Below are 72,089 nucleotides of genomic sequence, written 5' to 3'. Positions count from 1 at the left end.
AGTAACATATAAAACATTTACCTCTATGAAATCAAAAACTTTTGAACTAGGATAAATGCATTGGTTTGAGTTGTAAATGACTTCAGACATTCAATGATGCACCTTTAGCAACTTACTGATAAATGCGTTACAACCAGATTTTGGGAGAGAAAAGGCCCTAATTTGTAATTTTTTTCCAATTTCTGTGATGTACATATTCCAATCATGGCCAGATTGAAGCTATGCATTTTGTTACTGAACTTGTAGTCAGGAGATGTGCACAATTAGCTATTTTATGTTACTGATCCAGGGCCATGGACACCTTACTTCTAGGTAGATATTATTCACTAAACCCAAAGTGTTTTTTTGATTTTACAAATATTTTACAGGAATATTGATAAGCTGGGCTATTTGGAAGCTTTTATTAACTTTTCCAAATGTCCCTCTAGAATGATTTGTTCTTGGAGTTTCTACAGAATGGGGAGACCGTGTATAAGTTACTAAGCCTGAGGTTGGCAATCCTTGTTTTTAAGGGACAAGACAAGAACTATTTTGGGTTTTATAGGCTACAAAGTATCTCTAGGGCATATTCATTTTTGCTTTTTCTAATCTGCTCTTAGATCAAGGCTGATTAAAGTGACCGGATTTGGCACTGAGAATGCGGTTTGCCTACCCTGCGCCAGGCTTTGGGAGGGCAGGTCAGGGAGAATGGTGATGTCATCAGGTCATAACTTTCTATCTTACAGTGCTATAGAATTCATCCACTGATTCCTACAGAAGCTCCTCCTGCAGTGCAATATTTCAATAATCATGGGACATCATTGCTAGCATTAACCTGAAGTACTCATGAGCCACACAACTGTAATCTCAGTTAAAACTTTAACCAGGACCTAGCACAGTAGCCTAGTGGATAAAGTTCTCACCTTGCACGTATTGGGATCCTATATGGGCACCGGTTTTAATCCCAGTGGCCCCACTTCCCAATCCAGCTCCCTGCTTGCTGCCTGGAAAAGCAGTTGAGGATGACCCAAGGCACTGGGACCCTGCACCCATGTGGGAGACCCAGAAGAAATTCCTGGCTCCTGGCTCCTGGCTTCAGATCAGCTCAGCTCCAGCCATTGCAGCTGCTTGGGGAGTGAATCAGTGGTTGGAAAATCTTCCTCTCTCCTCCTCCTCCTCTCTGTGTATCTGCTTTTCCAATAAAAATAAATAAATCTTTAAAAAAAAAACTTTAACCAAAGCAGAATGAACCATTTCTTTTAATAACTGGCAGTCTGAGAGCCAGAAAAAGCTGTAATAGGCTCAGGCCATTACCTTAAAACCATATCAGTTTTAAGTCATTACTGGGAACACACTGAGCATTCTAGCACTGGATAGCAATTTCAGTTCCACTTAGCCATAGGGCTCACACCTTATTACTGGCATAGGGGAGAAGCTCAATCTAAACTGAATGGATGAATGAATAATCATATCCAATTATCTGAGTCATCACCTTCTGTGAGCCACAGCTCTCCCAAGCCACATCCTGAGCCACATCCAACTCAACAGTAAGGAGAGACTCTCCCACATACGGAACTATTTTCTTGGATTGGTAGATAGGAGAGAAATGAAGGGAATATGCACCCTACACATCTGATAACCACCCATCCGTAATTGTTGGATAATGTCTGACAGCCTTAACGTATTAAAGTCAACATATTATAATCAGAATTGTATCCTATTGATAGTTAATAACTCTTTAAAAAGACAAGACCACTAATGGAGACATATTCATGAGATGAGCTGTTTAGAGAACATGCCAGGATACAGGCAATTGTACATTGCACTTTTAATATTTAATATTAGGCAAGTCTTCATTCTCCACTAATGTTCTGCCATAATTTATTAATCAGGCACACTTTACAATCAAGAATTTTAGAAAGCTTCCAAAACAAGGGTGAATTACATGATGGCTTAGTGGAAAAGTGGAAGCACAATAAATGATTCATTTAACTGCGTAGTGTTGAAGAGGATTTGATTCATTTCCTGGATGAAGCACAGGCAACAGAGAGCCACTCAGAACAGGACACACCAGAACCCAGAGCAGAGCAGCACTGGGTGCAGAGCTAAGGTGCCCATCCCATCGGCATCCCGTTTCAGCTCTTTGGTTCAAATCCTAGCTCTTCTGTCTCTATTTCATCTTCCTACTATCATCCACCCTCGTTGGCAACAGCTGATGACTCAACTTGGTACTTACTACCTAGGTGGAGGCTTAGCTTGAATTCCAACTCCTGGCTTTGGACTGGCCCAGCCCTAGCTATTGCGAATATTTGGGGACAAACCAGGCAATAGAGTTTCTGTCCCTCTCTCTTACAAATAAACATAAATTTAAAAAAATAATAATAATTCAGAAACAGACATAAAATGAGAACAGATTTTGTTTCTTTACAAAAAGCTTTATAACTGAAAGGTTATTTTTTAAATCTAGTAGCTTTTTAAAATAATTTCTATTTGAATCCATTTGACAAAGCCATAAATTCTAACGTTTAAATCAAAATCCATCCCTCAGACATTCCTCCCCTTGACTCTGGGATCTGAGCTGGCGCTCCCTTTATAAATTCAAGGAGAGCAGTCAGTTCCCTCTATCTGGAATGCATCTCTCCTTTAAGTAAAGTTCTCTACTGTCTAGCCAATGAGTTAAAAAAAATTTTAAAATATATTTACTATCTACCATGATACAATTTTATAGGTAGGGAGATTCTTCCCACCCTCTCCCCTTCTTCCCTCCCTGTTACCCTCCCCCCACTATTGTTCCCTGCATTATCACAGTAAACCAGTCTGTTAGCAACAGCTACAAGATAAACTTCCTGCTAATTAAATATATCAGCTTTATATAAATATATATATATATATATATATATATAAAGGTAGAGACTCTAGTATCATGCTGGTATGGATACATTTACATGTTTCAAAATGGGAGTTAAAGGATTTTTAATACTTGCTTTATTTTTTTACAATGATTAAATGGTTGATTAGGGTGGGAAGGATTGAGGGTTAGGGAAAATTGGGTGAACTCATTGTTTCCAAATTTGCTACTGGATGAAGAGAAGAGATAAAGGGGGAAGCCACACATGATTTTCCAAATGTCCCAGTACCCAGGGATGAGGAACCGCCACCTGATATCAACCCAGGGTCCCAATGTGTACATATCCCAAGGGTTCTGCCCAAGTGGTTCAGATAGTTCTGAAATGCTGTTGATTTCACCAATCCAAGGATGATGTAGCCTGCCTAATGTCCATGGACTGACATAGTCAACCTCAAGTCTCCATTCCTTGAGATTTTTGCTCTCATTGTTTGGCTGGGGTATTTGTTCAGTTTGTTCCGTTCTCCTTCTTCTGCTGCAGTACCAAATGAGCTGCCATATTCTCCTTTTGCATCAGGGTCTGAGTCCACTGCTCTGCCTTCTTCACTGAGGAGGTCATGTTCTTGCTGGCAAGCCCAAGGACCTGGGCCAGGCTTCTCAAACCTCACCAGACCCCCACCCCCAGGGTTCATGAACCCAGCATCTACCTCACAAGTGGGATAAGAGACCTGAGCCAGGCAACCTGAGCTCTGTTGGATCCCACACCCCCAGGGGGCTCACAAATCTGGCACCTACCTTGCAAGTGAGCACAGGTACCCAGGCCAGGTGACCTGAAACCCACTGGATCCCCCACTCCCGGGGTCCACAAACTTGCCACCCACCTCACAGGCCCAAAGACTCGAGCCAAGTGACCCAAGCGCCACTAGGTCCTTCACCCCAGGACTCCCAGCACCCACCCACCTAGTAGGTAGGCCCCAGGACCTGGGCCAACCTACCAGAGACCTGCCAGATCTCCTGCCCCTGGGACTCAGGAAGCTGGCTACCACCTAGTAGATGGGTCTCAGTGCATGGGCCATGTTACCCAAGCCCTGCTCTCTCTCTTAGCCCTGGGGTTCATAAATCCGGCACATGTTGACCCCAGGCTGGCATGGTTCACTTCACCACCCACAATCGTGCTGTGCAGCCTGGCCCAGTCTAGCCTGCCCCTGTTCTAGCTGGTGAGTGCTACAGCCTATCCCAGCCCAGCGTGATCATTGTCCTGGTCCTAATGTGAACTGTCTAATGTCTCAGGCTGATATGGATCCTCCTGCTCCCTGTCCTTGTTCCCAGATTTGCCAGTGGGTGTTATGAACTGGCCCAGACTGATCTGTCCCAAGACCTGACCCACATGTATGTCAGCAGGTGCTGTAACCTAGCATGGTGTGGGCTATTCCTTGCCATGATTCTTGTGCTCACCTGCAGGGACTATGTCCCAGTGAAGGAGTTTCCCAAATTCCTCTATTGGGTCTCCTCCCAGTAACAGTTCTCACGCACACTAGCGGTCTTTGGCCCAGGTTGACTTTGTCTACTTCCTGTTCTGGCAAGAACAGTGGTCTTGCTCAACTGACCCACACCCATTCTGGTTCTTACTGTTGAGTATTGCAGCCCAGCAATACCTGGACCACGTCCAGACATAGCTTTCATGTGGCTCAGCAGGAGCTAAGACCTAGCCCAGCCTACTCTATACCCAACCCAGTTCTCAGAAGTACCAGTGGGAACTAGAGTCTAGCCTAATCTGTCTCTTCCAAGATCCAGTCCACACCGACATATCTTCCGCAGATTCTGCTATCAGATCCACTTCTCTCACATGCTAGCTGTTGTTGTGGCCCATCCTGACATCACCCATCCCGTTTTGACTCTCACTGGTATGCTCCCAGCCTTGGCTTTAGTGTGTGCCATTGGGTGGTGCTTGGTGCTGGTCAATGTTAACCACCCCAGCTTGGGTCTCCCACGTGTGTTCACACTTTGGTCTGGCCCTTAAAGGCCCTCCTGTTATCCCTTCCAAACCAATCTGGTCTCAGGCCCCTAGTTATACACAGGTGCCATGGTCTTATCTATGGAAGTTCCTCAGCTGTAATTCCTCACCTGGGCATAAATCCACAGGTCATTGCTCACTACCACCTGTCCTGCTGCAAATTGATCCCTGTCCTGCTGCAAATCCAGACCCTCAAGCCCCCAGACAGAGCACACTGCAGAGCAGCTCAGGCACCATAGGCCCTCCCAGAGGGAGCCATGCAGCCTGGCTACATGAACCTGTGTTGGTCAAAAAACTTTCAGGCTTAGCGGGAAACCGAAATCCCACGAGCATCCCTTCCCCCAGGGAGCCACTGTGCTCAGCTGTCTGTACCTGTGCCAGTTAGCAAGAACTTTTTAAAAGATTCATTTATTTTTATTTGAAAGGCAGATTTACAGAGAAAAGGAGGGACAGAAAGAGAGATCTGTCCGCTGGTTTATTCCCCAAGTGACCACAACAGCTGGAGTTGAGCTGATCTGAAGCCAGGAGTCAGGAGCTTCTTCTGGGTCCCACTGAACACAGGAGTGAGTGAGATTAGGAAAGCCGGCATTGACACAAACAGAACGGGATCTTCACTGGCCAATTCAAACTGATCGATATGCTTTTACGGAGTTATGAAATCATGCAACACTCAGCATTCAATTACATTTCACTTTTATTAATTTCTAGTGAAGCCATATCCTGAGTAGGATGTCTGTACCCAACAAAAGAAATGCAGAAATAGTACACGCTAGTGGCACTCACATCACATGAGGAATAATGAATTTTCAGAATCCTGAGAGATTCAGAGAATGAAATAAAAGCATTTCTAACTTTAATTGATCCTAAAAGGGCTCCAGATGTCTTCTATTGCAAAATCTCACAGGGTATATAGACACAGTAAAATGAAATCAAAGTTGCTTTCATCTCTCAATGACTTCGTCCTTGAGAGCTGGTCACTCTATTGATTACCTACAGCAATGTTTTACTCCCAGGCCCATCTTCTCTGCTGTTCTACAAGTAATGAAACATCCTCCCACTATCCATCAGCTTTCTCAAGAGAATCAGCTTATTTAGAAAGTTATTTAAGTCTATGTGTCATCCCAATCAATACCAGTCCTTAAAGTTATGCTGCAGGAAAACAAAATCCATCATCAAATAAATTCCAGTATAATGCCTAATGATTTTCCTCTTGGTGATTCACAATACACTTTGGATCCTAACATTTCTGAGCAGACGAGCAGAAAGAATACTCATTTGACCATCAAAAGTTTAATGATTGGGGCTTTTTATATAACACTTCTTGAAATGTGGAATTAGGCACAGTCTGGGAAACCCTCCAGAAATAGGAAGGAAATAAACTCACTGAAAAGAAACTTCATAACTTTATGTGCCAACTTTCCAAGACCTACTATAAAGAAACTAACATAAAATATTCATTAGTAATTTTTTAAAGATTTGTTTATTTTTATTGGAAAGGCAGATATACAGAGAGGATGAGAGACAGAGAGGAAGATCTTCTGTTCAATGGTTCACTCCCTACATGACCACAACAGCCAGAGCTGAGCCGATCCAAAGCCAGGAGCCAGGAACCTCTTTCAGGTCTCTCATATGGGTGCAGGGTCCCAAGTCTTTGGGTCATCCTCAGTTGCTCTCCCAGGTCACAAGCAGGGAGCTGGATGGGAAGCAGGGCTACTGGGATTAGAACTGGCGCACATATGGGATCCCAGTGCATTCAAGATGAGGACTTTAGCCACTAGGCCATCACGCTGAGCCCATTAGTAATTTTTTATATGAGGTTACTTCAAAAAGATTAGGGAAAATAAAATTTAAGAAAAAACTTATTGTGTTGCAGAAACTGAAATCCATTTATACTCATAATCATTGGATAATTTTTGAATTCGTAAATTAAATAATTTTGCATTTAAAAAAAAGCATTTATGTGAGGGGTTGGTTCAGTGGCTCAGCAGCCTGAATTTCTGCCTTGCAGTGCCCACATCAAATATGGGCGTCAGTTGAGGTCCCAGCTGTTCCACTTCCCATCCAGCTCTTTGCTGGTGGCCTGGGAGGGCAGCCAAGGATGGCTCAAGACCTTCAGACTCTGCACCCACATGGAAGATGCAGAAGAAACTCCTGGCTTTGGATCAGTTCAACTCCAGCCATTGTAACCATCTGGGGCATGAAACAATGAATGCAATATCTTTTCTCTGTCCCTGCTTCTCTCCACAAATCTGCCTTTCCAATAAAAAAAAAAAGTCTTTACAAAATATTTATTTGAAAAATGAACTAGCAGAGAGGGTAGGGAGAGAGAAATCTTCCATTTGCTGGTTCACTGCTCCAGTGGTCATAACAGCCAGGGCTGAGCCAGGCTGAAGCCAGGAAACAGCAACCAGGAACTCCATCTTGGTCTCCTTTGCATGTGACAGGGACCAAAGTACTTGGACAACTGGATACTTGCACAGCTGGAGTAAAATCAGAGCGGTCAGAACACAAGTCAGCAACCCAATATGGGATGCCAGAGGCTTAACACACTGCACTGCAAGACTTTCCTCTTTAACAAAAAGTGTAAGAGCAATTCTACAGGTACATTTCAGTCCAACCTCAGAGTGCTAAAGTTCTCTAAATAATCCACACAATGCAAGGCCCCAAGATTTATACCAACTCTCTTTCACAGACATTGCCCCAGCACCATAACGCTTCTCCCCTAGCAGGCCTAGTTACCCACTAAGATGAACAATATTTTTAAGAGATTTTTTTTCACTTTTTTTTAAAAGGCAGAGAGACAGAGACATAGAGAGACCATCCATCTGCTGGTTCACATGGCACCGCCAACAACAGGGACTGGAACTCAATTTGAGTCTTCTACTTGATGGTTGATGGTGGCCGGATATTTGCTGGAACAAAGAGCACGGCCAGAGCTTGAACCCAGGCACTCAGAGATAGGACCTGGGCATCCTGGTCAGTACCTTAAGTGATCAAGCAAATAACTGATTTGAGACTATTCAATGTTTTTTAGACTGACTAAAAATATTGCACCTATAACCATTTCCCCGCTAAGTCACATTATTTCACAACAGCAAAAGGACACTTTGAGAACAGCCCAGCAGAGAGAAGAGTGAAAGTGAAGGTGATGTGAGCCGCTCTGTTGAACTTTACGGTGATCCTTTCTAACAGCAAAACAACAGTGAAAGTCATCAATTACAAGATTCTCCCTCGTTTCCCTCCATTGGCCTCAGGGCGCTCAAGTGCTTGCAGACTCACTGTCACTACAACCTTAAGGTTCTTGCATGTGACGTCTTTTCACTCACTAACGCATCATGCTGCTAAGGAAAAAGGCCCTGAGATTAGTACAGGGCCAGCATTAGCAAGTGTTAACAAAACATGTGCTTGATGAGGAGAAAAAAAAATTTTTTTTTTAGCAAGGTGTGTTTGGAGTCAGGATGACGTTACACTCTTATCTGGTGTTCTTGGGCTCCAGAGCATGAACCTGGGACCCTAAGACAGAAGACAATGGACCCAGTGGACACTAAACATGACTTTCATTTGCATTACATTCTAATCAGCCTTTGTAGTAAAGCGTTCCTGTTTTAAGAGAAGAAAGTGTAGCTATCGTACTAAGTGGAATCCAGGCAGTATTCGAGTAGCCAAGGAAGAACATTTGGGGAAAGAAGCGGGATGAAAGCAGTTGAAGTGTGGCATTTTTGTATTGCTGGTGGGGACAAATCAATTCATATTTGATCATCAGAAAAGGAGAAATCTTAGAGAGATCTGATTCTATCACACGCTTTCCCTTTCTCCTTCCAATAGCGCCATGGCTCAACTGACTTTTCCTCCACTTTCAAGCACTGGGACCCCGTATGGGTGCTGGTTCATGGCCCAGCTGCTCCACTTCCCATCCAGTTCCATGCTCATAGCCTGGGAAAGCAGTAGAGGATGACCTGAAGCCTTGGGACTTGCACCCATGTGTGGGAGACCCAGAAGAAGCTCCAGCTCTCAACTTCAGATTGCTCAGCACTGGCTGTTGCACTCATTTGGGAACTGAACCAGCAGATGGAAGATCTTTTTGTCTCTCTCTCGGCAAAGCCGTCTTTCCAATAAAATGCATATTTTTTTTTCAAAATAAACTACAAAACTGAGCTGTTAACCTGACCTAGCTGCTATACATTTTCCCCTGAATTTTACTAAAGCTGAAAACTGAAACTAAGTAGATGCAATGGCAGAACCAAGACAGCAAACAGTTAAAGAGGCCTGCTGCCCGGTGCCTGATCTATTCCGAGATGGCCATAACGAGAGGGGAAGGAGACCTCTTTCAGTACTTTCCTATTCTGTCCAACTTGAAGCATGGAAGTCACAAGCTAACACGTTTTTCATCCTCATACTGGGAAGGCTGTTTTTAAAAAGTGTGCTTTTTCAGCAAAGAAAAAGCTTCAGGCATTTTCATCTTTCTTTGCTAAGACTGTTGTTTTTGCTTGCTTTGGTTTTCGTCTTTTTTTTTTTTTTTTTTTTTTTTTTTTTTGAGCAGGGCCGTTCCATGCGGTTGTAATTCCTGTAGGTAAGCAGATGGTCAGCAGCACAAGGAGAATTATAATAATCTATGTGGGATGTTCTGAAGACATGAGTTAATGCTTTCAAACCCATAAAGCCTGGGGTTTTATGGAGATGAACCCTGTTATAGACCCTCACGGCTTACACGCGTGTGCTCATCAAAATTATCTCCACTGAATCAGCAGTTCAGCCCATTCCCACCCTTGACCTTCTGGAATGGTCTAGGAGATGCATCCCCCACACTCCTTTCATCCAAGGATCGAAATGCATAGAGGCAAATACATGAAATTCATAGAGCTGACATGCATTTGAAGACTCTGATGCCTTGATCTAAAGCAATTGTGCATGGCAGTGCTCCAAGTGAAAGTCTAAATGATAACACTGCATCCCTAAAGGCTCCAGGGACATTGCCAGAAGTGATAATAAAAAGATGCGAGGGACATTTATGGGAAGAGTAAGAAAAAGAAAAACCCCACTGTTAGCCAACTTGAGAGTAGGGTTTTTTGTTTGTTTGTTTGTTTGTTGTTTGTTTTTTGAGAGTAGGTTTTGTGCAGTCAAAATAAGGCAAAGCTTGGGATTCAAGAGCTGGGTGTGAGGTGGGCTCTGCCACTGCCTGGCCAACGGCAGGTAGAGGTCTTCTGGTGCAGTCCACTGCCTCCATCCTTAGAGTGGGGCTAGCAAGTCCTGCCTCAGCGCAGCTCAGAATGTGCAACTCACAGCACGGTTTTCTTCTCCATTTTTTTATTTTTAGCAAGAATATTTTCATTTCCTTCACATTAGGCCATTTCCAAAGCTCTTCCTGAAGGGTTTTTCCAAGTGATGTCACAGCCACTTAGGACAAGAGCATCGGTTCTGACTCATGACTGAGAAAATGGAGGCTCCTTCTAGAACCCCAGGCTGCCTAGCAAGGCTGACATCATGAACAGAACAGCAGTAAACAGATTCTAAGGCAAAACTCTAAAAACCTAAGTTTCCTTTCATCAAATAGACAAAAAAATATTACGCTAATGCAAGTATCCTCTCTTCATGTGCTACCCAGCTGAGGTTAGGGGTTATAGAAAAGTAGAAGATAATTGAGGTTATAGGTTAAGGGAAAACAGAAATGCGTACAAAGGAAATTCTGAAAGTTCAAGGACAACGGAACCAAAAGAAAAGTGTGGGTCATCTGGGGCTCTGGCCTCTGATTCCAGCTAAGACTGCTGCCTAACCCTATTCACCAGGAACTAAAACAATAAGAACCCTTAAGAAATGTCTCCTAGATTTGTATCCATCAGATTTCCACAATAAAATCACAAGCGAGAAGGAATTTTTAATCATCCTCCACAAGCTTACTCAATCATATGTGACATACTCGGTGCTGCTTAATGAGATCCAAAGGCACTCTGAAAAGTTTGGGGTTCATGGAAAAAAAGCATTACGAAAAAAGTTCTATATGGTTGTGAATTTTTTTCCCCACAAAAATAAACTCATCCTTTTAAATGTGTTTCATGACAGACACAGAGCTTCCCAAATGCGCAAAGGGGCCGTGCCCACGCTGGAGCTGGGAGCCCAGTGGAATGATAACGCTGGGCTTCGGCTCAAAGCCGGAGAGGAGAACAATGCTATGAGACTGTAACAGCTAGCCTTCTGCTGTGTTCCTACCGGTGGGAGGGAACAGGAAACAGACACACCCTAGGCAGGAAGCCTCAGTGCACTTGGCCGCAGCTCAAGTTGTAGCTTTGTGGTGTTCCCAAGTTTTTGGAAGAACTAGCAGGTGTCCAGCTGGAAGGGTCAGGCGATTCCCACTCCTCGCTGCCAGGCCTGCTTCTGCAGGTGTGGCCGGCGCAGTTTGACTGACAGATCCCACCCAGGTCTGGCAAACAGTTTCTTCATCTCGACGCCCTTTTCCGGACTGAGACCAAAGCTGAGAGCCCCAGGGAAGATCGTTCTTGCCTTCTAAACCTTTTTGAGCTGTTCAATAATCAATTTTATGTAGGAACAGTAACTGACACCATATTGAGCGGACCGACTGGGACGAGGCACTGCCCTCTGTCGCGATTGTAAGCAAGGACATTCATGTGGACAGACTTGAGAAGACACACCCCGACCCCTAGACGCGGAAGCGCGGGACAAGAGCGACACCTGGCGGCCGTCTCGGCTGTCGCGCACCACCTGGCTGTGCAGAGAGCACCTTCTGACAACCTAGTCGGCCTAGGCTGGACCCACTTGGGCTCTTCTGTACCAGCCTGGGGGAACCTTGAGAAACTGCAAGAGAGGATCCTGATTCCATACCAGTTTCTGCCGGTAATATGTATCCCTCCGATCACCCGCCACCTTTTGCATTTAGGATAAGCTCTCAGCTGTCTCTCTCTTGTGTTAAAATTGCATCAAAGGACCTAGCGTGATGGCCCAATTAGCTAATCCACCCTTTGCAAGCACCAGGGCCCCTTTTGGGATGCTGATGTAACATTTAATCGGTATGCAGAAGCACTAGGTTGTGTAATTCATAGTCAGTACCTCATTCATGCTTATGCATTTCAATTTTGAAAATGCCACCTCAGACTAAGTTTCTTTGGAGATCTCCCCAATCAAAATGTTGGACTCAGAACCCTAACCAGGATAAGAGAGAAGACAGAACAGGTCAATCAACCATCTCAGGTATATGTTGGCAGAGAAATACGGGGCAAACAGAGACTCTATGATGGACTATGTCAATCAGTGCATTCTTCAATGACCTCATAGTGCTTGGAGTGGCAAGATTGGCAACGATTCATAACTGGTCAACTATCAAAACCACTTGAGCAAGAACCTCAGAGCATATCCTTCATCTGGGACCTGGGGAGGGTGGGAAATTGGGTGGGCCTTCTCCCTTAATACCCCCCTTTGAACATGAAGGAAACAATATGGAAATAATATTATCCACTTTCCTATAGCGCTTGAACATTTTTACCCTAATTAACTATGTAAAGATTGTCAAAATATAATTTTAAAAAGAGAGAGAGAAAAGCTAAATGAAATATTTCATTTTCACTTGACATATGTGCATTACACTACCACCTTTGACCTTTAGTTGACAGGTGAAAAGAACTAAAAGGAAACAGATACCTAGACTGTTCTACCGTTCCCATTCTTTCTCCGATACCATCTGTCTCTAGCGTGCATCGCTGACTAACACAGAGAAGAGGCTTAAGAAGTAAGATGCTTCCATTTTGCATCGCATTATAGTTTTAATTTCAATTTTTTTGATGACCAGTAATGTCATGGGGCCTGTTTTTTCTTTTTTTAATTTTATTTTTGATGATGCTTACATAGTTGATCGGGGTGGGAAGGGCCAAGGATCAGGGGAAAGTGGGCAACATCGTTGTTTACACATTTTCTTTTTCTTCTTCTAGTATCTGGGGGAGGGGAGTATACAGTGGGAGAGACTAAGACCAGCCTCCCCGGTACCCAGTGTCATCCCAGGGTCCCTGCTGTGGAACATGTTCTGAGGGTTCTGCTGAAGCAGTTTTGATAGTTCTGAGATGGTCTTGATTTCACTGCTCCAAGGATGAGGAATCCTTCCAAGGTCAATTGGCTGACATAGTCCATCTAAGAGTCTCCATTAGCCCAGAAGTTTGCTGTCGAGTTTCACAGGGGTAGTTGATCAATGTGTTCTGCCGGCCTTCCTCTGCAAACCACTGGGTGCTGCTGCCCAGCTCTGCCCACCGCACGCTTGGCCCTCATGTACACCCGGGGGAGCTGAAGCCCAGTCAGATTGACCCACAGTAACACTCACTGGACCGGCCTCCAGCTCTGCTTCCCGTACTTGCCAGCATATGCAGTGGACGGCTCTGGTCTATCCCACATCCCATTCAGCCCTCATACACATAGTTGAACATTGAAGCCTAACTCCACCCAACCAACTCCACCCTCAGCCCACGCTCATGCCAGTGGGTGCCACTGCCTGTCCAATCAGGCCTACCCTGAGTCCTGGTTCTTGCACTCACCAGTGGGAGTTGCAGCCTATTGGAGAGGTGTCCACAGTCTTCTCAGTGGACCCACTCCCTGCCCCAGATCTTGCACACTCCAGGTGGTGCTACAGTCTGGCTCGACAGAACTTGCCCCCAGTTCCAGCACTTGCCTGCTGATGCTGCTACAAAGCCCAACCTGCCTGCACTTACTCTGGCTCATGCCTGTACCAATGGGTACAATCAGTTAGCCCAGCCTGGCTCTCCCCCTAACCCAGTTCACATGTAGGCCAACGGGTGTTGTAGCCCTGCCTAGCCTGGTCTGCCCCCAGTGCCAGCTCTAACATTCACCAGCAGGAGCAGTGGCACAGCTGGGGAGTCCTCACTACTCCCCTACTAGGTTTGCACCCCTCCTCCTAACTTGTATGTGCTGCTGGGTGCTGTGGCCTAGTCTGGCATGGCCCATCTCCTGGTGGGTGCTGTCACCTAGCCCGGTCTGGTCTGCCCCCATTCCAGCTCACAGTGGTGGGTGCTGCCACCCAAATGAGCACAGTCTATCTAAGTTCCAGCCCTGATGTGAACTGGCTGGTGATACAGTCAGACCCAGCCTGTCCTGTACCCCATCCTGGTTCTCAGATCTGCCAGTGGGTATTATGAACTGGTACAGCCTGGCCCACTCCCAGACCTGACCCACATGTGTGCTGGCAGGTACTGTAACCTGGTCTTGTCTGGGCTGCTCCTTGGCTTGGATCTTATGCTCACCTAAAGGGGTTGTGCCCTGACAAAGGAGTTCCCCAAGCTCCTCTATCAGATCTCCCCCAGGTGGCAGACCTCACACACACTGGTAGGTCCTTAACCTGGGCTGACTTAGTCCATTTCCTTTCCTGGCAGGAACACTAGGCTTGCCCAGCTGGCCTTTTCCCCATCCAGTTCTTACTGTTGCATGTCACAGCCCAGCCATACGTAGTCCATGCCCTGATGCAGCTCTCACTAGCCCAGCCAGTTCTACACCCATGCTGAATCTCATGAGCACCAATGGGTGCTGGAGTTTAGCCCAGCCTGGCACACCCCAGACCCTGTCCACACCCATGCTGAAGGACACTGTAGCCATGTCCAGCCCAGACCACCACCCCTATCCAGCTCTCACACTCACCAGTTGGAACCATAATCCATCTGGGGCATCCCCTTAACTCCCCCAAGCTAAGATATTACATGTGCAAGTTGATCTGAACCAGCTCGGCATAGCCCTGTCTTGACCTTTGCAACCGGATGCTGCAGCCTGGACTGACCCAGCCCATCCTCAGTCCCAACTCTCGCTAGCGAGTGCTACAGCCTAGCCCTGCCCAGTCTGCTCCCATTCCTAACTCATGGAAATCAGTAGGTGTAATAGCCTAGCATGCATGCCCCACGTGCCAGCCTGGCTCCTGTATTTGCCAATGAGCTTAGGTTGGCCTGGCCCTGCCTGGTCCATCCCCTCCCAAAACCAACCCATACACTTGCAACAGGTGGAACTACCGTGCCCAGTCTGCCCAACACCCAGGCCTGAATCACATGCTCATATGTGGAGTAGGAGCTATGGCCCACCAGGGGAGCTATGGCCCACCAGGGGAGTTTTCCAAGTTTCCCCACCAGAACCACCCCCAGACCCAGATCTCACACATGCCAGTGGGTGCTATGTCCTCACCTATAACACCCCTCTTTCCTGGCCTATATATGAGTGGTGGATGTTATAGCCAGGCCAGGCCTGCCCCACACTGTATTCTTGGGGGGGAGGGGGGGTGCCTGCAGGTGCTGCAGCATGGGCCAACTCAGCCTGTACCCAACCCCAGTACCCCTGAGAGTTCCATGGTCATGCACAGCTCAGGCTGTCACTACTCCCAGCTCCTAAAAAAAACAGCTGAAATTACAGGTAACAGGGGTGGGCCCACACACTCCCCCACAGCATCTAACCCCAGACCCAGTTCTCTTGCATGCTAGCTAGTGTCATGGCCTAGTCTAACATTCTCTGTGCCTATTACGACTCTCACTGGCAGATACTGTGATCTAGTCCTGCCAGCTAGGCCCCCAGCCCAGGTTTTAATGTGCACCAATGAGTGGTATTCGGCATTGGTCAATCCTAGCTACCCCAGGACTGATCTCCCACAAGGGCTGGTGCTTCTGTCAAACCTTAAATGTCCTCACATTCTCTCCCCATGATTGAACTGCAAAGTGGCCATTGGTGCCTGGGCCATCCAACCCAAGCTCCATTGCCCAGGAACCCACTACTGAGACAAACCGACCCACCTGGCTCTGAGCACATAGCCACCCAAACCTCCAACCCAAACCCTGCCACCTGTGTGGCAGTTCCTGGGTGAGGCCAACCCCTCTGGCTCTGAACATCTAGCACCTATTTTTTTATTTTGATGTCTTTCTTTGTAAAGTATCTGCCTAAACTTTTGCCCAGTTTTATATTGGGTTATCTATCTTTTTCTGGATGACCAGTAGGTTTTACATTTTCTGGGTTTTACTCTACACATGAGGGCATACACATATATCACAAATATCTTTTTCTAGTCTGTATTGATCTTTCTTTTCACTCTGATCTTTTGAAAAGGAAATCTAATTTACCAAACTCTAGCTGTACAATACACTTTCATGTCTTGATATAAATTGTGCAATCTTTTTCTTATTCTTCCAAGTTATCTTGCCTATTCAAGAAATATTCCAAAATGACCATTTTCAAAACTCTTTAAATCTTGATTCCTTCAGTTGTCAGAAGAGGGAACAAAGTTGTACCTGTTGGGACTACCTCTGGGTTTGGACCACAGCACATTGTTAGCGTCCTATGCTTTTGCAAGACCAGGAAAGCAGGATCTGCTGCTTTTCACATGCTCTGGCTAATTAGCATGCCTGCCAGACAACTGCTACCAGCTGAATGATCATCAACAGTTGTCTTGTTGAGAAGTTTTTGGATGATCATGAATTTCAAGGTCATTCAACATTTGCAAGGGTTTTTAATCTTCTTTATTACCACCGTTCCTTCTAGAACTGACTGAAGTAACTTTCAGGGCCATTCATAAACCCTTCGAGATGCTGTTGTTTCACTGGTTAGGAGTACTATCTCTATTTTCCATAGCAGTTTTCCACTTCAAACAGAAATGATTGAACCACATCATGAGTCCTTGGGCTAAACATTTTTGAAATCAGGTGGAAATTGCCTAGTCTCCGGACTACATTATATATCCAGAATGTATGTATCTGTAACAGAATATACCATAAACGATGTTACATACTATGGAGAACTTCACAGCTATGCGCCACAGCTATAGGCAATAACAGTCATGATTTCATGAGAATGATGTTGAGAGAAGGAAGGATCCACAACGAATGGGGGACAGGGTAGGGGCTGACAGAGGCGCTCCTGTAGACACAGCATCATTCTATTTCTTGGACTTGGATGGTACTTAACAAGGCACTCACTTTATAACAATTCAGTGAGTCTTGACATCTATGTTTGTGTGTATTTCTGCATGTATATTACACGCCAGTGCCCTAGGTCAGGGTGTCCGGGGTCAAGTCCCTGATTCCAGCTTCCTACTAAGGCTGACCCAGGAGACTGCAGGGATGACCCAAGTAATGGGCTTCCTGACACTCCCATGAGAGACCTGGGCTGAGGACCTCACTCCTAGTTTTGTCCTCAGCCGCTACTCAAGGACACTGCACGCGTTTGTGGAATGAGCCAGTGAATGGGAGCTTTGTCTGCATGTCTGTCTCTGTCTCTATCTCTTTTCCTCTCAAATAGATCATTTTTAGAAAAAGGAGAATTCATTTTTGAAATGTGTGATCCACGTCTCAAAAAAATTTTTTTGAAAAAACCATAGAAAGATCTGGTGAAGTATGATTCCATAGGACTATAAATATTAGGGAACATTTGGATTTATTCAAAGGCAAAAATGATCCCCAAATATCCTCTCAGACGAGTAAACTAAAAGCACAGCAGAAATTAGCCTTCATTAGCCTTAAATGCTCACTATCCATCTGTGACTCCGCTTTCCTGGCATTTATATCCCCTAATCTTTTCCAATGAGCTTTCTCTCACCAGTTCTTTCCTAATTATTTCCAAGTCTTCAAGTTTGCTGTACAAGCAGTCACATGAATGTACCCTGAGCCTGTCCGTGACATACTTAGCTCCTCCCACAATGTAATGTGCAGAGTCAACGTCACACCAAATGCTGACTTTTCCATCAATTGATAAATGCCTGTTTTCCTGTGTGTGCTGTCTTCCAGGTCGCACCTCAAGCACACTCATTTCACAAAGTTCTAGAGGCATGAGAGGGAATCTTCAAAGCCACAGGCTTTTGAAGACAGGATTCTGAGCTCAGATTCCAGCTCTGCTGCTCATTAAGTGAGGGACCTGTCTAAGCCTGCCCCCTCCTTTGGAAACTCAGGGTAGCATGACCAGCTAATAGACCTGTGCCACGGACTGAAGGAGGAAGTCAGATCAAATAAACAGCAGAGTGTGGCCCAAAGCAAGAATTCGGGAATTTCATGATGTTGTTCCCTATCACTCCTAGAAAGCATTTATAGAAATAAATCTTAAAAGAAAAAAGAAAAGGGGCAAAAGGCTAAAGACTTCTAGCTGCTTTTAAATCTCTCAAGAACTATGGAAATGAGTAGTTTTGTGAATCGGAACTGTGACCAGTTTATAAAAATATAAAGTGGAAGGTTTGGGTTCTGAATTTTGAAGAACTTCTTCATGAGAATACTCCCCACATGGAATGTAAGTGTCTTGTAAAATCAGACTGTTGTGGTGGTGGGAGCCTTCGACCGGCTGCCGCGCAGGGCTCGGGTATTACTGATGGAGACGTGCAGGCAGCTCCAGGCCCCTGGCTTTGGATCAGCTCTGCTCTGGCTATGTGGTCATTTTGCGAGTGAACTGGCAGATGGAAGGCCTCAGCTTCTCCTTCTCTCTCTGAAATCTGTGTTTCAAATTGATAATAATAAGAAGAAATAATTTTTAAAAGAAAAAATGGTTATATAGAATAAGACAATTCTGTATCTTTGATTTGTGGCATGAGTGCTTAGGGAGTGACAGGTAGGAAGTATTGATTTATGAACTTTTTGATCAGAAAGCCCAGAAATTCATATCCTAGTCCATCAGGTCCCACAAATTTAAATCACAATGCAATAAATCCTAGTCGTAGCATGGATAAATAGGGGGGTAAGCGTATTTTAATAGACTGAGTCATTTCAGAAATGTTAGGAGGATCTGCTTGAATGTTTGAAGTCTGGATAAGGGAGAACTTAGACTGAACTTTCAATGTTAACAGAAGTGGATCAGAGTTTGTATATTAAAGGCACTGAGGGGCAGGTATGGCAATACAACAGGTTAAGCTGCCACCTATAATTCCAGCGCATGCTTTGAGACTCAGCTGCTTCACTTCCAGCTCCCAGCTAATGCACCTGGGAAACCAGCAAAGGACAGCCCAGTGCTTGGGCCCCTGCCACCCACATGGGAGATCATGGATGGAGTCCAGTGGGCCAGTGGATGGACAATTCAATGTTCTCTCACTTTGAAATAAAATAACTTTTTAAAAACAAAATGTAAAGTGCCGAGCAAACTCCCAAGTGAATGCCCAGGGAGTTCTCAGGCCTGTTCAGCCTTCCAAACCAGGGGCATCCAGTACCAAGGGACCCAGGGCACCAAGGAAAGATGCAGGAGGGGCAGCCATGAAACAAGTGGCTCATAAACCAGAGGTGGCCCACTCACTGCAGGAGAAAACTCCAAGGCCCAGGCATATCATCCGCACCTGAAGACCTTTGTTGCAAACATACTCCTGCCTTGTGTTTAACCCCCAACGTTTTAGACGAGAATGGCAGAGCAAAATTAGAGTTTCAATCATCAACAGGTGTCTCCATTGTTGGGAGACACCTCCATGGCAGTATGATGGACTTCTGAGGGTACTCGGAGGACAGCTAGTCAAAGACTGGAGAGGAGAAAAATGGGAGGCAAGGGGAGAGGGGAAACCCCAAGGCCTATTAAACAGTGTCATAAAATAAAGAACTTTTTAAAAAGTAAACACAACAGTAACTTGGGAGAAGACAGATGGTAAAGGCAACATACAGGCCTCCTGAAATGTCCAGAAATGACAGCAGAAGCAGTGGGGCCTCCAACAGGGGGAACCAAACCACCCCAGCTCTTCGAATAGCAAGAATTTGATATAAGGAACTGCTTCCACCAATGCTGGGAAAACACAAAAGTAACAGGGGGCCAGATGTTAACAACAGAATAGCTCCATGGCAAGGGACTGGCACGCTTCGATCTGAACAAATTGGCAGCTCCAGCCAGAAGACCATCATCACAGTGGCAGCAGGAAAGCCCTTCCAGTGTCCTCCTGTCCTCCAACGCCCCCTGTTGGTCAAAACCAAAGGAGCCCACTGGCGAGGGACACGGTGCCTGCAGTCCCAGCCCAAGACCCCAGAGTGGCACATTGGTGGTACTCTCCCCCAATCTCCTCCTTCCCCATCAGCAGGGTTTTTTTTTCCCCCCCAATTATCGAGGACTCTTATTCCTCCTAATTTCTAGTTTTTGGGTCGTTTCTCTTATGTGTGCATTAGAAAAATTGCATTTTTATTGGAAGAAAGGAGATGAACAAGATTTCAATTAAATGGTTTTATTTATTTTTTTTTTTTCAGCTTTGTAGCGCTCTAGAAAGAACCGCAACTGAAATAAGCTCTCAAGACTATTAGATGATCTCAACTCCTTCATCTCACTCTTCCTCGTGCCACTAGGCAGTCTGGGGGCCACAGCTCAGAGTTCGGGGTGCAGGTTGGCAGGGTTTAAACGAAATGCAGCGCAGGGTGCCTGGCACTCTTTCTCTGCGGCCTTGAACTCTGGCCATCAGATAAACCCAAAGACCGAGATTGCTGGGCGAGGTTATCCTGCGAAGGGACCTGTCTGGTTGGGGCGGTGCAACCGAACTACAGGTGGAGAGCCTCGGCCTCTGCAGCTGCGGAAGCTGCGCGCGTACACGGGGCTCCGCAGGTGGCTCGCCGGGGCTGCTGGTGGGGCGCGGGGCCCCGGGGAGCTCCGTGCGCCCACGACAGGCGAGTGGGACACAGCAGCTGTAGCCAATGTGACCCAGCCCCGCGATCATGCGCGCCCCTCGCAGTCTGGGGCGCAGCCTTCAGGACTTGCTCCTGCTGCTGCTGGCGCTGCTCGTGGAGGCGCCGCCGGGACGCGCAGGTACGTGGGTCGCGCACCCAGGCCGGGTGGAGCAGAGCTGGGGCCGCGCGCAGCCAGGCTCCGTCCCACCCTGCTTTCGCTTTGGGACAAGGCACTGGGGGAGCCCCGAGACACACGCCCCGCGGCTCCCCGCGGCCTGGCTGCGGGTCAGGTTCGTCTTGACTGCGGGTTTCCCACTTGGGACTGAGAGAATTGGAGGTGCGGCGGTCGTCCCAAATGGCGCCCTCCCGCAAGCAGCTTGCGGAGCGCCCTCGCCGGAGGGGCTCAGGCCCCTCATTCCCTGAGTCCCCAGAGCAGGGGAAGTTGCGAGGGGAAAACTCCAGGGAAGGAGATAGAAGGAGGCAGCCAGATGACTCTCTCCCTCGCTTTTCCCTTTATAGTTAAGGCCACGCGCAGATGCGTGCCACCTGATGCTAAGGAACTCATAACACCAACTGCAGGGTTTTAGTTTAAACTCTACCAAAGAGAACCCACGAAATTTAGAATGATTCTATGTAGTTTCTCTCTCTCTCTCTCTCTCTCTCTCTCTCTCTCTCTCTCTCTCTCTTCCCCTCTCTCCTGCATCTCTGGTATATGAGGAGAAAAAGATATTTATATTTTTTAAACCCAAGACATTTGGTATTCCCCATCTGTCCTCTTTAACCACTGCTGAAAAGTGGTAGCAAAGCCTCCCAGGTTACTGTACTTTGCGGATGTGCGCCAAGCTCTGACCCGGTTTAACCCACCGCTGCAAATGCAATAGTGAGTTCAGGAGCACAGTTGCCCGTGAAATTGCAGACTCGCAGTTCGGTACAACTACAGACATAAGAAACATGCCTACAAATCTTCAAAGGATTCTTAAAACAATAGATATTACACACACAGGAAAAGTCTCCTATCTAAATCCTAAATCTGTAAGAAAGCATAATTATCTTTTAATGTTCCCAGGTGAGCTGAATGAGAAAGGCCCGCAATGGGCAAATGTTGAGGTTTCAAGAAGCAAATATGAATTGCTTTTTTCTGTACCAGAAAGAGCAGAAGAAAATCCACTCCCTCTCTGAGTCCAGGAATATAAAATGAGGGTAGTTCCAAAGTTAAAATTGCACTTTGGGGAAAAGATGTATGGATTCTTTTTTTTTTTTTTTTTTTTGCACCCAAACACACTTTTCTTTTTTAAGTTCGTTTTCCATGGGCACTTTTTTTTGAAGTGCCATGTATCCTTGATCTCTAAACACCATTTTCAAAAAGCAAATGAAATTCTTGTCACTCCCCTGAGATTGTGAGCTCTAAGGAATGTTTGGAAAAAGCAGGTGAGAAAGTCCTTACATGGAAGCATGTGCCCGGCATCGGTACTGTAAGCTGCCAGGCCACCTGCAGTGCCGGCTGAAGAAAGCAGGTGTTCTTGGAGTTCACCCGCGCCCAGGGAGGTGAATGTTTTAGTTCAGTATAGTTTTTACTTCTTAGCACAAACATTCTGTCACGCCAGTTTGTGTTGGCTTGTGTACACATGCCAAAGTATCCCAAGAGAGAGGAAGAAAAGATTAAATTTGTCATCAATGTTTTAAGAGAAATATTGAGGTTTGGTTTAGGTCAACTTTCGATGGGATTCAGAGTGGCTGTACCACTCCTCTGAGGCAGCTGTGACAGGTGTGACACGGACTCATTCATTCGCAGTGCTTTCCTGGGATGAGATTTTTCACTCTGTAGTTTATCACACTCTGCCCTACAGTTCATCCATGCACCCCATTTGTTATGAAGATCAAGAACCGTGGTCCCTGTTAGGTAAGACAGACATTCAAGGCCAAGGAGAGCGTGGGATGATGACTTACAAGGTCACAGCTGCAGGCTTCCCAGGAGCGTCCACTGCCCTTAGGACCATCCTGAATTCTCCTGCAAGCCCCCAGTAGTCCACCTCTGCCTATGAGAGCAACTGTATACCTCCTACCATTAAATTCTAGCACCACTGGCCCTTTTCCAGTTATTGCCCAGGTAAGAGACTTCATATTTGCAGTTTCTGCTGCTAGAATTCACCTCACCCATTCTATCCCTGTTTGACTCCTACTCACACTTGGCATCCCATGTCTACTGTGCCTCCCTCAAGAATGCCTTCTGCAAGTCCCCAAGGAGGAGAAATAATACAGAACGTATTATGTTTGTCAATAAATGAGCTTGATTTTAATTTGGGAACCCTAAAATGCAATCTAAATACTACTGTAACAGTTGCATTTATTAGAATGCACATCTTGTAATTAACACAGTGAAAGTGCTGATTGGGATGTGTACCTGATGTAAACACAAAAACATTGAGTATTTTATTTCACTGACAAATTCTTCAAGACATTCTTTACACACACACACACACACACACGATACTTTTCACTAAGCTATTGATTTTGCTCAAGTGACACATTTTCCCACTGATGTCCTGGTTCTGTTCCAGTATTCAACTTGAGATCCCACATCACAATTTGTTGTCCTGTCCCTTTAGTTTTCTCTGATGGGTTCCACAGATGTCTTGGCTTTTTTGGGCTTGACACTTTTGAGGACTCTAGTCATGGTGTCCCCAAAATATCTTTCCGTTGGGATTTGTTTTGTATTGCCACATAATTAGAATAAGGTTCTTCAGTGGAGGGACACAAATATCAAGAATGACGTTGTTGTTCTCTATGCATCATCTCAGAGCATTTAGGCAGTCAGCCTGTCTTATCAATGCACATGTTCTCCTAACCCCTTGGTTAAGATGATATCCTCAGGGTTTCTGAATAGAAAATTGGTGTTTTTCACTTTGTGATGAATATATGCTGTGTGGAGAGGAACTTTGAGATCATGCAAATATCCTGTTATTTCTCCAAATTTGTACCTACTAGTTTTAATATCCACCAGTGGAATTTTAAAAATATTTATTTATTTATTTATTTATTTATTTATTTAAAAGCAAGAGTGATAGAGAGAAACAGACAGAGACAGAGACATCATCCATCTGCTGGCTCATTCTCTAAATGGTCTACATGGCCAGGGATGAGCTAAGCTGAAGCCAGGGGCCAGGAACTTCATCCATGTCCTCACATGGGTACCAGGGACCCAGGTACTTGGGCCATTATCTGTTCTTTTCCAGACCCTGATGGTCATTGCAAGAGAGGATGGGGATCCAAAGTTGGAACTAAGTAAGGACCAGAGAAAGCTCCTCTCCCGATTCCCAAAGGAAGTGTACTGTTCTGTTTCTGTGGACCACTCAGGGCTCCTGACTGTTGTCCTTATGACATTGGCTCCCATGGGGTAGGATTTGGGTTTCTTCCATCCCATGTGGGAGACCCAAACGGGAATGGATGGCCTCAGAGTTCTCGGCCTCCAAAGGCATTCCAATTCCCCATGGTCTCCTTGGCAGTTGGGATATAGTCCTTGGTGCCCAGGCTGATAGTTCTTGGTGGCAATTCAGTAGTCTTCAGGGTTGGGATACAGGCCTCCTGCTGTCCCCCTGCTCCACTCTGGGCCCCCCTGCTCTGTACACATGACCTCCTGTTAAGAGGTTGTCAGGATCGCTCTTAGAATCGTTGAGTTTTAATGGTGATGTTCACAGCATTGCACTTTAAGACACAAAGGCGGTGCTTCAGCTGCTTCTCTGCTGCCTGGTCAAATGCCAGCTCTGTCTGGAGTACAGAGAATGGACACACCTTGGCCTGTGCAGACTTGCCAATCAGTTTTCCTTTTACTTCTTGGTTTCAACAAGCCTCTGTTTCTTCCAATTGCCTCTCAGCAGGGTAATGTAGAGTCCCATTCCAAATATTTGTTTGATTTCAGCATGTCCTAAAGACCTCCTTTTAATTTTCTCACCTCTGTAAAGATCCTATGTCCAAGTAAAGTCTCATGCTAACATACCAGAGGTTAAGATTTCAGCAAATTTCTTTGGGGCAACCTTGTAACACCTGCCCTACCCTCAAAGATTTGTAGGGTTATGAATGGCATCCACCGATTTAGCCTCCAATGTGGAGAAAAAAAGCTGATTTTTCTGCCCTAGGCAGTTTTTCTCATCTCCACCACACGAGTAGTCTGAATGGAAAGGCTCTTTGAGAATGCTGAAGGCAGAGAAGCAATCTTCTCATGCATTTTCCATAACATGCAGATAAGGGAGTGCTCAGTAAAGATGACTGAAGTTCGCAATTCTTTAGCAGAATGACTTCTTCTTAGTCCTCTGCCTGCCACCTGCTGCTCTAGGCAGGCACTTTTACTGCAAAACTCTCCCCTCGCTCCAAGAAGGGCCCTTTCCTTATGTCTCAACCCAGCATTCTCCTTGCCACCTCCACTTAAGGTTAAAATGTGTATTTTGTAAAATGTTCACTAAATTGCCTATTAAGTGCTCAATTTGTTATTTTTAAAGTCAATACACAGATTTGAAGAACAAAATCGCATATCACATGCAATGCATAATTTAGGAGAGTGAGACTGAATGATGCAGAATTCCCTTTAAACTCCATGCATACACTTGGGGTTTTCAAAGCTTTTAAATAGGGACAGGTGTTTGGCCTCATGCTTAAGACACCCATATCCCACAAGGGAGTCTCTGGGGTCAATGTCCTGCTCTAGCTCCTGATTTCAACTTTCTGTTGATGCAGATCCGGGGAGGCAATGGTGAAGGCTCGAGTCATTAGATTCCTGACACTCGTGAGGGAGACCTGTGTTGAGCCCTGCTGCTGCCTCAGCCCCAGCCTACTCCAGGTCAATATGGGTATCTGGCTGGAAAATCAGCATATTGGAGTTCTGTGTGTCTGTCTGTCCATCTCTTCAGTAAATGAAGTTGAAGCTTAAATATATCTCAACTTAATATGATTTTAATTAATATTCCTTTGAGTGCTTTTTTTCATAGATTGTTATAGTTATGTAAACTATTTATTACATAATGTAAGTTCGGTTTTACTTTATGTGTTAGCAAAAAAAAAAAAAAAAAAGCTAAATCTTTCTCTGAACATATTTTATCTATCAATTACCAAGCAGTGAATATTCCTTTTCCTCACCTTCCTTTCTTATAAAACTAAAAATAAACAAACAGAAAATTAACAGGTGCAGAATCCCATGAAAAGGATGATTTTCCTGAGGGTGGTACTTTCCAGGTGGATAGGACTCAGGAGTTCTGTGGCTATAAACTGACCTCAACGTCGACTTGTCATGTGGCTCTTTGCAATACTCAATCAAGTTACAGTTTGTTATGGCAGGAGCAAGACAATAATACAGGGGCCTTAAGTAGATAAAAATAAAAATTGAGGAAAGTCAACTTAGGAACATGTGATCTTTGTGAATGAACAGGCACCCCAGAACAGGGTGTTTTTGTTTTGTTTTGTTTGTTTGTTTGTTTGTTTTCATTTCATCGAGCCTAGTTTTTGTTAAGTAACTTTGTCATTGCTTCTCCACTTATGGAGACCCTAACCGATGTAGACTGAAAAGGCATGGACTTATGACATTCTTCACAGTTCTTAGATAAAAATGGAATGGGGAAAAATGACATTGTCCTTCCTCTCTCCCTCTGCCTCTTTTTCCATCATTTGCCATTTTATCTTTTCTGACTGATTTTTTTCACTTCCAGATCTCCAAAATCTACTTGCTTTTAAGATCCCTTACTTTTTAATTTTAATATTTTTTATTAAAATGTTTTTATTTTGAAAGAGGGATGATATGCTTTCATATGCTGATTCATCCCCCTTGCTCCCCCACTAGAAGTTGGAAATTCAACCCAGGTCTCCCATGTAAACGTCATGAGTTCAATTACTTCAGTAATCGCTTCTTGGCCTTTTGGCTAAGGTCAAGGGCAATTATTTCAGCATTGCTGCTGCCTCCCAAAGAAGCTGGGATTGGGAATGAGAGCTGGACCTCAAACCCAGAAGCTCTGAGGTGGGAATCAGGCATATTAACCCTTGTCTTTACCAATAGGCCAAACTCTTACCTCTTACATTTTTGTCTTATTGACTTTCTTTCTGAAAATATAAAACCATGAAGATTTTACTAGCTGGCTGACATTGCCTCTAGAGGAAATGAAAAGAGTGCTAATTGTGAAAATGATTTGAAGATTTAGAGATATGTATTGTTACTTAATAAATAACTATTGATTGAATTTGGAGTTTCGAACAGTTCCTCTTTTTCAAACCTTATTGATCACAAAGGGTTCATCTTTGGCCCTATTCTTTAGTATTTTCCTTTTGGTGGCATATTATCAAGTACCAGATACCCATATTCAAATTTCCTTTCCATAGTTATTGTAATAATCATTATTACAAATTAAAACACTTTGAAGATCACAAAATGTGAAGAAAATTAGGAGCCTATTCTTAGACGTTATTCTCAAAACTCCAGAGGAAGGAAGACATTCAACCGAGAGATACGCAAAGTAGAAGGACTGATTATCTGACAATGGGGCTGATATGTGCAAATTAATAGTGGCATCCTATAAGTAGACATTGGGGAAGATATCTATAAAAATCTAACAATGAATTTCTTAAACTCAGTTTTTAGAAATGCAGTAGAGCTGGCATACATTCCTCAAAATATCCCACTAAGCTTTCATCTTTGGGGGAGAATCTCATGTTCAGACTTCTTCAAAGTCACTTTGAACAAATTTATATAATCAAGCCAGGGAATACTGTATAGACAGCAAAACCAAGCTTTGACTGCTTAAAAGTGAAAGTGATTTTTTTTTACATTTTTAAAGCCAATTGCATTTTTCTTAGCATATTTGAAGACAATTATAGCTGAAAAGAACCATCTCCCAAATGCCATGCACTGTGCAATAGTCTGAAAATAGTAATAAACCCTCTCAAGCTCACCAACTTAAAGATATTGTGCTCTTTAATGGATAAAGTCCAATAAATTTATTTTCAAAAGAAGATTCTCTTTTAAAGTCTTGCTTTCCTTCAACCACCAACAGCAAAATGCTCAAAAACATGTTTAAGCACATGGATTTACTTACTGAGGTAGGATCTCTCCATATGAGTTAAGCACCACTCACCCCCATAACTGTCCACCTAGGTGTCAGGATAAGGATATCCTGATAGGGCAGGTCTCAGATCACAGGACATCTGCTGCATGAAAGCTGAGCCTTCTCTGTGTTTCTGTCCTCAGTTGCATTCCAGAGTCTCTCACGGTTTCCAGGCTTTAGTAGGTGTCTAGTAATGACAGCTACTAATACTCTGAATGTGAACAAATTCACAAGGAAAATTATTTGAGTTTACCTATTTGTCTTCTATCACCCCTATCCCTCTATCTGTAACATGTAAGATTCATAATGAGCATATAATCCTTTCTTCCCATTTCACTGTCCTGGGGAACATTTCCTAAAGGATGATGAATATCCCAGCAGAGCTCTGTAGCAATCAACTCCATGTGCTGAGCATTCACCCAAGGGCTACACAGGAATGGGCAAGTCATCTGACCTCTCTGGGCTTCTGCCTGCTCACCTCTAGGACAAGGACAGTAATTCCAGAAAACAAAATTAAACTAATAATTATTGAGTTCACTCTTTGTGCCAAGCATGCTTAGGGGAGCTTTCAACAAAGAATATTATTTAATTATCCAAAGCAAGCCCAACAGGTAAACAGTGCAGTTCCATTGCACAAGTGAGAACATTAAGGCACAGAAGTTAACTTCTTTAGCGGTTCACAACTGGTAAGTGGTGGGGCAAGAAGGAAGTTCCAACATGACTTCAGATTTCCTTTTCTAGAAATTCTTCCTGACCTGCCCACCTAAAGAATTACAAAGGTCAAAGACAGAAAGTAGGTGGCAGTCCCCTGTTTACATAGGCAGTATTATTACTGGGAAAACTGAGGCAGAGCACAGTATAGCAATGAATAATGAAGACAGAATGGTGAAGATGGGAGTTAGGGGAAGAAAATCAAGGTCAAAGGAATTAGTGTTAGCACCAACCCATGCTCTCTCCTCTTTTTCTCAAGGAAGTAGTTACTGAATTGTTTTTTCAGTGACTTGACTTTTCAAGACACTGGTATACAATTAGGAGGTGGAGGGAAAAGGACCGCTAATATCTTTCAAAAGAAATGGTTTACAACCTGAGACAGAAGAAAATACCACTTTCCTTTCAGCAGGATGCAGTGAGAACAATATGTGAGATCATCTGCTTGAAAGTAGTCATACCTGACTTGCCCTTCTTGGTGGCTAAGATGTAGTTATTTATGACTTCCACTTTCTGAAACTGATTAATCATTCTCTGGCACTTTCTGCATGCAACACTTTTTATCCTCATGGCTAGTGAAAGCATCTTACTACTTAGGAATACGCTTGTAGCATATGGCAACCACTTGTCATGACTACTATGCCTTCATTCTAACTACTCAGCTGCTGAGTGTCTTCTGTAGACAAAATATTAGCTTTTTTTGTGCTACAGTATAGATGAGACTCCATTAGACTTTCTCAAAGACAGTCTATTCAGGCTGCTAAAGCAAAGTGTCATAGACTGGGAGAGGCTGACAAACAATAGAATGTATTTATTATAGTTCTGGAGATTGCCAAGTCCAAGGTCAGAGGCAACAGCAGTTTCAGTGTGTGGTGGTATGGACCCACTTCCTGGTTCGTAGACTAAACCTTCTCCTGCATCCTCACGTGATAGAAAGAGCAGGCAAGGTCTCACGGGCTGCTTCCTCAAGGGCATGAAAATCATTCATGAGTGCTCCCCCATCACAACCTAATCACCTTCCAACAGCCCCCACCTCCAAGTGCCATCAGATTGTTGTTGGGATTTGACACATATTTTGGGGATGGTGAAAGGGGAGACACACACATTCAGTTTATAGCACAAGATATAACAGAAGAAAAATAAACCCTGAGAGGGACCACAAATCTCAATGATATGACATACAAGATACAGGTAAACATTAAGTGGGCCCCTCTTGGTCAGCTCTTCACAGCTCTGTTAAAGCAGAAGCCGTCAGCAATCCCTGCAACTCAACGAGGCCCCCCTTCCTTCCTCTGCCCCAAACCTGGGTCAGGAAAGCTCAAGTTCCTATCTATTCTTTTCGTCTTGTAAGTCCCATATTCTTTCTCTTTTTTATGATTTATTTATTTTTGCTGGAAGAAAGATCTACAAAAAGAAGGAAAGAGAGACAAAAGGATATTCCATACACTGATTCATTCCCCAAATGGCAACAACAGCCGGAGCTCAACCGATCCAAAGCCAAGAGCCTCTTCGAGATCTCCCATGCAGGTACAGGGTCCCAAGGCTTTGGGCCGTCCTCCCAGGCCACAAGCAGGGAGCTGGATTGGAAGGAGAGCAGCAGGGATACAAACAGGGGCACATATAGGATAATGGCACTTGCAGGTGGAGGGTTAGCCTGTTGCACTATCACACCATATTTTCTTGCAAAAGCAGTCTCCCACTCTGTCTGCCATCAAGAAGGTTCCCTTTACTGAAGACCATGCAAACCCTACATGACATCAAAGCATACCAGGTCTGTAAAATAGTCCAAGCCAACACTAGTTAAGTAATGCACACCTGCAGGAACAAGGAACCTTTCAGATCCAAAAGACACTGCAGATAAACTGGGCCAATAGGCATACAGCAGGAGACTGTATTTTGGTACTGAAGGTAAATTGATGAGGCTGGTGAATGTGATGCATTTGGAAGAACTGCGAAAGGAGGGGCCAGACCAGACCATGAGGAACCAGAGTGTCAAACCAAAGCTTTGCTGATATAGCACTTCCCAGACTTGGAGCTGTGTGAGTGTTCTGACAGTGTTTTAGGTGGGCATGTGACACCTACAGAGAATCAGAGCTGCCTCCCAGATCATAAAGCTGACTGAACAAAATATCTTATCTACGGATTGGCACATGACTTGTGATATTCATATAGATGTGACCTATTTTCACTTTGGCACAGATCAGATTTCTTATCCATACCAGCAAGCTTGAAAATCAGCCCATCTTAAATTAGAGTTTAAATTTCTTTTTTCAGAGAAAGAAAGATTTATGTGAGAGTCAGAGATGTAGTAGGGGTGGGGGAGGGAGTGGAGAACAAAGTGGAAGAGAAGGAGGAAAACAAGGGACGGAGAGCAAAGAAGAGATCTATCTACTGGTTTATTCCCAACATGGCTGCAATGGCCTGGCCCAGCCCTGGCCAAGGCCAGGATCTTCACCCGGGTCTCCCACATAGACAGCAGTGGCTCAAACACAATGGCCAACTCCCATGCTTTGCCTAGGTCATTAGTAGGGAGCTGCATCTGAAGTGGAGCTCCCAGGACACAACCAGGCACCCATCTGGGGTATCAGGATAGCATGTAGCAGCTTAAACCACTACGCCACATTGTCCCTTGCAAAGACTTCTTAAACCATGGGAGCATATTGAGCATCAAATGATTTTTCTTTTTCAAATGTGTTATTTCTCTTCTTTTTAGAAGTGACAATTCCTTTTTGTTGTTGCTGTTATTATTACTCTTTGGCATCCTCAAAACAGATCATGGCAAATTCCTTTAGAAATCGTTTCTTGGGCCCGGCGCGGTGGCGCAAGTGGTTAAAGGTCCTCGCCTGGCACGCCCGGGATCCCATATGGGCGCCGGTTCTAATCCCGGCAGCCCCGCTTCCCTTCCAGCTCCCTGCCTGTGGCCTGGGAAAGCAGTCGAGGACGGCCCAAAGCTTTGGGGCCCTGCACCCGCGTGGGAGACCCGGAAGAGGCTCCTGGCTTCGGATCGGCATAGTATCGGCCCGTTGCGCTCACTTGGGGAGTGAATCATCGGACGGAAGATCTTCCTCTCTGTCTCTCCTCTCTGTATATCTGCCTTTCCAATGAAAAAAAAAAAATAATAAAAAAAAAAAATAAAAAAAAAAAAAAAAAAAAAGAAATCGTTTCTTGCTAATTGAGCTTTCACAGTGCGTTTAGGAGGTCCTGTTTTCTCCTGTGAATCAAGAGCCCCAGTCTGTTGCCCCGCTCTACCTGCACAGCCTGTATGTCTGGTGACACCCCACTTCCCTCTGGGAGGCTCCTGCAGTTAGTCTTCCTAATCTGTCCATTTCTGTTCTTTCCCCTACTCAGCCTTTGCTCCCCTTAATAGAGAAGGGATCCATTTGAAACATAGACTCCTGGTGGTTGCTGCTGAAAAAGCTTCAATAGTTCCCAGTGGATTTCAATACATTTTAGACTCCTTTCCAAGGTTTACTGACACAGCGGGGGGAGTGGCGGTCCAGCGCCGCTGTCTTCCTGTACTTGTTTTCCAGCTACACTGGTCTTGGATAGTTTCAAGGACACACTTTCCTTGAATGGGTTCTTCCCTAATTTTAAGTCTCTTGCTGGAATATAGCCCGCCCACCCCCATACCCAAGCTACCACCCAGCCAACTGGTGCAGGATAAGCTGCTACCTCCACCGCCAGCTATCAGACTGCTGGTTTGAGTCCTGCCTGTTCTACCTCCAATGCAGCTTCCTGCTAATGTGCCTGGGAAGAAAGTGGAAGATGGTCTAAGTGCTCAGGTACCTGCTACCCATGTGGGAGACCAAGAGTTTCAGGCTGCTGGCCTTGGTCAGACCCAATCCCAGCTGCTTCAACTATTTGGAAAGTTAAGGAGGTATTCTGGCAAGAAATAGAAAGCATGTCCATCTGCTCTTTCACTTTTCTAATACTCAAGCAGCCAGGACTGGGCCAGGCTGAAATCAGGAGCCAGGAACTCCATCGTGGTCTGCCATGTGGTGGCACACACCAAGATACATCATCTCACCATCCATTGTCTCCCAGACACATTCACAGGAGGGTTAATTTGGAAGTGGAAGTGGAGCTCAGTTCCAGGGACTCCAGTATGGGATGCAGTGTCCCAAGCAGTAATCTAACCCACTGCAGCACAATGTCCTCCCCAACTACCTGGTAATTTTAACACTTGAATTATTCTGATATTAATACATTAAAATAGTACATGTTTTCCCGTCAGCCTTGCCCTGTCTTTGTTTCAATTTAATTTGCAAGGGGAGCAAGGGAGCAAGACAGTTGAGAGTGTGGGTTCTGAACCCAGCTTCTTCACTGAGCAGCTGTGTGGACTTGTACAAGTTACTCGACTCCTCTGTGCATGCTTTCTTCAGCTGAATCGTGGAGATGCTAACAAAAGTCCCCACCAGCTGGCTGCCATGGTGATTGAATGAGTTGGTTGTAGAAAGCAGATAGACTTGTGTTGGGTGTGTGATAAGAAGTCAGTAGATGTTAGCAATTAGTTTTATGGTCTACTAGCTAATTTTCCACACAATAACATATTGTGTCAACTAAATGACAAAGTTTTTTTATTCTCAATATTCTGTATATTTCCAAAATCTTGTGCAAATTGAATTTTTTATACATATAATGTTGACTATTACAACAGAGTCTTTTAGCCTGTCATGAATGAGTCTTTTTAATATTCATTTTAATCCTACCTGTAGACCTCTGAGGCCCTTACTAAATCCAGAACTCGCCCACAAGAGCATGGGGTTTGTGTAGGAGAATTGTGAGGTTTGACCTTCTCCATCTCAGTCAGACCTCACAATAGGAAATCATGAAAATTCCCTAATAAAAATTATACAGGTGATTAAAATAATGGCCAACCCATTGCATTTGGTAAACACCCATTTCTGGAAGTAATAATCTTATGAACTTAGAGACAAGATGTGCCTGATACCAAAAAGGATGACTAACATGGCTTAATTTGCTCTGATAAAAAATGGTTCATAAACAAGCAGACCACGTCATTAACAAGGAATACTTTGTGTCCTGGGGAGATGTAGAGATGGGCTGATAACACAATGAGACCTACTTTTCCCATGATAGGACTGCTGCTGGATAATACTTTGATTTATTGACAAGGGGGTAGTCCAAAACTGTTGTCTTTTCTGCCTATGCAATCAGAGAGATAATGTGAGCCCATTTGGAGAATTTGCAGAAAAGCTGTGATGTTCTTTTTCTGAAAAGAGTCTACAAACAATAAAATTAATTTTAAAATGATTTTCTATTCAAAGTGTTTATTGCTCTTAAATATTTGTATATCTACAATGAGCTTAACTAAGCCTTTATCTGTTCACTTGATCTTAGCTAAAAGGCCAAGAAGCAATTAAGCATTTATCTTTTCTTTTAAAAAAAGATTTATTGGGCCTGGTGTGGTAACCAAGTGGCTAAAGTTCTCAACTTGTAGGCACTGGGATCCCATATGAGCGCTAGTTCATATCCTGGCTGCTCCACTTCCCTTCCAGCTCCCTGCTTGTGGAAATGCAGTGGAGGATGCTCCAAGGTCTTAGTACCCTTCAGCCACATGGGAGACCTAGAAGAATCTCCTAGCTCCTGGCTTCAGATCACCTCAGCTCCAGCCATTGTGGCTACTTAGGGAGTGAACCAGCAGACTGAAGATCTGTCCATGTCTCCTTCACTCTGTAAATATGCCTTTATTTGAAAGAGAGAGATCTTCCATTTGGAGGTTCACTCTTCAAATGTGCATGACAACCAGGCTGAGACAGGCAGAAGCTAGGCAAGGATCCCATCCAGGCCCCCATGGGAGTCTATGGAGCCCGAATGTTTTTAAAATAATCTACCACCTCCTCGGGATCATTAACAGGAAAATGGATCAGAAGCTTAGGAACTAGGATGTAGGCATTGCAAAAAATGACTCAACTTGCTGCTCCACAACACCCATTCCAAGCATTTATCTTCAAAAATAAAAGTGCCCAAAACATTGCCACTGTACTTTTCACTTGCTATTAAAAGTCTAAGTTTGTGATCTTTTCATTGGGTTTTTTATTTGTTCATGAAGAGTTAACACTGAGTCTACTGTTGTGGCACAGATAGTAGAGCCTCTGCCTGTGACCCCAGCACTGGTTCATGTCCAGGCTGCACCACTTCTAATCCAGCTCCCTATTAACGGCCTTTGAAAAGCAGCAAAAGATGGTCTAAGTGTGAGTCCCCACTGTCCATGTGGGAGGCCAGTGAGTCCCCACTGTCCATGTGGGAGGATGAAGCTCTGGGATTTGCCCTGGCCCAGCCCTGGCTATTGCAACCATCTGAGAAGTGAGCCAGCAGACGGAAAATCTCTCTCTCTGTCTCTGTCTCTCTCTCTCTCTCTCTCTGACTTTAAAATAAATAAGCAGTAAACCTTTTTTAAGATTTTTTTCAAATAAAAATCTGAACCATTCACAAGAATCTTTTTTCAATATCATTGAAGTAAGAGTCACTTATCGGGATTGGAGGAGACCTTGTCTTTTCTTCCTCCAGTTTAATTTACTTCTTTTTATAGCTACTTTAATTTTCAAGATCTTTGTTGTTTTTGTTCTGTGCTGAAGTGACACTTGATTACCTTAGAAATGTCAGCCCAAAGCAAGAAATACTAGCTCACAGAGTCTCTGAGCTCAGGATCCTGGGATGGCTTTGCTGAGTGGTTATGTCTCATGGTTTCTCACAGGAGTGGGGTCGCAGTGTTCTGAAGGCTCAGAATGGGCCAGACGGGCCCCACCGATTCTTGCTATTGTGCCTCTTGGTAGGTTTCATACATTCCTCACCTGCTGTGCAAGCCTATTACTTAGTATGATCCTCTCCATGGCATTGGGTAGTCATCCAGAGAAAATGACCCAAGAAGGAAAAAAAGAAAGAAAGAAAAGATAGAAGTCTCTTAGAATCTACCCTTGGAAGTATTACATCCACACTTCTGACAGATCCTGTTGGTCACAAAGGTGAACCCAGTCATGAAGTGGGACAGAACTTTATAAGCTATCATTCCTTGGCGGAAGGGTTCCTCCAAGGAGGCCATCTTAGAAACTGACTGCTGCCACTGTGGCTAAAGATAGGACTAACTCAACTCATGAGTAGAGTTGCAGAAGGGGTGGCTAGACAGTTCACAGCATTTATTGTCAAATATATTTCCTTTTCAAAAGGTATATGGGATGGTTAACTTGCTTAATGTCTTACCATGTTAGTAATTCCTGTTGTTTAACACATTATTAGTTTGGCAGTATATCAGATTGGCATAGCATTGACACAGCATTAATCAAAGTATCTGTTGAATTAATGGACATTAATGATTGAAAGCATATTCCAGAGTACAGTTCATTTCAGTGGGGCAAAAAGCATTAAATCAAAATGATCAATTCACAAGTTTAATTACAAGCTATTTCTTGAAACTTTCTGGAGTATGTTTTAGACATTTTGAGAGATCTGCCAAATGCTTTTATTAACAGACAAATAGAAAACAAAGTTTCAGAGGATGCTAGGTATATGCAGCTTGAACATTGAGTAAATATTCTGGGACTACAATATCTATGATAACTTGGGTTTTATTTACAATTCCAAATTCATGTTTCCACAAGCCAGAACATTCTGTATCCTTACCAGCTGGTTCTACAAAGCCATGTTTTGGCAATGTCTTCCATCAGTGATATGATAAAGTACAGCTTTACGCCTTTTAGCATGACAATTTCTCCTCACATATCAAGGCCATATAAAAGTCTAGAACCACAGCATTTCAGATCTGGAAAGAGCCTTGGCATTACTTTGTGAAAGGATCGAAGATACTAAATCCAACGTTACTACTTCGCCATGTCTCCTTCATATTAAAAAAAAAAATGAAATTTGGAATACAGTAATACCCCTAAGCAATTTTAAATCATTGGCAGTTATTTACTGAATTTGGTACCCTAAAAATGCCAAAAATAGTCACACTATTCCAAAGAATTTAAATTAGAAGAATTGAAAGTAAAAATAGACATCAGGCAAGTTGTATCCTTCTGAGATTTTCTCCACATATACCACACACTGAGCACTTGACAAGCTTCTCTTTCAGTATTTAACTTTCTTCTTAAAAGTAAAACGCATTTTGAAAAATAATCAGGTTTTAAGAATCATTAGAATTTGCACATGCACATATACTTGTAAACACACAATCAACTACTTAAATGTTGAAGAGCTTACCTTGATCAGAATTCAGGCCATATTACAAAGCTAACTCTAAAGCAAAGAATATTTTTCTTCCTTTTCATCTACTGTGGAAATAATACATCACTTAGAGCTAGTATCAACCAAAGATTAATCCAAGCATAAAGCTAATACTTTTCCCTGACATTGCTCTCAACGAATTTACACAAGAATTATGGGACTTATGGCCTGGAGAGGTGGCCTAGCAGCTAAAGTCCTTGCCTCACACACTCCAAAGGGATGCCATGTGGGCACTGGTTCTAATCCTGGCAGCTCCACTTCCCATCCAGCTCCCTGCTTGTGACCTGGAAAAGCAGTCAAAGACAGCACAATGCCATGGGACCCTGCACCCACGTGGGAGACCTGGAGAAGATTCCAGGCTCCTGGCTTCTTGGAGCAGCTCCTGCCATTGTGGTCACTTGTGGAGTGAATCATCAGACGGAAGATCTTTGTCTCTCCTCCTCTATGTATATCTGCCTTTGCAATAAAAATAATTTAAACCTTTAAAAAACATAATAATTGTGAGACTTAGCCAAGACGACCAGCCCTCGGATACTGGGCTAAATCTTTTTTCCTGCATTTGATTTATAATATCAAAAATTGATATTTTCCAAGGCCATTAATTAGAAATGCACTGTTACAATAGGATAAGCTCTTTGTAAAGCATGGTTGTTTATTACTTGGTGCGTAGTTGTCTTGCCGATATTCTAAATTAGTATTTTGAGTCCTACATGTCATCACTGATTTTTTTTCTCATTTATTTTGATTATCAGCCTTGTTTTCTTTTACTAAAAAAAAGTATCCTCTGTTCTTGTCCCTTTCTAATTTAGGGATTGTTTTCCAACTCTTTGTTATTTATTTACATGGATTTTCTATGTAAGGATTCTTTAGGATGAAATTAGGTAAACAAACCAATATTTAATTAGAGTTAAGCTTTTCATTGTTATTCTAATTACTGCTTTATCACATGCTTTTGTAAAACTGATTCCAAACCCAATCTCCAAAACTCTGGCATTTTGGCTTCAATTATCTGCTGGTGCATCACAAATGATTCCAAAGCTTAGTGTTCAAAAGTAATCATTTATTATTTCCTACAGTTTGGGGGATGACTGAGGCTTAGTTGGATAGTTCTTCTGATGGCCAGTCCTACAACAGGTGGGACTGACATGGTTTCATTCCGGCCCCTTTGGAAGGATGGGCTCAGGTGGGCTATATGGATAATTGGGCCTTCCCTCTGTCACCTCTCAGCAGATTGGCTACTATTTTACATGGTTCCCAGGGGTTTTAAAAAGTCAAAAGTTTAACTCCCAGACATCCTTAAAGGTTACTCCCATAGACACTTCTGTCACCTTTGTGTAACAGGGGAGCACAGGTTCAGTTTGAGAGGAGATTCACAGGGTATAAGGACTAAAAGGCATGGTTCATTAAGAGCATCTCTGGACAGGATCTAGTGCTTATCCTACACATTGTCTTTTCCTGGCCTTCCACCAAAACCTTAATCCCTTTCGACTTCCTTTTCAGTTCCTTGTATCTCTGATGATTTGCCTAAACCTACTAATATCACCTTTGTGTCTGTCAACATGAAGAATGTTCTACAGTGGAATCCACCAGAGGGTCTACATGGAGTTGATGTTACATACAGTGTTCAGTATTTCATGTGAGTTGAACCTTTTCCCTTTGCCTAATTCATAAGCTTAAGATTCTGAATCCTGTTCACTATGCAATGATAAACCGTTTGTGTTATTCAGTTGTTTAAAAAGAGAAAGGTTTGGGATATTTCAAGTTAGGTTGTCTTGATGTATTTTTTTATATAACTTAGAAAACAGTTTCTTTATGGAGAGAGAAGCATTGGCTCAGGCAAAGGGAGTTAGTTAATTGAGGAAAGAAGTTGGTTGAGACATTATTGTTGCCTTCAGGAAACCAAGTGCCAAATTCAACATAAATATTTGCTCCTATTAAAGACTGTAATGGATAAGCCTTTTGACTTCACCTTTACCTCCAAAACTTATTGAAAAGAGAAAGGATACAAAAACAGACAATGTATCTTCAGGCAACAAAAGAAATGGCCACACACTCCAGATTATGAGCCAAGAAGCATCAAAGCCAAACATGGTGGAATCTGAAGATAAACAACTGCAGAAAATGAATTCAAACACATACCTTCTCAAGTTCCAACAACAGAAAATAACGTAGGAACAAATGTCACAGTTATGAAAGGTCTACCTAACAATACCACTATGTGGAAATTAGGATTTCCACACCAGAAATTGATGAAATATCTCCCCGGGAGCCCCAGTTTGATGCCAAAGCATGTCAGAGAAGGAGAATCTGAAATGAAAATCAGATTCAAAGAGCATGTGCAGGTGGAGGACAGGTCACAATCCAAAGAGAAGCCTGCAATGAGAGGTGCAGGAGAGAAAGGAGCTGGTGATGACTGGGAGGCAGCCCAGGAAGATCACAATCTGTTGGACATGTCGTGAGCCACATAAGCCTCCTGCCATCTAGAATATGTGGGGAGAAGTGAGAAGCTATTGGACAGAAACAAAAGTTTAGCTATAGAAAGCAAAATCTCATTACCTGACCCCCTACTCCTGCACCCATCCACCTAATATCCAACAAACAGTTGGCCCCATTCAGAGTCATAGACCAAAAGGGAGCACAGAATCCATTCATAAATACAGAACACAGAAAAAAAGAACCCAAGGGCAAAGTTACGAAAAGTTCTTCCCAAGAAAGTAGGTGAAGACTTGAGAGAAGTAATTTTTCATAATTGTATCAGGGTTTATAAATATCTAGGGGTAATGCTCAAAAAGAAAATTGTGAAAGAAGTTATAAGTCAAGAAGAGAATTCTTAAAGCAAGAAGGCAGAGCTCAGGAAAATGTTGGAAAGTCAAAACATATAGAAGATGAAAAGCCTGTTTTAGCTAACTAATAGTAATGGTTGAACAAGAAGTGAGGGTTACTTGAAATCGTGTATCATAAATTCAAGCTATGTCTAAAGACAACCTAAAAAAAAACAGCAGCAAGACATATCCTGGTGAAGTTCTTGAACTTTAAGAAAATGAAATTATTTAAGCTGTCTTTATACAGGCAAAACTCAAGCCAGGCAGTATTTGACAGTATGCATGTTCTAAAGGAAAGAAAGGTATGATCTAAGCCTCTTAGCCAGTTCAATAGAAAGATCTTTTCAAACAGGTGGAAAGTCGGATTTCACTCCCCTGATATCTTCTTAGGGAAACAATGACCCAGGGAAAGCAATAACTCAAGATAATATCCAGCCAACAGAGAGAAAACGAGGAATCCAAACTATCTTAATGTCATGGTTGTGGCTGAAAGCCTGGTAGCATGCATGGATTCTATCTGAATGTGGAACTGAAACCAAATAGAGATGGGAAACATGATGAGAGAACTTTCTTGTCAATCTTTGAGCTTCATATAACAAACCAAAAGATGGAAAAGGCTAGAAGTGCACTGATTTATACAGAAGGAAGTCATAAAAGGAATCGAAAATGAAAAGGTAACCCATCTCAGAATCCAAAGGGGATTCCTATAGACCACCCTGGATACTTACCTCCTTGTATAAATGATGAAATGTTTGCATAAAACCTACACCCAAACTCCTGAACATATTAAATCATCCTTAGATTGCTTATAATACCTAATGCAAAGTACATGCTTTTTAGATGATTGCCATGCTGTATTTAGGTAATAATGCCAAGAAAGCAAGTTTGTGCATGCATACTACAGATGCATTTTTTCCCAAGTATTTCCAATCTGTAGTTGGTTAAATCCATGGATCCAGACTTCATGTATGAGGAGAATAATAATTTTCATAAGTCATTTTCTTAATTTAAAAGTTTTTTAAAATAACTTATGTCCCTTGTAGTGACAAAAGTTTTGGATTTCAGTAATTCCTTTCATTTAACTTTAGCTTCCTTTACAATTAGAGTTCAGACTAAATTTATTACTTTTACTAAAACTGTATGATATGATCTAATTTTGTGTATAAAGCAAGCTGACCACCCTTTGTTTATGTGTAAACAGGACAAGACGTTCAGAGAATTATGTCCACCAGTCATTTCAGGGTAATGGTTTTCAGCATGATTTATTTCTCTGGATTATTTTTTTTTTTTCTGAATTTAAAACATGTATCATCTTGACAAAAAGATCAAGAGTTTTGTCTTTGAAAAGAAAAATTTCAGCCACAAAGGCAGTCAGAGCCATCAGGCACCATTTCACGCTGACCTGATTGACCTAGAGTCTTCTACTTGTTTCCAAGGAGCTCCCCAAGAGCTGGTGTCATGGGAAGAAGACATCACTCTGCAAAGTGAGAGCCCTTGAGCTTGTCCTCATCTCCTCCTCCATTAGGTGGAGCAAGGAGCTTTCGTGTGATTAAGCCAGGGATTTTTAGAAAAGGGCAGAGTCAACACAGCTCTGCAAAGAGACAATGTGAATTGTGCAACTTATGAAATAGAATGTTCAAAGAGAAGCTTGCCATGTCAGAGATCTTGCATGCCCATGTTTGTGGAACAGGACAAAGGGCACATGGCTCCCTGACAGAATGCCCCAAGCTTGCATCTGAATTCGCATTGAATTCACACCCAAGAGAAAAGCAGTTCAAATCACAGGTTTGAATTTTACTCATTGGGAACTGAGTGGATCCCTTGGTTATATTGGGTATTGGTTTCTTCATCTCTCAGATGGGATAAAAGTCACGGCATCTGCCATTTGGGGTTGTCAAGAAACTTCAAGGAGCTACAATCATGTACAAAATCCTAAGCACAAAATCCTAACAGCACTTGAGAAATATTTCTTCTTATAAAAAGCAATGAGAGACACGCCTCCTACCAAGGACCCCACCTGAATATCTGCCCTGCATACACATCATTGCTGGACTGTTGGTTGCGTAGTACCTGTCCTGTCATTCATTTTGCTTATCTCCAATAAAGTGCATGTTCTTCTTCATCAGCATCTATCATGGGAAGCTCCCCCGCAGAGTAAGGAAGCTGGGGGAGTAGGGCCAAACAGGCAATGACAATATATTTCAAACCACAAGTCAAGACCTGTTGCTAGGTGATAAAAACTATTTTGAGGGAAATGACTAGTGTTTAATGGAAAGAGATAGAAAGGACTAGAGTAGCATAGAAAAGGGAGAGGCAGGGTATATAATAAGTTTAGGTGTTATAAGACCAGTTTTTAAATGTCAGATCCTGTAGTTTTATGGGTTGTACCATACAAAATGTCAGATAATGTAGTTTATGAGTTGGGTCATAATGCAAAATGTACCACACTTAACAACCATTGAAGGACAGGTATCTGGTTAAGATGCTGCTTGGGAAACCACATCCTATGTTGAAGCACTTAGATTCGAGTCCTGGAATTGCTCTCAATTAAAGCTTCCTGCTGATATGCACCAGGGGAGGCAGCAGGTAATGACTAGCATATTTGAGTCCCTGCCACCCACATGGGAAACCCATTTGGAATTCCTATCTTCTGGCTTTGAGTTAGCCCAGCCCTGGCTCCTGTAGACATTAGGGGAATGACCCAGAGGATGAGAGAATCTCTTCCTCTCTCTCCCTCAATCCCTCTCTCTCCCTCTGTAATAAACTTGAATTTTTTTACGAGTCTGAAAGCCCCTCAACCATGGTGCTCACTTAGACAGCTAAGTCTATCAATAGGATCTGACTATGTTTCTGATGTCTCAGCAAATAAAATACTTGAGAAATGGGAGGCAGTTACCACATTCCGAAGATTGAACACATCCTTGAGCACTGGCATGTCCTTTTTCTCAAGACACACTCTTCCCTTTACTATCATGATGCCATTTCGCTTCATCCTTCTTTAGCTGCTGTCTCCAAGTCTAATCTGTACACAACCTTTAAATCCTAACATGCTATCCTACACTTTGCTTTGTCTCTGCAGGTAACTTCGTTCATGACCATATCTTCACTGAACTGATGCCCAAATCTCTTACCTGCACTCATGCATCTCTCTGGGACATCAGCATTGATATTACCCTTACATATTTCAAGTACCACATGTCAAAACTCCCTATCATTCCCTCGCCCTAGCCTTCCCACCCTCATTTCCCAAATTTGCTGTATTTCCTATTCCTAATCTTGGTACAAATCAGTGTTATCACTATTTCACAGATCTGCCACAGATAGAGACACTTTGACTACCTCTATCTGTTTAGTCATCAAATCCTTCCCCGTAGTAGTTCATGACTTTGCCATGGCCATGCATTCTGCTGGCAGCTTCCTGTCCGGCCAGTAGCATCTTCCACCTGCACCTAGTAGTTTTTTCTCACCTGCTCTACAGGATGCCACACCTAACCTGTTATATTCCCCATGGTAACAGAGCTAGCTTATTAAAGCCTTTGTCTGCCAATGTTTCTGTTTTAACACTTTCCATGCAACTTGGACCCTTTCACTGGTGTGTCACAGATAACTTAAACACGATCTCTCCCACCTCACAGGTGCTAAAAATATTTCCTCCTCCCCATTTGCTTTGAATGTTGCATTTTCCATAGAGAAAGGAAAATCATTATGAGCAACCTAGTCAACATCACCATCGTCATAAAAAAGAAGACTTCTAAATGTGCTTCAAACTATGAATCTTCCACAAACTCCTGAAACCTATCAGATTTTTCAAATTTGTGAGAATATCAAAGTAATTTTTCTTCCAAGAAAAAACAACCTATCACATGGGAAACTAAAAACTTACATTAAATAATTACCAGAATAATGGATCATGCAATATGTTGAAAATTATGATAGCCAAAGAATAAAAATAAAGTACACTTTCAAAATGTACTATCCACATTATAGTTCAAAGAAAAGAAAGGTGATTACAGAAACTCTGACTCATGCTCCTGACAGCTAATGAAAAAAATTGCCAGCAGCAAAAGTGCATTCTTTTTTATCTCAGTGACAGGCACTTTTGTTTTTCTGAAGAGAAGGTCTTCTATTCCATTTTCTAAAAATGACTTGCTTTTTTTCTAATTAGAAAGCATAGCGGACACCACATTATTAATTCAAAGTTTTCTTCTTCACAGATATGGACAAAAGAGATGGCTGAATAAATCTGAATGCAGAAATATCAGTAGGACCTACTGTGATCTTTCAGCAGAAACTTCTGACTATGAACATCAATATTATGCCAAAGTTAAGGCCATTTGGGAAACAAATTGCTCCAAGTGGGCTGAAACTGGACGATTTTATCCATTTTTAGAAAGTAAGTAACACGGTTGTCACGGTTGTCAATTCAATAGATGTTTTGATATCCAGTTGATCTGACTGCCTGGTGTCACATGTAGTCACAACCCGAGACAACCTTGGCCCAGGGAAGGGATTCAGCTGGCCTTATTCTGTGCCAGCAAGTTGAGCGCGCAAGCCAGGGAGCTCCCCCAGGAAGGAGTCTCAGGGCTTCAGATTTAGAGAAAAAGGTTTAACCAAGTGAACTCTAAAGTTTCTCCCAGATGCAAAACTGATACTAGATACTAATAGTGTCAAAATTCAATTTGCTTCTGTTTAATGGCGACTGTGTAGTTTAAGGAAAAATCAACAAATCATCATAATAGGGTGGGTATGTGTATACAAGATGTGGAATGTATTGGGGTGCATCCAGAAGGTGCCTGAGGTTCTTAGGTCAGAAATTTGGGAATATAATAATATAATTTCCAGGTGCAACATAAAATGAAAGCCATAGCTTCCTAGTGTTTGCTTTGCAATCTTGTTGTTCCCCTGATATAACTCAGCCATGAGGAACCCACTGTAATGATCTCTGCAAATGACAGGGAGGCCCTGCAGCTGGCGCCTGCTCCCAGGGCTCAGCCAGATCTGGAGTCAGCCAACGACAGCCCTCAGGCCAAACCTAGGCTTTCTGTTTGTCTACAGGCCCACAGCTCAGAGTGGTATTTATCATTTTTAACAATTTAGGAAAAAAAATATTTTGTGATGTGAAAATTACATGAAAATCAGATTCTAGGTCCTCTTCACAAATACGGAGTTACTGGAACCTAGGCCATGCTCATTTCTGCAGAAATCTTCCGGGGCTGCCTTCTCACTGCTTCCAGAAGACAATGGTTCCAACAGATCATACCGCCACAAAGCCTAAACTTTTTACAGACCAGATCTTCATGACTAATGTTTATTGACCTCTGTTCTAAAGCATTCTAATCACATCTCTGATTTTTCCATTTTTTTTGAATCATGTCAATGTTGTTTAACATGGACTTTTCATGTCACAGACATATTCCACTTTTGGTTATATTCATCTTCCTCTAGTGTTGCTGACTGATGTGGCTAGGAACTCAATACGTACAACCCTTCAATGTGAGGTTTTCACCTAGTGCCAACATGTGTCTGATGATTGCTTTAGGCTCAGGTGTAACTTGGATCTACCTTGATACATTCTAAGGTTTCTGCAAGAAGCTGGATCTTAACTCTTTGAATGGAAAAGTCTTTGAATATACTGCAGCTTTCTCCCCAGTGATGTTTATATCTGAAAGTGCTAACCCTTCTCCCCTCCCCTTTTAGCACAAATCGGCCCCCCAGGCGTGACTCTGATCCCTGAGGAAAAGTCTATTTCTATTATCCTGACGGCTCCAGAGAAGTGGAAGAAAAATCCAGAGGACAGCCCTGTGTCCATGCAACAAATATACTCCAACCTGAAGTATAATGTGTCCGTGTACAATACCAAATCCAAAAGAATGGTAAGCCTGAGACAGAACATTGAGTGGTCTCTGTGGATGCCACTTTTTACAGTACAGCTGGACCCAGTGGCCCGCTGCTTGTAGTTCCCCATGTGAATTTGGGAAGATATGATACTCAAAAGTGATGTCCTGTAACATACAGTTAAAGCCAACACACAGAAAGTTTACAGAAATGACTTCAGCTTTCCTGTAGAGAAACAACACGAGCAGCCTGTGATGTTGGAGTGTTGCACTTCACTTTGCCTCTCCAAGAAGGAAAAATAAAAGCTAGCCAAAACATAGGATCAAGCTGAATGAGAAATACATCCAATGTTACTCAATGGAGTAACCGTTCCCACAATCGGTGCAATTCCTAAATACACTGCACTGAGCTGAAGGAAAGGGGTCATTTGAAAATGTTGCTAAACTAAAAAACTTGGAGTGGCAGCAAAGGAGGCAATAAGGTCTCCATCTTGTATTTCCTTCTGCAGTTAGTTGTCGGGGTTGGTTCCAGAAGTCTGTCTCTGATGCCACTGTTTGCCTTCCCCTGCTCTAGTGGTTCCAGTACGTGACCAACCACACAGTGGAGCTCACCTGGCTGGAGCCGGCCACTCTGTACTGTGTGCACGTGGAGTCCTTTGTGTCAGGGCCACTTCGCCCCACTCAACCTTCGGAGGAGCAGTGTATCAGTACTTTGGAAGGTAAGCCACAAAATTAAAGAAAAAAAAAACCTCTACTGGCCTATAAATCAGATAAAACTAGAAGGAAGACAATTTTGACAAGGTTTTGACAAATGTACCTCAAACAGGTTGGGACAAAGGCAGAAATACCTATCCTTAGAAATACATTGAACCTGCTGGGATGCAGACAGGCAAGTTGTGACAAGGCATAAAAAGATATCTGTCACCAGTACTGCGTCAATCAGCCTGGACTTTGCTTTTGAACTTGGCCAACAGCAGGGAGTGTTTTTGCCCCTCAAGGAGCCCTCAGCTCTCCTGCCAAAAATCCTCCCACAGCCTCACAGCTTCCTGTCTTGTGCAATAACAATTAAGACATCTTCCACATGTCTTTTTGTTTTGGTTTGGTTTTTTGTACCTCAAAGTCAAAGACACACTGATCGATCGAAAAGTTCTCTGGCTTTCATAAACATCAGACAATTTTATTGCTAAGAAGCAGAGCAGCACCTGAAAGCTGGCACTGTTTGTTGCATGGCAGGTTAAGCTGCAATCAACCATATCCACGCACTGGTTGGAAATCCAAGCACTTTCACTTCCAATCCTGCTCCATGCCGATGTGCCTAGGAAAGCAGCAGCAGATGCCCAAATGCTTGTAATCCTGCACGCCCATGGGGGACCCTGGTAGAATCCCAGGCTCCTGGCTTCTGCCTGGCCCAGCCCAGACTTTCTCTGCCTTCAAAGAGATGAACCAGCAGGAGGGAGGTGTCTCTTTCTCTCCCTGATCCCCTGCTCCCCAAAACTACCTTTCAAATTTAAAAACTCTTATAGAAAACATAAATCAGACACTTGAATACAGAAAAAAACTTTGGTTCTCCATTGGGAATTCAGATTACGGACAGTTCAAGTTGCCTTTGGATACCCCTTATGGCCTCATGAGGGTCTTAGAACAGCCAATCAGGAGTTATTTCCTTACTTTTACCTAGCATCTCTGGGAACTGCAGGTGACATTTCCACCTGTTGGGAAATGGCACTGGGCTGTGAGTGTGGCCTCTGCTTCTTCTTTCATCCCTCAGGGTGAGAGAAGCTTGAATGTAAAATCTGAACCTGCAAAGAAAATGTTTTACAATGCTCTTCCCCCATGGCTTCTCAGCTCCTCTCCCAAACATGCTGGGCAGACAACTATTCACAGCCTTGCCTGCCACCAGCCATGAAGAGGAACCCGGCTTTCTTCCCCACCACCTGCAGGATACAACTATCCCACAGGGGGAAACCAATTGTAGAATAAAATGGGAAAAGAGGAAAGCTTTCTCTGAAATCTCTGTCCTTCTCATGCCATTTCTTTAAGATGGAGAGTTCTCAACCATGTGTTTAAGAAAATTAAATCGCCCACTCAATCAAAACAGCCCAACAAGGCAGATGGAAGAAATTGCTTCCGTGTTTGGGGAAAGTGCTCTGTTTACCAATGGCTTTTCAGCACCACATGGCAGGAGTGGATTGACTGGGAGAGAGGCACTCATTCAATTGGCAGGTTTCAGACAACTAGAGCACAGATTAAATTAAATGCTTCCTAGTAAGCAGATGGAGCCCACTGTCTCCCTAGCATAGGAGGAAGATCAAAACTCTGGAGTATTTTTTCTGATTTCAAACTTTCCCATGACCTCCCAGCTGTTGGAGAGCCAGAGATCCCTTTGCGGATACTACTATAGGGCCAGCTTCCTGAAATGAAAACAGGACCTCCTCAGCTTCTCCTTTGGAAACAACCTCTGCTCTCCAGTCTCTAACATGCAACTGCAGTTCTGTTTATTGGACTGAGTGTGTGCTGGGGTGCACGTATGGTCATGACTTCTTTGCATTAGGACAGGGTCAGCCCAAGGACAAGGACCGTATCAGGAGGATGGAAGCTGGTGTCCAGACACCTGCCATGTGTACCTCATAGCCTTGGTACTTTGCTGTGTGGTGCCTGCATGTGCAGGTTAGAAAAGCCTTCAGTTGGACTCTGGTGGGATTTTTGCTGCAATCTATTGTTGATCACCCCCACCATCTGTAACACACCTGTTTTCTGGTTTTACTTATTTATATTTATTTATTTACTTAAAAGACAGTGTGACAGACCAAAAGCAGATAGAAGAGAGAGCTCTCTATGTGCTAATTCACATCCAAATGGATGCAAAGTTCAGGCTTGAGCCAGGCCAATGCCAGAAACCTAGAACTTCACTACAATTCCCACAGTTTTAGGGGCTGAGAACTTGGACCATCTTCTGACACTTTCCCATACACATAAGCAAAGAGCTGAGTTGGATGTGGGGTAGCTGGGACTTGAACAAGCATTCCAGCATGACATACTGACATCACAATCAGTAGCTTTTCCCACTGAGCAACTATACCAGCCTCTCCCATATTTAGTAGTAGTAGTAGTAGTAGTACTTATTGGAGAGGCAGAGTGACAGTGAGAGAGAGAAAAAAAGAGCATGCATGCAAGCACTCCCATTCAATGATTCATTCTCCCAGTGCCCACAAAAGCCAGGGCTGGGCCAGGGCCAAGCCAGGAGCCAGGAACTCAATCCACGTCTTCCACATGGGTGCAGTAGCTTGATTACTTGAGCCATCACCTCCCCGGGATTTGCATTAGCAAGAAGATGGAGTCAGGAATCGGAGCAAGATATTGAACCCAGGTACTAGGAGGTATGATGTAGGTCTCTCAAGCTTTATATTAACCCCTAGGCCATGGCCTGTTTTGGGTCTTCATCCAAATCATTAACCAGATAGTGATTATTGCTTTCTCTCAGTTCCAGGCATCAAGGACAACATCTGTGTAAATAAGAAGGCTTGCATAGCAAGCTTAGTGGTTTCCTTATCATGAAAGAGATACACTAGGATATAGATCGATTGTGCTAAAGCTGCTCCTTTCTCCACTGTTGTGTAAGACAGGATTCACCAGAGAAAGATAAACAACAGGACAAAGAAAAGATAGGAGTCAGCTCACAAAACTGAATGCTGGAATGTCAAAGATTGTTCTTTAGGCAGCAGTGGCCTAAGGAAAACTGATATAGCAATTCATGGTCAAAAGCAGTCTGATGGCAGAATTTTCTCTTTTTTGGGGTCGTATGTGTGTGTGTGTGTATGAAAGGCAGACTGACAGACAAAGGTGGGGGAGAGAGGGAAAGAGAGAGACAGAGACAGAGAGAGAGAGAGAGAGAGAAATCTTTCACTTACTGGTTTACTTCCCCTACACCTGCAACAACCAGAGCCGGGCCAGGTTGAAGCCAGGAGCCACAAACTCTATCCCAGTCTCCTACATGGATAGAAGGGACTTGAGTATGCTGACTCCAAGGCACATTAGCAGGAAGCTCGATTGGAAGTGGAATAGCCAGGATTTGAACCAGGCACTCAGATATAGGATGTGAGGACCCCAAATGATGTCTTAACTTGCTGCACCTCAATGTCACTTCTCATTGGTGTTTCTAAATCAAAGTCTACCTTTCATTGGTAAGGCCCATCTACCTTGTACCTTGTACAAGATGATCTGTTTTACTCAAAACCTACTAATTAAGAATGTTACTCTCGAGCCCAGTGGCATGGCCTAGCGGCTAAAGTCCTCGCCTTGAATGAGCTGGGATCCCATTTGGGTGCCGGTTCTAGTCCCGGCAGCTCCACTTCCCATCCAGCTCCCTACTTGGGGCCTGGGAAAGCAGTCGAGGACGGCCCAAAGCCTTGGGACCCTGCACCCGTGTGGGAGACCCAAAAGAAGTTTCTGGATCCTGGCTTCGGATCGGCATAGCATCGGCCATTGCGCTCACTTGGGGAGTGACTCTTCGGATAGAAGATCTTCCTCTCTGTCTCTCCTCTTCTCTGTATATCTGATTTTTTTTTTTTAAAAAAGAATGTTACTCTCATCTAATAAATACAATGACCTAGAATAATATTTGGCCAGATTTTTGAGTATTGTAGCCTAGCCATGTTGACACATGAAATCAACCATCTCAACCTTTATAGGAGTTTCCCATATATAAAGACATTTTAAATATTTTGTGGAAAATTACTAAAAGACAAGTTCATTTTGTTGCAAAAATGTTTGAAACCCATGCAGTGTTTTTGTTAATATACATTTTCTCATGAATCATATGAACCTTTTCTTTAATGTTTTTACTTGAAAGGTGGAGTTACAGAGAGGGACAGGAAGAGAGAGAGAGAAATAGACAGACAGAGATCTTCATCTGTTGTTTCATTCCCCTAATGGCTGCAAGAGCGGGGGCTGAGCTGGGCTGCAGTCAGCAACCACAAGTTGCTTCTGGGTCTCCAACATGGGTGCAACAGCTCTAGGAAATCGGCCATCTGTTGCTGTTTCCAAGGCACATGAGCTTGGAGCTGGGTGCAAAGTGGAGCAGCCAGGTGCTAACACCAGCACTCATATGGAATGCTGGTGTAGTAGGCAGACTTAACTCACTGCACAACGATCCCAGTCCTCTTTAACAAACTTTTTGAAGACTCTGTATGTGTATTAATTTCAAATTTTTTTTGCACAAAAATAAACATCTTTTAATTCCCTACCCATGAACTTTTTCTTCAAAGTTTCCTGGAATAATTTAGTCATGGTAAGTCTCAAGACATCAAGTTTATATTCTGGCCAATAATAGGCCAGGGTTGCTTGTTTGTTAAAACTCTTCACCAGACCTTGTCATTCCTCTGTGGCCTTTCACTCAACCTGAGCCTAAGCACACTAGGACGTGGAAGGACACTGCTACCATTTCCAGTGTACACCTGCTTATCCACCTCCCGTACATACCCTCAGGAGAAGATCTGGGTAACCAATACCAGAACAGTTCTGTGACTCACATACGAGATAATGCCATCAATTTGTGTCCTCTGTTGAATGAATGGAAAAGATAGAGTCAAATGCATAATATTTAAAAGTGGGGTAGCTTAAAAGAATCTTCACAGAGAGTGCTTGGAATGCTGAGTTTTGCAAATATCAGATGCACTTGCCTTCAAATGAAAAGCATGAAATGTTCAAGAAGACATACAATGTTCAGTACCTTCTGAGATGAATTACTAATATGTCCTTATTGTAAAGACTGGAGGGGAGTCCAGATAATGTCTTAAGACCAGCAGTTGTCAGTGAGAATTCTGAGACCCTGTATCACCTTGAGCTAAGACTTCTCACCACGCAGGAGAGAACTGGGTTCCTGAATGTAATAATCTACACAAAGCCTCGTGGCATGCATTGCCAGGGACTTCCCACGCCACACAAACCCAACTCTGTATCCCTTTCCTCCCTTTTTCTACAGATCAAACATCAGCACTAAAGGTTAAAATCATCTTCTGGTACGTTTTGCCCATATGCGTGGTCGTGTTCCTCGTTTCTGTAATGGGATATTCCATTTACCGATATATCCATGTTGGCAAAGAAAAACACCCTGCAAATTTGGTAAGTGTCAGGGTAGAAAAAAGTCTATAAGAGACATAGTTCCATTTAAATCTAAATAGCTGATAAATTTGAATTTGTTCCAGTGATGTGTTAGTTTCCAAACATGACCAAACATTAAGATTCTTTAGCACTGAAAGCATTTTATCCTTCTCAACTGGATCTGGGACCACTTCCTGTTGGTTACAGTTTGGTTAAGACATGAGTTCTGCTCTTCTTGAGGTTAAGAGTGAGATGACAGCAGGTTCTGGGATGCTGGAGATATAGGGAGGCACTGAAGCCTTTTGCTGGGGTTGTATTTCCATGCCAGAATTCAACTGCAAAGGGTGAGTGAGTCAGGGCATTGCTGCAGGCAGAAGAAACTATAGCAATAAAGGGTGCATGTGTGGGAAATAATATCATATCACTAAACTAGAAGTTTCCTGAGAAAAGGAAAGGATAGAAGAGAATGGAAAATGCATAAAGGGCCAGGTAGTTTGAGGATTGGGGTGCTATGGTAAATGGCTTGGGTTTATGCTGATGGCCAAGAGAAATCCTTCAGGGGGGTGGTCAATTAGGAATGTCATTGTCAATATTATGGTTTTGACTCAACTGGATAGTGGTTCCAGAAGAGCTTTAGGGGAAGGAAGACTAAAAACCAGATAAGCAGCTAGGGGCTATGAGTATGAGCAGAAAGATGGAAAAGCAGGATGTTGGCCTGAGACAAACAGGGAATGTCAGAGCACTTGGTAGGAGTAGGAGTGGACCTGAACCTTTAGGGCAAGAACAGGAAGGAAGTAGATGAAAGAGGAAACACCGTGTTATTAGACCATCTGCTAAAGGCCTCCAGTGTTTAAATTTTTCTATTCTTCCATTTTTCAGAGTTAAGCTTTATACAGGCAGCTTAACAATACCAATACCCAAAGTAAGCTTTTTAATGACACAGGGAGACCTTTCCCTGGGAGGAAAATTCACAGAATTGATTATGTGATTTTTTAAATGAAATTTTTGTCTTAAATGAGTTTACATCCTACGTGGTGGCAAGTAGCGTGGCTCAGTGGGCTAAGCCATCCTCTGCAACACAGTATCTCCTATGAGTGGTTCAAGTCCCAGTGGCTGCACTTCAACTAAACTTCCTGCTAATACACCTGAGAAAGCAGCACACAATGCTGTACTTGAGTCCCTGCAACCCACATAGGAAACCCCTGGCTCCTGGCTTCAGCATAGTCCAAACAGTGGATAGAAGATTTCTCTTTCTTTCTCTCTTTCTTTTTACCCATCCTCCCAATTATGCCTTTCAAATATCTACATAGATTTTCTTCAAAAAGATTCTGTAGGTCTGGAGTATAGTCTAATGGCTAAACCCTTACCTTACATCTGCCAGGATCCCATGTGGGTACTGGTTCATATCCCAACTGCTCCATTTCCCATCCAGCTCCCTGCGTATAGCCTAGGAAAGCAGTAGACAATGGTCCAAAGCCTTAGAATCCTGCACCCATTCAGGAGATACTGAAGAAGCTCCTAGCTCCTGGGTTCAGATCTGCTCAGTTCCAGCCTTTGCAGACACTTGAGGAGTGAATCAGCAGACAGAAGATCTTTCTTTCTGTATCTCCTTCTCTCTGTATATCTGCCTTTCTGATTTAAAAAAAAATCTATTTTATAATGTTAAGTGAATTTCCATCTTAGAATAACAATGAAAACTACAAAATAAGTCTCTACAGTTAAAAAAAAAAAAGTTCTTAGGACTGGCAATGTGGAGTAGCAGGTAAAACTGTGGCCTGATATGTTAAAATCCCATATGAGTACTAGTTCATGTCGCAGCTACCCTATTTCCCATTCTACAATGCATCTGAAAAAGCAGCAGAGGATGGCTCATGGGAAATCAAAAATCTCCTGTCTCCTGGTTTCAGCCTGGCGCAGCCATGTGGTCATCCAGGGGGTGAACCAGTGGGTGGAAGATTTCTCTGTGTCTCTCCCTCTCTCTATCTGTAACTCTGCCTTTCAAACAAAACAAATGCTTTTTTTAAAGTCCATGTACCTTCAGCAATACTTTATGTATTATTATTTTTCAAATTCATGTAGTATTTTTATATAGTCATTTTCCTATTACTAAGGCAGAGAAAAAGATTTTCCACTTGCTGTTTCACTCCCCAAATGCCTGCAATAATCAAAGCTGAGCAAGTCCAAAGCCAGAAGCCCAGATCCTAATCCAAGTCTCCCAGGTGAGTGACATGGACCCAGCCTTCGGTTATCACCTGCTGTTTCACAGAAAACACAGTAGCAGAAAGCTGGGTGGGAAGTGGAGGCACCGGGGCCAGAATCAGGCACTCTGATATGCAATGGAAGTGTCCCGGGCTCCAAATGCCTGCCTGCCCTCTCTCCCTAAGGAATATTTTAATCCCAAATAATATCTCTGTCATGCTTTAGAATTTCTGTATATGTTGTAAGTTGCCAGGTGAGTTGCCCCTTCCAGCTTTATTAAGTGTAATTAAGATGCAGCCCAAGGGAAGTAAGAAGAACCACCGCTCATGTTGCTACTCCTCTGCACCCAGTTTTCATTCCCACTCTTACATTTCATGTCCACAGGACAGGGAACTTCAAAAGTTGATGGAAAATGGAACCAAAGATAAATTGATATTGGTGCAAAAATACTGAGATCAATGTGCATAAGTGGCCTTTAGAAAGTTCAGGGAAAGTACACATGATGAAAAAAATTACACATGGATGTCAAGCTTTTTTGCACCAAAATCAACTTAATTGTACTTTACACAACTGTTCCAAATACCCTTTTATGGCCCACAAGAAAGTCTGGTAGGCTGCAAAATCACAACTTATCAACAAGAACATTGAATATGCTGCATAATTAAGAAGGCAATTTTGCTAACTCTGTCTTACCCTTCGCTATCCTTCCTATGACAGATTTCAATTTCACAGAATTAAAACACTTCAAGAAATCGAGAGACACACCTGTAATTCCTCAGCCAGTTAGAGGAAGGAGAAGCCACACACAGAGCCTGTGACATGGGGTGTTTTGTGTCTCCTGTCTCTGAGTCTATGTTTCTGTTTATTCCATGCATAATTTTCATTTTCATGAGTTGAGAACAGTAAGTCTGTTTGACGATAGGATGCTGGACTCTGCCATTGTCCATGGCCACAATCATGGACAAAAGACTGTTTATGAAGAACTATGCCATAGCAATTAATATAGAGGAACCCGGTGACGGTGAAGGGATTTGGGGAGGGGATAAGGGAAATCCAAGGGCCTAAAGAACTGTATCATAAAATGATAATAATAATAATAATAATAAAAAGAAGTAAAATTTTTTTAAAAAGTAAGTCTGTAAAGTGGTCTGGTGACACTAGCCATTCTACTGAACAGCTGTTCTTAATATCTGTCTAAAGTTTAAAAAATGTGAAAACCATTCTCTTCTCTTTCTAGATTTTAATTTACAGAAATCAATTTGACAAAAGATTCTTTGTGCCTGCTGAAAAAATCATGATTAACTTCATCACCTTCAATATTCTGGATGACTCCAAAGCTCCCCAGAAGGATGTGAGTTTTGTGGAAGAGGGCAGGGATGGCTCTGACGTTCTGGATCTGGGGTCTGGGAAGCTGTTGCAACCCCTAGAGGAAGAAGCAGAAGTGAAGCACTTAGGTTATGCATCACACGTGGTGGAACTTGTCTGCGACTCGGGAGACAGTCCCAGAGATCCTGTCTTCATCCAGCAAGAGTCACTCAGTGGAACCACACCTACAGATCAAACTGTCACCATGTGTGAAGAGGACGTGCAAAATGACACTGAGTGGGAACCTGGAGATCAGGAGGGCAGCACACAGAAGGAGGCATCCATACCAGAAACATCATTGGAGCCACAGGCCAACTCAGACCCACAAACATTCCTGCATTCATATACCCCTCAGCTTAGAGACTTACAGTACCTGGCACAGGCACGCAGAGACTCGGAGGAGGGGCCAGAGGAAGAACCATCGATAACGCTGGTTGACTGGGACCCTCACACTGGCCGCCTATATATACCCTCCTTACCCAGCTTTGACCAGGAGCCCGAGAGCTGGGAGCATGCTGAGTGTGCCCAGCCCATGGAGGAGAGCCTGTTATCCAGACTCATGGAGAAGCAGGCTCCCGACGACAAGCCACTGGAAGAAAGTAAAACCTATCTCATGCAGTTTATGGAGGAATGGGGGTTGTACGTTCAAATGGGAAATTAACCCAAGATTTCCCATTTCCCCATCCATTACTGTGTCAAACCATGTGAGCGCAAACAAATGTGGGACCCAGTGATCAAGTACATGGGGTAAAAGAAGTTTGTTCAGATGTGTCACTGACAGTGAGAAGGACTGGTCTCTTCTCTGTTCTCTAGCACTTGTTTTTTCTGCCTCCTATGTGCAGTCAGCTTATATGCAGGTCATTTCCCATGATAATGCCATTGCATTAGACGTCTTCTGCATTCAATGCATGCTTTCCAGGTTGGCTGCAGAATTTATCCAAATGGATATACTACGGTCTCTTTGTTTTTGAGTTCCTAACAAGCACATGTCTACAATTATTTTCTAGGTACTTTTCAGGCATATTCGGTGCTGTCAAAATTTCATAAAGATCTTGAATTTTAGAATCACCACTTTTTGCAGAATTTGATGTGAGAATCATGAAGCACTTTCTTGAAAGCACAAATATCACTAAGTCAGGGGTAAGGACCTCTGTCTGCTATGTAATCATGAATAATCCATGGTTAGAATGAATAAGCCAGGCATGTGCCTTACAATGCAACATGCTTGGGGCTACTTCAAGAGGCTGTGCTTAATACTTTATGAGTAGTTGTGGAGTATACATAAATTGTTTTTCTTTTGTAGTAGAAACAAAATATCACATCAATAATTTACTAGGAGACTTTTTGTCATCCTTAATAAGAGAAAACTTCTGTGATGTTCTAAATTTAATTACAGCCAGGAGTGTGGAAGAGAGGAAAGATGAAGAAAGTCAATCTTTTGGCAAGGGCTAAAGTGGAGGCACAGCACAAAGCGCTGATTTAAGTCCGGCTGCTCCACTTCCGACTCAGTTCCCTGCTAATATACCTGAGAAAGCAGCAGGTGATTATCCTGGAAGATTCCAGGGAGAGACCCGAATAGAGTTCCAGGCTCCTGGCTTTGTCCTGGCCCAGCACCCAGCTGTTGCGGCCATTTGTGGAGTGAACCCGAGGATAGAAACTCTGTCTCAGTATCTCTCCCTCTCTCTTCATTATTCTATCTTTCAAATAACTGACTAGATCTTTAAAAAAAAAAAAATCAGTTACCAACTTCAGCTGAAAGTGACAAAAAGCTTTCTGGTATTCCTAAATGTAGGTTACAACAGTAACCCACACCCCGTCAGGAACCCCAAGGAGCCACTGCATGCTGCTTAGTTCCCAACCAATCCCTGAGCAGCAAATTCTTCTTGTGGACGATGGATCCTTCCACCCCAAACGTGCCTTGTTCTCTCCAGTCCTACCCTGACACCTGCAGCCAATGCAGGTTCATTGCAAACAACTCATATTTTCCTGTCCCAAATTTTTGGCCTAGAGACTTTCTTAGCTCTAACTGCAGTGGGCATTTTTGCCACTATGGCAAATCTTGCTGTGGGTAGTTGTGGGAACTTATTGCAGGACCTGTTCCCTTTCTGGTTAACATCCATGCGTTTCAGTGAACCCCTTCATTTCAGAGATCCCTTGGTTTGGAGAGTTTCGGTTTAGCATTTCTCCAGACTAACCTAAAAGAAAATGCCACCTTTTATAATTGGATATTACATTTATTTTGTAGGAACGTGTTTTTAGAAAGATATTTACATTGTCTGTAAACAAGAATATGTTGGACAGTGAAAGTCATGTTTTACTATTGTCCTATGAAATATTTCACTAGAATGGTCCAATCCTCGGAGTCTCTGGCGTATGTTTGAGTGCATACTACATACCCACAAACTGGCAGATAAAAGTTGTATATTATATGGAGTACCACATGATGCTTGTATACATTTTTATACTGCATAATGTCCAATCGGGGCAAACACATTTAGTCAAACATTTAGCACTTCCTTTTGGTAAAATAAATAAATAAATAAATATTTACTTTTTTATTTTTAGAAATATATAGTATCAACATCTATATAATTCTACTTTGAGATAGAACACCAACATTTCTTACTCTGACCTAGTGCCCTTCAACTTTTCTCCGTCCCATCCTCTCCCTACTTTCTCAGTCTCTCGGTGTGTTCTGAACTCTGAGGAGTTCACAGTGGTCATGGGTTCTTTTGTCTTTTTATGCCTGTCTTATTTCACTTAACACAATGATCTCCTGTTTCACCCATAAAGTTGGAACTGACAAGATTTTACCTTTTTCATGGCTGATTTATATTATATATTATATATTATATTATTATATATTATATATTAATTATATATTCTATATATTGTAATATATATTATATATATCCATTTTCTTTATATATTCTTTATACATTCATCAGAGGATGGACACAGTGCTTATTTCCATTTCTTGTTTATTAGGAACGGTACTGTAATAAACATTGTAGTGCAAATGTCTTTCTGACAGACTGAACTGTTTCCCTTGGGCTTACACCCAGTAATAGCTCTGCTGGCTCATACGGTAGTTCTAGTTTCAGCTTTGTCAAAGAAGCACCACACTATTTTTCTCTGTGGTTGTGCTAATTTACATCTCCACCAACAGTGTACATGATTGTCTTTTTTCTCACATCCTACCCAGCCTTATAACCTTTTATATTTTTATAATAACCAATTGAATGGAAGTGAAACGATACTTTACTGTGGTTTTGATTTTTATTTCCCCTAGTATAGTGACGTTAGACGTTCTTTTCATGTACTTCATTTGTGGATCTTCTTTTGGAAAATGCCTTTTTAAATCTCCCCATATTCTAATTAGATAATTGGTTTATTTTTCTTTGTTTTTTGCTACTGAATTGTTTGAAGTCCTTGTATATTATTATTAACTCTGCTAGAACATACAACTTGTAAATATTTTTCCCTACTCTCTGATTGTCTGTTCATTTCAAATTATCTTGCTATAACCAAAGCATGGCTGTGGTCATCACAGCGCAAAATCTATAACAGACTTATCAAAAATAAAAAGGCAAGAAAATAAAACACACTACTAAGGCTTAGCACAACGGCTCAGTTGGCTAAATCTTCACTTTGCACGCCCAGGATCTCATACAGACACTGGTTCGTGTCCTGGCTGCTCCACTTTCCAACTATCTCTCTGCTTGAGCCCTGGAAAAGCAGAAGAGGATGGTCCAATGCCTTGGGACCCCACGCCCTTGGGAAGAACCCAGAAGAAACTCCTGGTCCCTAGCTCCCAACTTCACATTGGCTAAGCTCCAGCAATGATGGTCACTTGAGGAGTAAACCAGTAGGTAGAAGATCTTTCTCTCAGTCTCTCTTTCTCTCTGTAAATCTACATTTCCAATACAAATAAATAAATATTTAAATAATAAATAAATAAATAAAACACTACTGTAGAAAAATCACTTAACTACAAAGAAATATCTTAAGGGAGAAAGGGACTACCATGTGACTAGAACCAAAAAATCAAATCACAGTACTAAAACCATACCTGCCAATCATTTGCTTTAACTGGATTAAATTCTCGACCAAAACCATAGGCACACCAAAAAATAAAGCTATTGACCAATGTCTTGGAAAAGCATAAATTCAGAAATATTCAACAAAGGACTAGCAATATGAGTCCAATGGCACATTAAAAGGATTATTTATCATGATCCAGTGGAATCATCTCAAGGATGCAAGGAAGTTCAGCACATGCACATTTATTAAAACCAGTAAACAAGCACAAGCTATGCCAAGGAAAATGCTAAATGAACATATGAGGAAGATTATTCAAACCTTACATAAACTTACTATAACTGAAGTATACTATTAAACAATAGTCATCTAGTAAAATTCCAGCAACTCTGCTCATCTTAGCCCTTGCCACTTGTTTACAAAATTAAACTCTGTGATGCGCTACCTTAAACTGTGTCAGTTTATGAAGTTGAAACATAGAGAAAGCAAGCAGCCGTTTAGCATAGTAGTTAAGACACAGATTAAAGTTTCTGTGTCCTGTAGAGAGTATGTATATAGTAGAGTAGCTGGTTTCCATACTAAACTCCGGCTCCTAACTCCAGCTTTCTCCTGTTGAAAACCTGGAAGGCTACAGGGGTGACTCCATTGAGTTCTTGTCACCCGCAGGGGAGACTTGAATTAAATTTCCTCTTCCCAGCTTCAGCCTGGTCCATTCCTAGCTGCTCTGGGCATCTGGGGAGTAAACAGAGACATTCTCTCTCTATTTAGCTATTTCTCTGTCTCTCTAATCTCTCACTTCCCCCTCTCAAATAAATAAAAATTTTAAGAAACATAAATCTGTTGGGTCCAGTACAATGACTCAACTAGCTAATCAGCCTGCAAGCATCAGCACCCCATATGGATGCCAGTTCATATCCCAGCTGCCCCACTTGCCATCCAGCTCCCAGCTTGTGGCCTGAGTAAGCAGCAGAGGATGGCCCAAAGCCTTGGGACCCTGTACCCATGTGGAAGATACAGATGAAGCTCCTGGTTCCTGGCTCCTGGTTTCAGTTAGACTCAGTTCTAGATGGAAAATCTTTCTTTCTCTCCTTCTCTCTGTAAATTTGCCTTTCCAATGAAAATAAATAAATCTTTTCAAAACCATTTTTTAAATTCTCTCTCCCTCTCTCTAAAAAAATAAATGAAACTGTTAATGGGATTTCTTGATTTATAGAAATGGCAGAGCCATATAACATATCTTGAAATATATTTGTCTTAATCGTGAACTGATAATCCATTCTTTCTGAACAACAGGTCTGACTCACATCACCTTATTCATATTTTTGGCAGAGATATAAACTCTGCTAATAAAGATGCATTCTGGAGTCACGGTCTTTTGAGACTTCCACACAGCTAAATAAATGCTGATCTAATGGTTTAATTTAGAGCATAATTGCATTAATCAGAATGTCCTGTTCTCAAATTTTGTGGAAATGATTCAGCCAGTTTTGAAGAGTAAATGTACAACAGCAACTGTAAAAGAAATCCAGCAATGGGACAGATGAGTTGCCCCAGTGAGCATGGGTGATGGTTTGTCTTCTCCATTTCACTTCGAAAATACTTCTTATTGAGCACCTATGAAGTTTTTCAGTGTTCTCACCTGTGAAACATAAATAACTTCCTCCCTAAGGATTAACAGAAGCCACTGGGCACTTCCTGTGTGTGACATGAATGTGCGTGGTCATCGTCCCTAACTCCCAGAGGACAGACCATCAGCCATTCAAAGGCAGACCATGCTGATTTTGGTTTCCTCACTTGAAAGGATACTGGCAACTTGTTTCCCACCCTGTTCCTTCCAGCTGAAATTCTTCTGCAGTTGAAGGATTTGTGAAAGGAAATCTAAATCTGAGTTGCTTTCACATCTCTAGTGGTTCTCAGTCCATCAACAGGATCTTTGATTTTGCTGCTTCAGGACCTGACTACAAGCAAATAGTGGGGGTGGGAAGAGAGGAAGGTCAGGTCATCATAGATGCAGTATGTGGGAGGAGCCTGCTGTCTGTCACTTCTCTGGCCAGCTCCCCACCCCCCACCCCCAGCTCTAAGTCTTCCTCTGGGTCCCATGGGATGCTTCCATTGGTCCCAGCTTCTGATAAAGCCAGGAAGGGAAGTCTCAACACCTTGACAAATCCTATTCATCCTACTGTCAACTGCTCCTCAGTTCCAGGAGTCTCCAGTCAGCTCCTACATCAGACAACTTTCCTTTGTGGAAATATTTACACGTGGCTCTGTCTCCACAATCCTGAGAGACAAGAAGACCCCTGGGAGTCGAATGAAGCCTACAGCCATGTCCTGCGGTGGGAGTGCAGTGGTCTTATCTCTGCAGGCTGCACACACGTGAAAAACGAACTGATGTCCCAGGGGTGAACTCCACTTGAGGGAAATTAGTGCAGAGCAAAACTGTTTGCACAGCTCAAAGCACAGGTTTGCCCAGCATAGTGAATCTAATGAGAACATTAAACAGAGGACTGCGTCACCAGGGATGGGTGCTCTTGGTCGTAAATCAACTTGTCTCTGGCCCACGCTTCACCACTCCCACATCTCAGAGATGAATTTCCACTAAATTATCTTAAAAGAACTGTATTTCTTTAGTTTCTTCTTGGCTCCTCCATAGTGTATCTTCCATAAATCTTCCATTTTTACTTTTTTTTTCTCCTCAAAGGCTTTGTACAAAAACATGTGCCTGTAATTTTTTCTTAATGATTAATGCTATGGCTTTGGGTATTAATTGAAGAGAGGAGATAGATATTAATATGTGCATATTCATGGTAGAATAAGTAGCAATAAATGGGGGAAAGAATACAAATTATCTCTAACACACCCACACAGATATAATCACTGAAAAGATTAAGGTTAGAGAAATTACTCTCAGCTGGGGCTGATTTTGTCCCCCAGGAGACTCTCTGCAGTGTCTGTAGACATTTTTGATTGTCACAGTTCATGGGGAGAGGCCGGTAGACTTGTTCACTTTTTTGTGATGCACAGGGCAGCCTTCCCTCCCCTCCCCACTCTCCTCCTCCATTCCCCTTCCCACCCACCCCCCATCAAAGAGCCATCCAGCCCAACATGTCAGGGATGAGTGTGTGGGTTGAGGAACTCTCAGGTAGAACTTTCCAGATACCTGCTGTACATGTACATGTATAATTGTGACTCTGTATGTGTAGGTTCTGCACCTGTGCATTCAACCACAGATTGAAAATTTTTGAAAAAAAAAATTACATCCAAACTGAATACATGCAGCTTTCTTTCCTTGTCATTATTCCCTTAACATACACAGTAATAACTATTTGAGTAATATTTGCATTTTATTATATAGTATAGCTTATCTAGAGATGGTTTAAAATGTTCAAGTACCTGGGGATGTATGGAAGTAACACGCACATTATGTATAAGCGACTCAAGTATTGCGATTTGGGCATTAAATGGAGGCCTTGGGACCAAGGAACAACTATGTATTTTCCTGCAAACTTGGGATCATAATGAACACTCATTTATCTCTCTCTTTTCACTTAGAACTACATAACTATCTTTTTCTCGTTAGACTTATACTACCTTTCTAATGCACCAATCTTACTTCAACTAGAACTTTTGTGAAGGCAGATTTTAGGAATTTTTTTTTTTCTAAGCATAAGGCTTTTAAAATATCTTTAGCCAAACACCAGTTAAAGCTAGTAAACTGAGTCTTTAAACCCCCTAGAAAAGTTATTTTGCTGAACCCACTACCTCTCCGAAGCAGCCATATATTATCGCCCATGGACTCCCTGTGCTTGATTCAAGTGCTGTTCCTCTCAGAACAAGCAGCACAGCTCACTGTGACAGGTGCTTGGGAGCAGCCTGGGCAGCACAAGCTGATCTTTTCTGCCATCTCAGCAGGAATGATGTTCCTTCTGCCGGTGGTGGCAATAAAGTTCTGGTCATGCTTTGTGAGATTTAGACACAGCAAACTGCCCAGTCGGTACTGCTTTCTGGTTTTCAAGCCAGTAAAGGCCCTGAGTTCGGGATCTCCCAGTATTACCTACTTACTGGGCTCTCTTTAGGGGGAGGGCTTGTGTTTCTCACTGAATAGAGGTGCTTTGGGTTGTGCTTGTGTGGTGCCAGAAGGCATCTTCCATCCCCAGGAACTGGATCTCTAGGCCTGCTGCATCTGAAAGAAGAGGTGTTTAATCTCCTGCCCTCCTCACCTTTTGATTTCTCAATCTGCATTCTTTGCAGTGGGAGGCCTTCCGCATGCCAACTCAGTCAGTTGGCATGCAGCTCAGGCTTGTCTTTTCACACGCAGGCCACTATGCCTCATGACCCTGATGAGATTGACACCCTACTCCATTTCTGTCTCTGCAAAAGACTTCCACAGGACACAGGAATCAGAAGCAGCGCTGACAGCTTGAACCACAGTGAAGATGATTCAGCTATTATTCCTTCTTTCCAGGCAAGTACTTGCCACCCTATTCTGAAACTGATGTGAAATGCAGAAAAATCAGGATATTTGAAGCACGAGGCATGGAACATGTTAAATTCCCATCTATCCACCGATGGATGTGTAGGGTATCAAGTCTTTACTAAATGTGTCTGGTTGTTTGCTTTTAAAAGAATGTGACAGCATTTGACTAAGAAAATATGTTCTTGTCTGACACTAAGTCTCTAATAAATATCAGCAATTAAAAAAAAAGGACCAGAAAACATACATAAAAATGTTTGTAGAAGATGTGTTTATTTGTTTACATATTTTGTTTTTTTTAATGTTTTATTTTTATTGAAAAGTCAGATATGCAGAGAGGAGGAGAGACAAAGAGGAAGATATTCCATCCGATGATTCACTCCCCAAGCAACTGCAATGGCTTGTGCTGTGCAGATCCAATGCCAGGAGCCAGGAACCTCTTCCAGGTCTCCCACGTGGGTGCAGAGTCCCAAGGCTTTGGGCCATCCTCAACTGCTTTCCCAGGCCACAAGCAGGGAACTAGATGGGAAGCAGTGATGCTGGGATTAGAATCAGTGCCCATATAGAATCCTGGTGTGTTCAAGGTAAGGGTTTGTGCCACTAGGCCACTGCGCTGGGTCCTGTTTATATATTTCAAAGATGGAGCAACAGAGGGAGAGACAGAGAGAGCTTCATCACCTGTTTACCCCCTCAAAATGGCTGCAACGGCCAGGGGGGACCCAGAAAGAAATCAACAGGCTGTAACCTCATCTTAGCTCCGGTGTGGGAGGCAGGAGTTCCAGTGTGGCTTTCCCATGGCACACTCGCAAGGAGCAGGATTAGAAGTGGGGTAGCAAGCACCCAAACCAGTGATCCTAGGAAATGCCCGTGTCAAAAACAAGGATTTCACTCACTGTACCACACTGCTTGGCCCTCATTTTTCAATGTAGAAAGAAACCTAGGCCCGGCGCAATACCCTAGTAGCTAAATCCTTACCTTGCATGCTCCACCTGGATCCCATATGGGCACCAGTTCATGTCCTGGCTGCTCCACTGATCAAGCTCCCTGCTTGTAGTCTGGGAAAGCAATCAAAGACGGCCCAAAGCCATGTACCCATGTGGGAGACCCTGAAGAAGCTCCTGGATCCTGGCCTCGGATCAGTTTAGCTCCGGCCATTGCAGCCACATGGGGAATGAAGCAGCAGACAGATCTTTCTCTCTGTCTCTCCTCTCTGGAAATCTGTCTTTCCAATAAAAATAAAATAATATAAAAAGAAAGCTTTGAAAACAAGTGAACTATGGCTGCACATGAACAAAGCATGAATTTCACAAATATAATATAGAACTAAAAATGATTTTTCCTAAAGAATGTATAGAGGATAACCCAAATTATATGGAGTTAAAACATGAAGAATTGAATGCTAGATGCTTTAGGGATGCAGATATAGGTGCTACCACACTGAACAAAGGCAGGGAAAGAGCACAAAGTTCAGGATCATGAGTTTAGGAAGCCAAGGGCAGAGCTAGGCAAAGCTCGCAAAGCTCCACTGGAATCAGTAACTGCCTCCCTAGTCAGAGCTTTCACTCTGATTGTTCCTTGTTGAACTGAGCATTATGCTATACACACACTAAAGGATGTCTATGTAATCCCAGTAATGAAAGCCCCTGATTTTTAATGCCATTTTTATAGGTCCCATGGACCATATCAGCTTCATGACATTGATCAAGACCTTCGGAATTATGAGAGCTGTGAAAGTCAGAAACAAAGATATTTGTTTATATTCTGTTTACAAGGCTTTTTGGTTTACAAAGTTTTGACAAAGTCTAACATTCCGAAGTGATGAGCACCAATGGGCAAATTGGTGACTAGAGTTTCTATGTTAAAGGACATGGGCTTAAAATCCTGGATTTGCTAAGAACTGTCAGTCAAAAATCAAATATCTGAGCCCTGGCAGGAAAATTAGGAGGACCCATGATCAGAACCCACAAATTTCTAAACTGCAAGCACCATTCTATTCTCAGATTAGGATGCAGTAATAAAGGTTAAGATCAAGCAGGCAAGCAGGCAGTTCCACTGCAGAGTGTAGACGAATCTCATCACTGTGAAACAAGTAACAGTTGTTCTTTGCTAACTGATTTTAGTACACAAGGAAGAGGGGCTGGATGTCCTCCCTTTACTCATCGGCTAGCTGTTCCTATGTGAGAAGCTTGCCTTGGTGATGAATGTTTGGTGACCAGCAGCAAATAGAATGTGTTCGCATTTTTTTAGTCCCCTGTTCCCTGCCAGCTTTTGGCCACCAGCTTCCAAAATGAAAGGCTCATCAAATTACACATTTAAATAACACTTGTTAAGTGGAAACATCTTCAACACAGGCATAATGAAGAAACAAGTAATTAGCCTTTACAGGATAAAAGAAAAAGTATAAATGTATAAAGAGAAATGAAAATGTAATGAAGACTTTCTTTTTCTCTTTTTCTGTTTTTTTATTGTAGAAATTTTATTTTTTATACTTTTTACATATTTGATTAGGGTGTGAAGGGTCAAGTGCTTTAGGAAATGGGTGAGACCATTGTTTTGACATTCTCTTTTTCCCTCCTATACCTGGAGGGAGGGGAGAGGTAAGGGGAGAAGCCACACCCAGCCTCCCAACCACCCCAGGGTCCCCAATGTGGGACATGCTATGAGGATCCTGGTCAAGTGGTTTTGAGAGTTCAACAGTTCTGTATTGTTGCTGATCTTGCCATTCCAATCACGAAGAAATCTCTCCAGAATCCACTGGCTGACATAGTCCACGTTAGAATCTCCATTTGCCCAGGTATTCACTGCCAACGATTGGCTGGAGTATTTGATCAATTTGTTCTGTCCTCCGTCCTCTGTTATGGTACCAGGTGTCCCCCGCAGGCTCCAATGTACTGCCAAATCCTCCATTTGCATCTGGATATGTTGTCCACTGCTTCATCTAAGCCACAGAGGAGGCCTAGTTCTGACACATGCATTCCACAGTCAGACCATGGAACCTGCAATTTCCTCCATGTTTGAAGTTCTGAGTCCAGCAGTTCAGTTGGGGGCGATTCCCAAAGAACTCTGAGGTGATCCCAGATCTGATTATTTTGTGTGCATGCCAATACAGCACAGTCTGTCGCCCAAATCAGCCTTCGCATGCACTGTTAGTTGCAATTACTGGGTTAGTTGTTTCCAGTCCTGTTTTCTATCCAAACTAATGGGTGTTTCAGTCCAACCCAATCCTGCCCACTGCACACTTGGCCCCAACACAAACTAGTGGAAGTTGTAGCCTAGTGAGAGCGACCCACAGTAAGCTCCTGCCCTGGCTTCTGTGCTTGTCAGTATGTACAGCAGATTGGTCCAGTCTGTCCCACATCCATTTAGTTCTCATATGTGTCAATGGACATTGAAGCCTATTTCAACCCAACCAGATGCACTATGCAGCCCACAAATGTGCTGGAAGGTGCCACTCTCTGTCTAGCTATGCCTGTCCCAGTCCTGGTTCTCATTCTCACCAGTGGGAGTGGCAAATCAAGAAGGAGGTGCCCACTATTTCCCAACTGGGTCCACTCCTACTCCTAGATCTTGCACTCTCCAGGTGGTACTGCGGTTTAGCTCAACAGTTTCCCCCCGTGCTAGCATCTGCTAGCTGATGCTGTGGCAAAACCTAACCAACCCTCAAACCCTCTGGCTTATGCATATACCAGTAGGTATTGTCTACCCAGCCTGGCTTGTACCCAATCCAGCTTACATGCAGGCTAACAAGTTTTGCAGCCCTGCCAGGCCTGGTCTGCCCCTAATCTCAGCTCTCACTCTGCAGCTCTCACCCTGCACCCCCTACTGAGTTTGCCTACTCTCCCCTAGGTCTCACGTGTGCTAGTTGGGTGCTGCAGTCTAGTCTGGTATGTATGGTCTCTTCACCTCAGCACTTGCCAGTGGGTGCTGTAGCCTGGCCCAGCCCGGCCTGCCCCCAGTTCCAGCTCACACTGGTAGGGACTGCAGCCTAGCCCAGCCCAGCCAGCTCATAGTCCCAGCCCTAGTGTAAACTGGCTGGTATTACAGCATGACCAGGCCTGACCCACACACCATTCTGACTCTCAGATTTGCCAGCAGGTGATATGAACTGGTCTAGTCTCGCTCACCCCATACCTGAACCAAAAGTAAGACTGTGGGTTCCGTAACCCAGTCTGGTCTGGGCTGCTCCCTTTCTTGATTCTTGTGCTCTCCTGTAGAGACTGTGTTCCAACAGAGGTGTTGCCAAGTTCCTCCATCAGAACCTCTCCCAATATCAGATCTTGCGCAGACCAGTGGGTCCATGGGCCAGCCCTACTTAGTCTACCTCCTATCTTAGCAGGAACAGTGGCCTTTCCTGATTGGCCCTCACTCATTCCAGTACTTTTTGTTGGTTGTTTTAGCCCAGCCTATCCTGATCCATATCCAGACACAGCTCACACATGGCTCATCAGGGACAGAAACCTAGCCCAGCCAATCCTACACCCATGCTGGTTCTCACGAGTTCCAATGGGAGCTGGAGTCTAGCCCAGTATTACATGCCCCAGACCCTGTCCACACCAATGCCAAGGGAGACTACAGCCATATCCAGACCAGACCGCGTCCCCAACTCTGGCCCCCATGCTCACCAATGGAACCCACAACTCAGCCAGCTCATCCTCTTAGCTCCCCAACCAAACCTGTCCCAGCCACTGGGACATATCCCAGCACACATCTCACATGTGCCAGTGGTTTCTCTGATCCAGCTTGGCGTATTTCCTCCCCTGTCTTAGTCTTTGCCTTTGAATGCTGCAGCCTGGCCTGGCCCAGCCAGTCCTAAGTCCCAACTCTCACTAGTGGATGCTGGAACCTGGTCCTGTTCAGTCTGCTTTCATCCCTGACTCAGCAAACTAGTAGGTGTGACAGCCTACCCTGGCCTGACCTGCACTCCATCCTGTTTTCTGCACTTTCCAGTGGGCTATGGTTTGCTCAGTCCAATCTTGTCTGCCCTCTACCAAAAACAACTCACACACTTGCCAACGGATGTAGCTACCCTGCCCAGCCTACTCAACACTCAGCCCTGGACTAGGAGCTCATCCACAGTAACTATGGCCCACTAGAGGAGTTTCCCAGGTTCCCCTGCTCAGGCCACTCCCAGACCCAGCTCTTACGTATGCCAGCAGGTGCTTGGCTCTTACCCAGCATGGCCTGCCCTATCAGCTTTGGCCTTTGTATGAGTTGCGGTGGCCCGGCCTGCCCCACACCCTGTTTTAGGGTGCTTATGAGAGTACTGTAGCCTGGCCTGCCCTGCTTGTTCCCAGCCCCAGTACCAGTGAGCATCAGTGAGTTCCATGGTTTTTCCTACTTCAGCCCATCACCATCCGAACTCTCAAGCTAACCAGCAGGACTTGTAGTTCCATATGGTTGGGTCCACATATCCCCCACAGAAGCCACCCCCAGACCTGGTTCTCTTGCATGCTGCTTGGTGTCAGGGCCCAGTCTAATGTGACCCATTCCCTGATCTGACACTCATTGTCAGGTACTGGGATCTAGTCGTGCCAGATAGGCCCCCAGCCATAGCTTGCATGTGCACTAGCATGTGGTTGTCAGCCATGTTCCATGCTAACAAGCCCAACCCTGGATTTCCATGTGGGCCTGTGCATCAGTATGACCCAAAAATATCTTCAGGTCTCTCCCGTCCACTCGCTCACCTGTAAGTACAAAGGCCCTGTCATTGGGGGTCCCTCAGGATTCATTCCTTGCCTACGTGTACTGTGGCCTTATCCATGGATGTCCCTATGCAGTAATTCCATAACCCCAAGACCCCGGAACTTGCCACTAGGTGTCCTGTGGGCAGAGCCCAGCACCAGTTGGCTCTATGGCCACCCACAAGCCCAGGACCCTCCCCCTGCCTAGCAGCATTGCATGGGGAGCTAGGATCCCCAACAGGAAGCCTGGGCTGGCAAGGGTACCCACAGTCACAGCCACCTCAAGACTTTTTTAAAAACGAAGGTATAATTAAGCATTTCTCAATAGCAACTCACACCAACTAGACCATAGTCTCAAATATCAGGACTGTTATTTGGTCATCACATTTTAACAAGAGCTTTTACCAAACAGAAAACAACTTGAAAAGTCTGCAAACTAGGGTAGGAAAGTAGGGAGAGGACCCAGGTTCTAGCAGAGCCCCAACCTCTGCCATGTGCAAAGAACTTTCTAAGCATGAAGGTGTTAGACACAGGTCTGTTGCCTAAAAAGATGGAATTAGGACCCATATTTGGGAGTCATTGGAAGCCAGAGTTTGGTTCTGAGTAATGAAGGACTTTTATAATTAAGTAGCAGCTCTTGGTTCTTAAGCATACAAGACACTGAATTTCTCATCATGGCCAAGTTCAAGCATAGGCTGGCTTCTACTAAAGATTTCTGTACAGAGGATTTCCCAGTGGGGGATGAAGCATTGGAATAAATGAACCCTAAGCTCTCCCACTTATGAGTGTCTAATATGACAAGTTGGGGGAAAAAAACGATTTGAAATTAGCTCTCCACCTTTTTCTTCCTAAAAATTCATTAGCTTACAACTCCTTCTCTATTTTCTGTAAACTGCCATAAACTTGCCCCTTCTATACCAGTAAGAGGCACAGAAGCTTAGAAACCTCTGAGAACTCAGAACTAAACCCAGATGGCTACTCTGGGTTCTCATTCCTACAAGAAATTAGTTCAAGACTAGAAGGACTATTGTCCACATCCTATTTTAATAATTCTCAAACAAGTCCCTTTTATTTCTAATATTTTCCTTAACACAATTTTTGAGTTGTGAGAAAAAGGAAATCTTGTAGAAATAAAGATTACAAGCCATCTTATTCCCATAAATCTCTTTCCCACTCCCAGACAAGGCTTCAACATCCCAACCGTGCATCAGAGGAATGTAAACAAGGGTAGGTATTTGTAGGCATTATTAGTTAGCTTTTCACTGGGACAACTGTAAGTAACATCTGAGAGAAGCTACTCAAGAAGGAAAGTTTGTCACAGTTTCTAATTTTGGAGTTTCACAGTCCAAGATCAGGCACTATTGGTTTGATGTCTAATAGCAACTACACATAAAACAGGTGAGAATGGAGTTTTCTTTGGCAAGGCAGGAAGTAGAGAGAAACAGAGAACAACTTGGTCTGACGCGGGCTTTTACAACCAACACTTTCACGAGAGCTACTTTCTGAGGGCATCCCTGCACTGCAACTACCTAAAGACCATCCATTGAACCTGAACACAAAATCAAGTTGACCATAAACTCAAGACTTCAGAGACCAAGTTTCAACACATAGCCCCTTGGAGCACAGCCAAACTAATATCTGCATTAGAGTAATATTTTGAACATACTGCTGTTAACACCCATCAGTCTAAATGAATATTACCTGTTTCTGAATCAATTACCTAGAAATCCCCAAATGCAGATAACACTAGAACGGAAGTTTCTTTGTTGGGGTCCTGTGAGTTAAGCTACCACTTGTGACTCCAGCCTCCTTTATGAGCACACTGAGTTGAGACCCAGCGCTTTCTCTCTCTCTCTTTCTCTCTCTCTCTTTCTCTCTCTTTCTCTCTCTCCCTCCCCTGCCTCCACCCCCATCACTCTTTGAGTTTCAAACAAATAAAACCAAACTTCTTTTTAAAGTTTCTTTGCTGGAAGTGTCAGAGAATATTATTAAAAATAACTTAGTCGATATCTCATTTCATATCATACTCAAGGTCTTAGTCATGCCTAAAGCTAAAAATCATATTATTGTGCTTTCTCAACAGGTGGAAAAAGAAAAAGCGAGATGAAAGGAGAGGAGGAAAGGGAATACCTTCGTATCACTAGCATGTTGCAGATTGTGTTCCGTCAGCTCCACTTTTACATGATCACCCAAATGCATTGCAGAAGTACACATTATTTTCTCTTTGTGATATATGACTTGACTTCTAAAATGTAAACTTTCATGAAAACTGGTATTTTTGTTGCCGTTGTTATTGCTGATAGATATGTTCCCAGAACCTAAAACAGTACCAATCATGCAGCAGTGACCCACATAGATATTTGCTGAGTAATGTATGAATCTTTTAAAAAAAAATGATAGGAACTAAGCCCAGCAGTGCAATGAATTAAGCTGTCATGTGCAATGCTGACATCCATATGGAAGTGTTGGTTCATGCCCCAGCTGCCCTGCTTCTGATCCAGCTTTCTGCTAATGTGCCTGGAAAACACTGAAAGATGCCCTCAGTAGGTAGGACCCTGCAGCTAGGTGGGAGACCCAGATGGAGTTCTGAGCTCCTGACTTCAGGCTTGATCAACCCCAGTTATGTGGTCATTTGCAGAGTGAGCCAGTGGATAGAAGATGGCTCTCTCTCTCTCGATCTATCTACCTCCATACCTATCACTCTACTTTCAAATACATATTTTAAAAGCACATTTAAAAATTTTAGGAACTGGGCCCAGCGCGGTGGCGCAAGTGGTTAAAGGTCCTCGCCTTGCACACCCAGGATCCCATATGGGCGCCGGTTCTAATCCCGGCAGCCCCGCTTCCCTTCCAGCTCCCTGCCTGTGGCCTGGGAAAGCAGTCAAGGACGGCCCAAAGCTTTGGGAACCTGCACCCGTGTGGGAGACCCAGAAGAGGCTCCTGGCTTAGGATCGGCATAGCATCAGCCGTTGTGCTCACTTGGGGAGTGAATCATCGGACGGAAGATCTTCCTCTCTGTCTCTCCTCTCTGTATATCCGCCTTTCTAATGAAAAAATAATAAAAATAAATCTTTAAAAAAAAAAATTTAGGAACTAACACCCAAAATTACGCCCACATGCACACAGTTAACTG

The 72,089-nt window shown here is 43.4% G+C and overlaps 1 protein-coding gene across 3 annotated transcripts; it reads left to right on the top strand.

Moving 5' to 3' along the window:
• The first annotated feature begins 37,952 nt into the window (after positions 1-37,952).
• Positions 37,953-55,424, top strand: IL20RA (interleukin 20 receptor subunit alpha). 3 transcript variants are annotated; one of them, XM_040965504.1, is made up of 6 exons: positions 37,953-38,080; positions 43,481-43,659; positions 44,964-45,139; positions 45,675-45,819; positions 51,081-51,220; positions 54,636-55,424. In XM_040965504.1, the coding sequence occupies exons 1-6, from the start codon at positions 38,004-38,006 to the stop codon at positions 55,422-55,424; spliced, it is 1,506 nt and encodes a 501-aa protein (XP_040821438.1). In that variant the 5' UTR covers positions 37,953-38,003. The 3 variants fall into 3 exon arrangements, with proteins under 3 accessions (XP_040821438.1, XP_040821437.1, XP_040821436.1); XM_040965503.1 differs by lacking the exon at positions 43,481-43,659 and having other exon boundaries at positions 38,011-38,078; positions 45,028-45,139; XM_040965502.1 differs by lacking the exon at positions 43,481-43,659 and having other exon boundaries at positions 38,011-38,080.
• The last annotated feature ends 16,665 nt before the right edge of the window (positions 55,425-72,089 follow it).

This window comes from Ochotona curzoniae, unplaced genomic scaffold (genome assembly GCF_017591425.1).
Source record: "Ochotona curzoniae isolate NIBS_2020 unplaced genomic scaffold, NIBS_Ocur_1.0 scaffold_3890, whole genome shotgun sequence".
Taxonomy (NCBI): Eukaryota; Metazoa; Chordata; class Mammalia; order Lagomorpha; family Ochotonidae; genus Ochotona; species Ochotona curzoniae.
This window is presented reverse-complemented; position numbering and strand designations above follow the sequence as displayed.

What these genes read in the sequence shown, in the direction of transcription:
- IL20RA (XM_040965504.1), top strand. Translation starts at nt 38,004, where the DNA reads ATGAAGAATGTTCTACAGTGGAATCCACCAGAGGGTCTACATGGAGTT. An exon ending in TACAGTGTTCAGTATTTCAT is followed by an intron (nt 38,081 to 43,480) that starts GTGAGTTGAACC and finishes TCTTCTTCACAG; the next exon opens with ATATGGACAAAAGAGATGGC. An exon ending in GTGTATCAGTACTTTGGAAG is followed by an intron (nt 45,820 to 51,080) that starts GTAAGCCACAAA and finishes CTTTTTCTACAG; the next exon opens with ATCAAACATCAGCACTAAAG.